This window comes from Panicum virgatum, chromosome 1K (genome assembly GCF_016808335.1).
Source record: "Panicum virgatum strain AP13 chromosome 1K, P.virgatum_v5, whole genome shotgun sequence".
Lineage (NCBI taxonomy): Eukaryota > Viridiplantae > Streptophyta > Magnoliopsida > Poales > Poaceae > Panicum > Panicum virgatum.
The window spans coordinates 22,419,159-22,489,563 of NC_053136.1; the positions used below are offsets into that span (position 1 = coordinate 22,419,159).

At 45.0% G+C, this 70,405-nt stretch overlaps 4 protein-coding genes and 1 long non-coding RNA gene across 9 annotated transcripts; 3 read left to right on the plus strand and 2 right to left on the minus strand.

Moving 5' to 3' along the window:
- Positions 1-10,065: 10,065 nt before the first annotated feature.
- On the plus strand, positions 10,066-20,406 carry LOC120699714 (negative regulator of systemic acquired resistance SNI1-like). Of its 4 annotated transcripts, none has more exons than XM_039983758.1 (19): positions 10,066-10,720; positions 11,192-11,298; positions 11,931-11,980; positions 12,764-12,841; positions 13,131-13,255; positions 13,367-13,433; positions 13,901-13,994; positions 14,287-14,349; positions 14,450-14,539; positions 15,156-15,224; positions 15,894-15,975; positions 16,073-16,122; positions 16,294-16,503; positions 16,570-16,640; positions 16,718-16,787; positions 17,407-17,472; positions 18,103-18,255; positions 19,568-19,692; positions 19,871-20,406. In XM_039983758.1, exons 5-19 carry the CDS (start codon positions 13,132-13,134, stop codon positions 19,953-19,955), a joined length of 1,419 nt encoding a protein of 472 aa, XP_039839692.1. In that variant the 5' UTR covers positions 10,066-10,720; positions 11,192-11,298; positions 11,931-11,980; positions 12,764-12,841; position 13,131; the 3' UTR covers positions 19,956-20,406. The 4 variants fall into 4 exon arrangements, with proteins under 4 accessions (XP_039839692.1, XP_039839700.1, XP_039839706.1 ...); XM_039983766.1 differs by having other exon boundaries at positions 10,155-10,720; positions 13,052-13,255; XM_039983772.1 differs by having other exon boundaries at positions 10,155-10,720; positions 13,128-13,255.
- Positions 20,407-23,291: 2,885 nt separating this feature from the next.
- On the plus strand, positions 23,292-26,240 carry LOC120699733. Its single transcript, XM_039983793.1, has 4 exons — positions 23,292-23,683; positions 24,839-24,918; positions 25,003-25,061; positions 25,624-26,240. Exons 1-4 carry the CDS (start codon positions 23,396-23,398, stop codon positions 25,926-25,928), a joined length of 732 nt encoding a protein of 243 aa, XP_039839727.1. The 5' UTR covers positions 23,292-23,395; the 3' UTR covers positions 25,929-26,240.
- Positions 26,241-28,588: 2,348 nt separating this feature from the next.
- Positions 28,589-30,931, plus strand: LOC120699755 (rac-like GTP-binding protein 7). Its single transcript, XM_039983820.1, has 7 exons — positions 28,589-28,920; positions 29,031-29,118; positions 29,490-29,599; positions 29,729-29,792; positions 29,945-30,009; positions 30,178-30,243; positions 30,573-30,931. Exons 1-7 carry the CDS (start codon positions 28,822-28,824, stop codon positions 30,672-30,674), a joined length of 594 nt encoding a protein of 197 aa, XP_039839754.1. The 5' UTR covers positions 28,589-28,821; the 3' UTR covers positions 30,675-30,931.
- Positions 30,932-34,377: 3,446 nt separating this feature from the next.
- On the minus strand, positions 34,378-41,692 carry LOC120699739 (OPA3-like protein). Of its 2 annotated transcripts, none has more exons than XM_039983801.1 (4): positions 41,205-41,692; positions 38,842-38,976; positions 38,372-38,458; positions 34,378-37,732 (listed from the first exon to the last, which is right to left on the minus strand). In XM_039983801.1, the coding sequence occupies exon 4, from the start codon at positions 36,902-36,904 to the stop codon at positions 34,493-34,495; it is 2,412 nt and encodes an 803-aa protein (XP_039839735.1). In that variant the 5' UTR covers positions 36,905-37,732; positions 38,372-38,458; positions 38,842-38,976; positions 41,205-41,692; the 3' UTR covers positions 34,378-34,492. The 2 variants fall into 2 exon arrangements, with proteins under 2 accessions (XP_039839735.1, XP_039839742.1); XM_039983808.1 differs by having other exon boundaries at positions 36,997-37,732; positions 41,205-41,642.
- A 1,301-nt stretch (positions 41,693-42,993) lies between these two features.
- On the minus strand, positions 42,994-44,001 carry LOC120699763. The gene is made up of 2 exons (XR_005685584.1): positions 43,602-44,001; positions 42,994-43,479 (listed from the first exon to the last, which is right to left on the minus strand). It is a non-coding gene; the product is annotated as an uncharacterized LOC120699763 (long non-coding RNA).
- Between the last annotated feature and the right edge of the window lie 26,404 nt (positions 44,002-70,405).

The following is a 70,405-nucleotide window of genomic DNA, read 5'->3' on the forward strand; positions in this document are numbered from 1 at the left end:
GCCGGTCGACCAACCTCTGGCTCCTCTCGGCCCTCTATTGCATTGACGTCGTGTCTTGACGCTGGTGATTGTCCCAGGGTGTTGGATTGCTGACTTGTACTCGAGTTTGCACTGAGTTGTGGGTCCTTTTGCATTGATCCATGTACAAACCTTTCGGTCCATTTGATCAAACCATCGTCCAATCCACGACTCAGAGGCATTGTACTCATGTTACTCTGCATCTTTATCGAAGACGTGACAATGTTTATGGGAGTGCCAGGGTGGCCGGCCTAGGAGAGGCCAGTTGGCCTGGGTTTTCATCCATTTTCGTCTAATTTTGGTACATGTTCACCTGAAATCAGAACACATCCAAAACTTATGAACTCGATCATTAGAAATAGGAAAAACTCCATTTTTGGCCATCCAACTCTTGCCTCAGTTTGGTTTTGGCCATTGACCTCCAAAACCGGGTATCTTTGACCATTCAACTATGAAAACCGTTTATTTTTTTACCATCGGGCTGTTTTGGTGGCCGGTTTCGCTGACACGGACGCCACATGGCAGTGGGGCGCCCACTTGTCAGCCATCCTCTCTCCTCTTTCTCTTTCTTTTCTCCTTTCTCTTTCTTCTCTCCTCTCTCCGCCGTCGGCCGCCTCCGGACGCCCCTTCGCTTCCGCCACACCGGCCTCCCCAACGCTGGCCGCCCTCATGCCTCTCCTGCACCGGCTGCTACCCCCTCCCATGCCTCCCCTGCGGCAGCCGCTGCCCTCCCCCATGCCTCCCCTGCGCCGGCTGCTGCCCTCCCCCATGCCTCTCCTGCTGGAGGCTGGCACCACCGCTGGAGGCCGGTAGGGGACGGAGAAGCCAGCCGAGGACGGTGCCGCTGCCGTAGTTGGCCTTCGCGTAGGCCACCGCCGCTGCCTTGGGCCTCACCGGAGGAAGGACGATGGAGCTGCAGCCGCCCGCCGTTCCAGGCCTCGGATCCGGCCGCGGCGCGCCGCTCCACGCCTACCACCGGAGAGGGAGGAGAGCGAAGGGCCAGTGAGGAAGGGAGGGGCGGAGGGCCGGCCGCCGGCGAGGGAGGGACGAGTGCGGCACCACCCAGATGCAACACGGCGTGCCCCTGCTAACCGGCGAGGAGGGAGGAGCGCGGCGCCATCCAGATCCGCTCGAGGCTCCCCGCCGTTCCTCATGAGGCTAGCCGCCACTCCGTGCGAGGCGTGGAAGGCCACGCTCGGTTGTGGCCACACCGCCCGCCTGCGTCGGCCTCCGCACCCGCGCCGCGCAGGCCACAGATCGAGGGAGCAGGGGAGGGGGTGGCGTGGCCCCACGGCTTGCCTCGCCGCGCCTCGTCCCCCGCCGCCACAACCTTGCGCGGGCATCCGTCTGCGCCTCCGCACTAGTGCGGGCCCTGCCACCACCAGCGCGCGCCAAAGAGGAGGGAGGGGGCGGTGGAGGGCCGCTCGCCCGTGCACGCCGGAGAGGAGGGAGGGGTCAGAGGGCCGCACGCACCGGAGAGGAGGGAGGGGTCGGCGGTTGCAGCGGCTTGCCCTGCGCGCGGCACAGAGAGAAATAGGAGAGAGAGGAAGAGATAGAGAAATAGAAGAAAGATAAAAAAAATAAGATGACAAGTGGGTCCCACCAACATGTGGCAGCCACGTCAGCAAAACCACATCCAAAACCACCAGGATGGCCAAATGTGAACAGTTTTGAGAGTTCAATGGTCAAGGATACCCGGTTTTAGAGTTTAATGGCTAAAATCAAACCGAGGCAAGAGTTGAATGGCAAAAAATAGATTTTTTTCCTAAAACATAAATAAAATATGAATGGAACATAGTGTAAAGTTCAATTTATTCTGAGAAGTTGACGACCAAAACGTGAAATAATGGTCGCCAACAGTTATGCTTTGCATGATTAGTCGAATAGCTTTAGTACACCGGTGCCTGTTCCAGTATTCGTATTTTTGCTGTAGTATGATTTTTGTCCATCTGAAGGGTGGGGGCTCCGCGCAGTATACTAGAGTATCACTTCTTAACGTAGACGTGGTGTCTGGGTTAATTAAGTGTTGTTGGATGTCACCCTTGGTTTGTAGAGGTAGCCGGCAGATTGTGACAACCCTGTTTCGTTTGTAGAGGTCCACGAAGAGCCCTATGGCTTGGTCAAATTTATTATGCTAGTGAGTACAGTCTCCCGATAGTGCTGGATTCACTAAAGTATGAATATTCATGTGTAAAGTCCTGCTCATTGGACGCTAAACCAAGAGCTAGATTGGATCACCCCTAAGTCAACTGTATCCTTTATCACTTTCAATAAAATAAGATAAAACTTATAAAAGCAACAAAAATATTTACTACTTTGTTTCTCTTTCGTATGCGCGGTAAGAATGTTTTAACTTCTCTGAAGTTGAAAGGATGAAATTTGCTGTGTTATGCTTAGCTTTGACATGTCTAGTTTGTGGCTTAATGTTCTCTTAAATTTGAGTTTATTGGCTATCTCAAACCTTTGCCATGAACCTAAAAATTCTTGTGGGTGGTGAATGCTTTATCCAAGTCTATGTTGTTATGAGGTTAGATATGGTAAATAGAGCTCTACAATCTTGTTCTAAGTGATGCTTGAAATCTGGAATTTTGATTTTCAAAATGAAAATGAAGGTAAGTTTCTTAACGGTGATGAATTCCCACCAGAGTCATATGTCATAAATGATTGAAAACCCCTTCACATATGCTACTTGCTATTTTATTGAGTTTTGTCAAATTTTGTGAACCTAGTGAGAATATCTTCATACTTTCTCACTCAAGATCATGCAAATATCCATTTCCACTTGCAAAAAGCCTACACTAGGAATTAGCACTTCCATCAGCCACCAAATAAACGCTCCTTGTATTGGTATTCTCTTCCAAAGGAAATACCCCTTAAATAAGTATAGTCATGGTCTATTCCAAAAATAAATAAATAAAGGAATGCCAAAAAGCATGACCCAAAAAAGAGAGAGAGAGAAAAAAGAGGAGTAGCCTTGACCAAAAAAATGGGGATAAAATAAAGGAGAGAGGGAGTCAATCCAAATAGTAGTAAGTCATACCATCATCCATTCACCGACACACGTGATCTTTTTGATCTTAAGTGTATGACTTGTTTCTCTGTCGGTTCACTTTTTGACTTTACAAAATATGGAATGCAAGTATGCATATTTTTATATCCTATCTTGATCTCCACAAAAGCTATCTTTAGTAGGAAAGGACAAGAGACAAGGATTGCTCTGGTTTGAAACTATGCACACCATTCTTATCCCCAAACGTTGTTCATCGCCATGCTTTTCCAACCGGACTCTACGGAGCACGAGCTTTTTGAATTTTGACCACTATGGGAAGTGGGCTTCGGCGATATGCTATCCCGCAAAGGGTTTTGCCACCTTGCCATTATGAAACGTCACCTACCCGCTAGAACGGCATTCGAGGGTTCTTAGATACTTTTGTTCCTCTTCTACCTCTGCCCCTTTCTCTGTGAGTCTCTCAGCGTACATCCGTGCTTTTATCCCACTCTGTGATGAATCTCCTAGCAAACCTTCATGCCTTTATCCAACACTTTGGAATAGCATTCTAGCGGGTAGGAGACGTTTTATAATAGCAAGGTGGCAAAATCCCTTTGCGGGATGGCATATGGCATAGTGGTTAGGAGCACAGACCACATCCTGTCCCTGGTCCAATGCAATAGCTCGGACCAAATCCATGAAGCGCAGCACATTCGCCGGCCGCCCACCTCCATGGGTACCGCAGAATCAATTTAGGGGAGCAGTATCTCCGGCCACCCAAGGCGCTGAGTGAGGGGAGCAGCAAAGCTAGCTGGAGATGGTCGTGAAGGATCCAGAGTTCTAGACATCTTGAGAATGTACTAGTGCACAAGACGCACTGCTGCACCTCCGGTCACCTACGCTAGCTTCGGCGACGTGCCCGTGGAGCGGCGGCTCCAGGCACCACGCGCGGCAGCGGCTCCGGCCATTACGCGTGAAGGCGGCACCTCCGCTCCCACCCGCGCGACTGCCGCAGCTTCGCCCCCACGCGGTGGCAGCGGCTCCGTTTCCGGCCGCGCGGCTCCGCGATAGAGCTATGCGGCGAGCTTAGACCACCATGGCATGCTCCACCTTAGACCGCATGTACTCATTTCCAGACCAAACCCGCCCCTCTCGACGGGATAAAATCGTCGGGAAAAGAGACCCTCATCTTCCGATCCTCTACCTCCTCAGTTCCCTTTGACTTGACTTAAGAGAGAATTAGGGGGCTGTTTGGTTTGGGCCTCGGCAAAGCTGTCAGGCCAGGCAGCGCTCCCAGGCGTTCGATTTTCATCGCCCGGGGCTGAGATCGCTACCTGGCCAGCGAGCTGCCTGCCATGTCTCGATCCAAATAAGCCCTTATTGCTTCAGCTCTAAAAGAAGTTGTACAAAGTTTTTTGATTTTTTTTTCTCTTGAACTTGACTATTTAGTCTCAAAACAAGTTTCATTTCGTTTTTACTCTTCCGCCATCTGCAGTTATGTCTATAGTTTTATTATATTCAAATGCATTAGTTTAGTTTTTTAACCAAGAAAAGGATAACATAAAAGAAACATTTCGTGAGTTTATAGTATTTTTCACTAATAAAATAATTTCTAAGTAATTATAAATCTATTTTCAGTTTTTAAATCACATAAAATCACAGGGACATGGTAAAATAGTGAAAATTCACTGGAGTCATATCTAAGCATGCTGGATTCAGCAAAAATCACCAATATGCCATTGGATCTTCTGAAAAGTAGATAATTTATTAATAGATCTTAGTCCTTCTATCCTTCTATCGCTTGCAGTTGTCTATTAATAGCAATATCTACGTTTTAGTCGCTCAAATGATATGTTGATGATTTTATGGATTCAGCATGCATAGATATGACTCTAATGATTTTTCATTGTTTTACCATGTTTCTGCAATTTTCTATTTTTTGAAAACTAAAACTATAAATGTCTAGAAATTATTTTACTATTGAAAAAATACTAAACAATCATGAAAAATATCTCTATGTTATTATTTTTTAGCTAAAAATCTAAACTTGCATTTGAATATAATTAAATTGTGGACCTAACTACAGGTGATAGAAAGGGCAAAAAAACTAAATAAAACTTGTTGTTGGGCCAAATAGCCAAGTTCAAGAGAAAAAGGCCAAGAACTAAACATAACTGTTTTTATGGTCAACAAAATAATTCTCTGTGATCCAAACATTGGATAAGATATCCTTATATCCTCATTCCATTTCCCTTTCCCATACTACATTTCCCTATATCCAAATGCCACCTCAGAGATATGGAGTTCTTTCTTGGTCCTCCTATCCTTTCCCAGCTACCGTTGTTAGGGGCGATAATTAAGGAGGCGGAAAGCTCTCCCGATGGTGATTCCGCAAGCCCTCTCCTTCTCCGTTGGGGAATCAATGTGTGGGTGTATATAGGATAGGTAGCTACTCCCCTAGTCCTAGGTTGTGCTCGTTGTCGGTTGCAGTCGGCGGAGTTAGGTCTTGCCGAGAGGGTGGTACTTTGCGGCTTGTGCGTCTTGGCGACGTCGGCGAGACAGTGGCGACGCGGGAGAATAACACCCCCACTGCCTTCTTCCTCGACGTCAACAGCGACTCCGTGACAACTTTCGCAAAGGTGCGGAGCAGGCTGCGGGTGATGTGCTGGATTGGCGGCTAGCTCTTGCTCGCTCTTTCCTTGGCGGCGATGGTCCCCGATGGCGGGCGCAAATCCAGGGGCTGGTGAGGTTGAGGCGAGGCCACAGTCGATGGACATTCGCCAACGATTTTTTCTACTTTGACTTCTACAAAAGCCTTTGTGCGATGGGACCTCTCTAGTTCACGATGGAGGTCGCCTTCTCCTCCTCCGGCGGAAGAGGGCGGCGACAACGGAGGATTGGTGAAGGATCCAAGGTCTTCTATGTAATTTTTCTTTTATTTAGGGTTCTTTGTGAAGTTTGGCTGCTTTTGTATTCTTTTCGTAGGTGTCTGAATGTCTTTGTCTGTGTATCTTTCCTTGTCTAAGCAATACATACAGATAGTATTACCAGAAAAAAAACACCACCTCAGAGAAACCCTCCCAAACCTCCGCATCCGCAGAATGGCGGCCTCTCGCGCGCCGACCACCACCCCCGCCCCCACCGCGGACGGCAGTATCGAGGAGAACGCGATGGCCATCCTTGACTCCTCCAGCTTCAAGGACTCCCGCGACCTCCACGACGACCGTAATCGCCTCGTCCTGCCGCCTCTCCATCCCTGTAACACCCCGGTGTTAGTTTTGACGTTAATGTCGTGCTTAATTGCCAATCAAGGTTAATCACGGTCGTTAGCGTTAATCGAGTTCGCGCGGTAAACATCGGTTTTGCCGAGTTCGAGCGCGTTTTTGTCTCTAATCCGATCTTCGAATCAATTTTTCGCCCAAAAGCAAAGTTGTAAACTTTCTAGCCCTCTACAACTTTTATTTTGGCCAAAGTTCATGTTCCTATATGACAAATTGAGTTTCGGCTGATCAAAGTTGGGTCAAAATTCGTTGAAACTCCACTGTTGATTCCCTGTTCGTCACTGTGTCGGCGCCCATACCGCGACGACCGCCGGCGACTCCACGCGTCGCACGCGCCGGCGATCCTCGCCATCCGCGCTGCGTCGCCCTTATCCGCTCGCGAGCTTTGGAGCCTTCTCGTCCTCATCTCTTCTCCTTCCTCGCGACCTCGTCAAGCCAAGCCCGAGCTCGAGCGAGCAGCGACCGCCGCCGGCCGTCGTGCCGACCACCCTCGCCGCTCCGCTTCGATTGCTCGCGCCCCAAGCCGCTCCACCTCGCCCTCCATCTCCTCCACCCGTTCCGCAGCTCGGCCGTGCCCAAACCCGGCTGGAATCGAACCCGTCGAACCCGGCCGCCATTGAAGCTCCACCGAGCTCCGCCCCCTTCGTCGATGTCCATCTTCCGGCCTTCCTCCATCCAATCCATGAGCACGGTGAGCATCCCGGTGACCTTCTCAAGCTTCCCGACCCCTTCCCCGGCTGAATCGTCCGCCACCGCCGCCGGCTCACCGTCGCGCTGCCGCGGGCGCTCTGCGCCGCCGCGCGCGCCGCTGCGGGGCCGCCCTGCGCGGCACCGCAGGCCGTAGCCGCGCGCCCCGGGGCCGGTAGGCCGCCCTGGCCGCGAGCCAGCGCCGCAGCGCCGCCGGCTAGCCCCCGCCGGCGGGGAACGCGCCGCCGCCGCCTCCGCCCTGGGTGCGCCGCCGTCAGGCCATGCGCGCGCCTCTGCGCCGCCCCAAGCGCGCGCCCCTGCTCCCCAGCCGCCCTGGCCGCGGTCCAGCCGGGCCGTGGCGCCGGCCGGCCACCGCCGGCAGGAGCCGTCGCCGCGAGCCCACTTGGCCGCGCGCCGGCCATGGCCCCGGCGGATCGAGCAGGTGAAGCAGGGGAGGCGGGGGGGGGGGGGGAGACTGGGAGCTGGGCTCCCACTTACATGTGGGACCCAGCTGTCAGCCCCCCAATGTTTTCTTTTTTGGTTATTTGGACTGAAATCTTCCAAAAATCGTAGAAAAATACAGAAAATGCTAATAATGCAAACCAAATTTTGTTAGTCTTCTTAAATCCAGATCTTCTGAAGAAAAATACTTGTGCAGGTGAAATGTCACTTTTGCCCCTGCTAAAATTTCAGTTTGGGTTTAACCTAGTTTATTTTATGCCAGTTGTTCTGTTGCTCTAAAATTTATGAAAAATTCACAGTGGCTTACTCCTTATATGTGTAGTCCACTGTAAAATTTTCAGGAGCATAGCCTATATGCATGTTTGTGGATCTTTTGTTGCTCAGTTTATTTTGCTAGGGCAAAAAGAAATGTTTTCCTTTTTGCAATAAAAGTTATAAATTTTTCTTGCATGGCATCTTTCCTTACGTGTAGACGTCGCGAGTGAAGCCGTCTGCGAGTTGATCGCTGAGCTAATCCAGGAGCCGCAAGCAGGGGAACCACGAGCCGAAGCAGCCGTCGAGCCAGATCCAGAAGTCGCTAACCCCGCTGGCTGGCAAGGCAAGCCCCGGTGCATAACCCTTAATTTCAGTATTCAATATTTGTTATATAATTATTGTGCATTTAAGTTCCTAGGAGTTGATTGGAACCTTAGATGCATGATCCCTAGGTTCCTAAGTCACTCTACTAGTATACAGGTCGTTAGTACTGCAATGCTTAATTAGGATTCGGTAGAAGATGAGTGATTCCTGTCACTCGCGAGATATATGTCTTGTTACTTATGGAAAAGTTGCTGGAGAATGAATCTTTGAGAAAAAGAAAGGAAAAATGGAGACCGGGCGGAGATGGATTGAGTTATGGATATGGAAGTTATGGAAAGTGAGCCTCCGCCTGTGTCGATTGAGGACCGTACCGTTGTTGGCACTACTGATCGAGGATTGAACAGTACTAACCGCATGCCGGGAGTAGGAGGTAGTCGAAACCGGTAAGCTCAGTACCATATGTGCCCCGGTAGGCGGACTTGATACTGTCTTCACCAGTGGAGCTAGTATACAAACTCATGGCTGACCCTTCGTTGGTATCGGTGGGGCTAGCAGTCCCGGGTCACAGGGCAGTTCGCCTATTCGGTGTGCATATGTGAAGGGTTGGTGTGTATAGCTCGACGGGGCATATACGTGCCGTGTTGGTTAGGTCCACCTTGCAAGGTTAAATCGAATCAATTCGCCGTGACTCGCGGATATGAGAACCTTGATCTCTCTGTCACATCGTAGTAAATAATGGAATTGGGAATGAAAAGTTGAGAATATGAGTTATGGCTGTGGTGCTCTGAAAAGATAATGTGATCAACCATGTATGCTCTAGAGTACTAGGCAAACCTAAGTTATAGCGGTCAACTCAAGTGGCGCTAAAATATTGAAAGTAAGGATTCAGTGCTAGCTGCTTTTCAGCAAAATAACTCCAGAGCCAAAAAGCCTTTCATGTCTAGTTAATGGGCTAAGTATACCTATGGACGGGTAAGTCTTGCTGAGTATTAGAATACTCAGGCTTGTTGTTGCCATATCTTTTAGCAGGTTACGTTCCGGAGGACTCCGAGGAGGTATGCGCCTCGTGGATCGGTCAACCACTTCCTCCGGGTTGGTCGGTCGAGTGGGTCCCGTCTTCGCCGTGACGTGCGGGCAGGTGAGCCTCACATCAGTGGGCAAGATGTGAAGTTCATCTTCTGACGTCGACGTTATCTATCGTATTGTTTTGAAGCTTGTTTTAACTCTAAATTACTTTCCGCTGCGTTTGAACTCTGAGGTTTGAATTGTAAAACTGTCTTGTAAACACTTATTGTAGTTTAAGTTGGTATTTCTGTTAAACTCGGGTTGTAAGTGGTTTTGAATGCTTTTATCGCTGGTAATCATCTGTGCTCGTCTTTTGGCGAGAGTTCCTGTGCAACCGATCCTGGTTACAGCAGGTGGTCTGAGTGTACTGGTTGAGTGCAGTAAATTCTGGTCTGAGTTAAGTGTTAATTATTGCACTTGATTGGTATTATTTGGACTGTCCTGTGACAATCCCCTCATCGTTCCCCTAGGTTTATTTCATCTGCCGCCATGTGCCTATCAATCCCCTAAGTCATTGGCGAAATTCTACAGGAGCTGCCTTCTTGGAGGCCGTGCGCTCCGCCTACCTCGCCGCCGACAATCCCTCAGCCCCCTCGTGGTACAGAACTGATCCCACTCGAAGTAGATTGGTGACCTCCTGTTTACTGCGTCATTCAGTGCGAAATTGTCCGCTCTTATAGTCTTGTAGTATTTTGGCTAATGAGGCGACTAGCTCCTATTGCATAAATTTGGTTGTACTGTGTGTGATAAGAGTTTATACTAGACAAAGTTCTGTTTCAGATACTCTTGTGTCCTGCATCTGCTTCAGTGCTCCTTAGATCAGTTCTATATTATGTGTTGTGTTTCATACTTTGGATAGTATTTTTACCAAATTTTCTAAAACTGTCTAAAAGTTTGTTGTTTCATACTTTATTATTCAGTTGAAATAATTTTTTTAATGCCTACCATCTAAAAAGAACGAAGTCCCGTGGGTCTGCCTCCCGTAGGTCTGCCTCCGCTCGGATCTCCCGTGGGTCTGCCTCCCCCCGTAGGTCTGCCTCGGGGCTCTCTCCTTCCCCATCCGCTGCCCCAACGCTCTCGACGGTTCCGCCCACGCGCGCCCCCCTTCGCCTCCCCACGCCCCCCTCCTGCGCCTCCCCGTCGCCCCACCTCTCCCATCCGCTACCGGCCTCACCGCTTGGATCCCCCGCCGGCCGCTGCTCCTCCTCCTCCTGCGCCGCCGTCGCCTTCGCCTCCGTCCTCTCTGCGCCCGGCGGCCGGCGAGACTGGGACGCGGACTCCGCCGCGCATCGGGGGTGCGGGCCGGTGCTCACGCCGCCACCACTGCCGCATCCTCGCGTAAAGACTTCGACGGCGCGACTCGTGGCCGCCGGCTCCTCGCCCGGGCTCCTGCGGCCTCGCTCTTCCCTCCTCCTCTACAAGGCGGCGGCGCCCTGGGACGGGGGCGTCGTGCGCGTCTACAGCTCTGACGACTTCCCTGCTACGTGGCGCCTCCGCGTCTTCCTCCTCTACAAGGCGGCGCCGCCCCTCCACTTCACGCCTTCCAAGGTGACCCCGCTCGACCGCCCCCTGCTCGGCCGCTGACCCGGAGGTCTGCAAGACCCCGACCTCGCCGCCTGCTGTTCAACTTCTGCTGCCGGTGAGGACTGACTATCCGATTGGGCATCCATCATGTTTATCAGGAGGTTGCCTTTTGCATGCCTGCTAGGTGTTCGATAATATGACAATGTGCTATGTTACTCCTTGCTTCTTTGTTCTTTGTTTGGCGATTCTCTAATTTTTGGATCACTTCCATGAATCTTGGCTACAGGATTGGTAGAATCACAAGAATTCAAGATTTCTATTTATTTAGCTTCTCCTATTGTGCTATATATATATGTGGTCCACCATGCTGTAGAATTGGATCTATTTGTTGTATAATTTCATGGAACCTATGTTGGCGTTTTCAAAAGAACAGAATCATGTGAGTGGTTATGACTCATGGCTATTTGTTATCGTCAATTAATCAACTCACGGCTTTGATGATAGAAACACTTGGAAAGATGCATTGCAACATTACAACAGTCCAGCCGGCTATCTAAATTTCTCTCTGCTTTTTTTTTTCTTGCAGGTTGCTAGCTCAGGAAATCATTCCAAGTGTTACCTAGGGGGATATGCAGATTTAAAGAGAATCAGAAGACTGAAGTTCTGGCTACTGGGCTGTGTACTTATTAAGAGGTATGACTATCCTAGATTTCACTCAGAACTGACTGTTTGCTGCCTGCTTTGAACACTCGTGACTTAATTGATGGCATGAGATTTGAAAGTCTAACCAATAGATGTTTATACAAACTATAAGTGCTCAAGCGACCAAAGTCTCTTTGTTAACCAACTTAAAACAATATCTTTGTTAAGATCATGAAGATTGTAGAGTCTGATGACAATCATATTTTTTTTCCTGTTATATTGAATTTTTTTGACACTCATGGCAACACTCGGGCTGTAGGTAGAACGGTTTTTGCTAGGGTCTGAATTCCACCAGTTGTAAGCTGAACACATCTAGCCTTTGTGCTATATTCAGTTATTTTTGGTTTACAGTTGTATAATTCATATGCACGTTTTTGATCTTCTTGGATGAATGTGAGTATTTTTACCTTGATAACTGGATGTGTGAATCAGTGTAATACTGAATCATTCTGAACTGGATATTCTTACCGCACACTTATAGATTTGCGATGGTGCAGTGCTTCTTTGTCCGTGAGCCATTGCTTTTCCTAAGATATCTACTACTTTTTGCATCTGATGTGTATAGTTTAGTTTAGTATATCTCAAGATACATGTATATGCTCACAAATATTTGCGCTCAACAGATCGGAGCTCGTGCAGTGGCCTGTCGCTCTACCGTTCACCTCTGCAGCAGGTAATTAATAGGACATGCTCAGCTGGTCTCTTATTGTACGTGCATGCGTTTGGGTTTCACAATTGAGCAATCAATTGCAGTTATTTTTTTTATGATGCTAATAAGCACCCAGCATAAAAGAGCCGCACAACAAATCATCATGCATTCTCCTTTCAGCTGCCATTGCAGCAGCTTGTACTGGACTAAGCACACTCATAATAGAAACCAAAAGTTCCAAGGTTTCTATTTATTTAGCTTGTCCTATTGTGCTATATATCTGTAGTCCACCAGGTCATATGAATTTTGTAGCAGTAGAGACAAAAAATAATTTTTAGGGTCCTTTCTGCGCATGTTATAACCAGCTACCTAAATTTTTTAGGGTCTGTACTAGCTCCTTTCTGCACATGTTAGAACCAGCATGCTACATAAAACCCTGCAGTAATCAATCAACTATGTATTTATTCAGACTTGTTTTCTGATAGTGCCATGATCTGTGCAAAATTCATCTGTACGAGCTGTTACCTGCGTTCTCATATTAATGTCGATGTACTTAAGCCAGGTTTCAAGTACTTTGATCTTTTTCCGGCTTCTTTGTTCTGATCAGTTAGTAGCCAACAAGTTGTTAAGAGAATTTAAACTGATTTCAGAATGCTGCTGTGATCCATATCCATGAGCTGTGAGGCTAATCTGTATATTTTTGTTGATGCTGGAAGAATCTTCACTCTACTATTTGAGTTGATTTGTGTAGTGATATATGAGGATTGCACATTAGCATGTTCACTGAAGGAGGCGACGATGTTTCAGGCTTGCAGGAATCCAAAGGGCTCCTTTGATCAGCTCTGGTTTGGTGTTGGTGGTTTCTGCTTGTCGGATCACTCCAAGGTAAACCTGATGTCCATCACTGTTATGCCCGTCGGATCACAGTTTGTATGCTCTGGAATTTCTATCCTCTATACTGCTGAGCTATTTAGCTTCCATCGGTTTGGCCTGAAACTCTTGGTCGTTACTCTCTATGATCGATGAATATATGATGAATATTGTTATTTATTGGCAGTTTTAATATTTTTACACTTGATTTTTTTACTCCCGTAGCAACGCACGGGCATTCAACTAGTATTACCAGAAAAAAACGCCACCTCACAGAAACCCTCCCAAACCTCCGCATCAGCAGAATGGTGGCCTCTCGCGCGCCGACCACCACCCCCGCCGCCGCCGCGGACGGCGGTATCGAGGAGAATGCGATGGCCATCCTTGACTCCTCCGGCATCAAGGACTCCCGCGACCTCCACGACGACCGTAATCGCCTCGTCCTGCCGCCTCTCCATCCCCTCATCGTTCCCCCCTAGGTTTATTTCATCTGCCGCCATGTGCCTATCAATCCCCTAAGTCATTGGTGAAATTCTGCAGGAGCTGCCTTCTTGGAGGCCGTGCGCTCCGCCTGCCTCGCCGCCGACAATCCCTCGGCCCCCTCGTGGTACGGAACTTATCCCACTCGAAGTAGATTGGTGGCCTCCTGTTTACTGCGTCATTCAGTGCGAAATTGTCCGCTCTTATAGTCTTGTAGTATTTTGGCCAATGAGGCGACTCAGCTAGCTCCTATTGCATAAATTTGGTTGCACTGTGTGTGATGAGAGTTTATACTGGGCAAAGTTCTGTTTCAGATACTCTTGTGTCCTGCATCTGCTCCAGTGCTCCCAATTCAGAGTTGGAGCAGTTCTACATTATGTGTTGTGTTTCATACCTTGGATAGTATTTTTACTAAACTTTCTCTGACTGTCTAAAAGTTTGTTGTTTCATGCCTACTTATTCAGTTGAAACAATTTTTTTTTACTGAATATTTGTTGATTTTCTGAGAGAGTTTTATTTAATGTGCACATAAGTTATTTTGGTCAGTTCTATGATTACACAGTGTTCTTTCATGTGATCTTCTCCTTCTGCTAGGAGAATGTATGATGGTGTTTTCCAGGTTCTTCGGAACAGTCGCTCTCTGGAGCTTGCTGTAGCAAGTTTCCATCTCTTAATGGATTTGGGTAAGGTAAAGTGTCACTTACCATTTGTCCTACTTTCTGCCTCTTGTGTGACTGCAAATACTTTCTTTTCCAGCTGCCCCTTTGTCATCTGATCTTGGAACTTTGATAAAAGGGATATATAAATGTCAATGGCTATTTTAGTAACTCTTCAAAATTTCTTTTGTTCATATTGCACAACTGACATTCACGTCATTTTCTGTTTGGGTTTAAAAAGGGAGCTATACTGATTTTCGTTACAATACCATGCAAAATTCTTTTCAGAAAGTATTTCACTTCATGGGTGTTTTTTTCTTGCAGCAATACCCAAGAACATATTTGACAGATTCTGATGGGCACCAATCACTAGTTGTAGTCAAAGAGGTAACAAGATAATATAATTTCATCAAAACGCTGTCTTCATTAAAATGTCCCCATGTTTTAGTTGCACTTTTGCACTCACAAATATTTTCTGGTTGTACAGTCCTGGTTACCATTTCTCATTGGCAATGGTTCTCTTAGTAGTGAGATCGGAGGAAATGCGAGGATCTCAGATCACCTATTTGATCCTTCAGTAAGCTGACATTACATATTATAGTATAATACCATAAATTATGTCCAGCTTCTCAAACTCTGTTTAGGTAATTGTCTTTCTGTATGGATTAGTCTTGATGACCTGTGTGCCATGTACACTGGCAAGCTTGATTTGCTCAAACTACGCCTGTAATGTTGTGAACGTGTTGGTCCTGAATGCATCGCTAATGTACCAGGGCTTTCCCTGGAACTCCAGAAGAAACTCTGTTTTAGTAATAATGAAGTATTTATTACGATTCTTCGAACCTTTTTGGTCCAAAATCCATACCTTATTACGTGGGGTACAGGTATAATTGGAATGTACCTTTTGAGTTTTTCATTTAGCTTGTTTTTCCCCCTTGTGACCCCAGTACTCTGTAGACCCTTTTGATTTATTTTTAAGTTCGTGGAACCTTTTGACTTATGTGATAAGTGCTAGTCCTAGTTGTAATTGATACTGTCAGGTTTTTGCCATTTTGGCTAGTGTTTTACTCTAAATTAATTCCCTTAGCTTGTTCAGACACTAGTTGCTGTAAGTGCATTAGATCAACGTACACGACTTTGTGAAATTTTCTATTTGTCATGAAGATATCTTATTCTGTTTTGCCCTTCCCAAGAGATTCTCTTTGCTGATTGAGGCCATGGTTGAACGAACTAATCCCACGGATGATAATAATGGAATTAAGGTAAGACCAGTGTGTTTTAGCCTCTCAAAGATGTTTGCAAGCTGCCTTTGGCTCAATATTATCTTGCATTATTTCCTATAATATCATAAATGCCACGTTCACGCTTTGTTCAACTCATCATCTGATATCAAATTGTTTGTTTTATTTTATTTGACACAGTAATTTGGTTAATATAAAAATAAGTCTGTTGCAGCCCCCTTTCCACACTCTATTGATTGATTTAGTTTGCCTCTTCATCTGCCTTGATTTCGGATGCTTAAAATTTGTTCTGGATCCTTCATAATCATGTGACTGATGCTAGTTAGATAGTTCAAAAGAATAAATAATAGAGGTATCTCTGTATAACAATCATAGATATCACATGCCTGAAATATTCTCACTGTTTCATTTGCTGCGATTAGTTTTAAGTTACTCCAACCTTTTACTTTTAAATGAAAGAAAGCTTATATTTTATTGAGCCTGGTATTAGGAACTTTTGTTCACTGTATCTATTTGTTCTCTTATTGCATTTCATGGATGAGTCTAAATGTTATTAATATATCTCATCATTGCATTTCATGGATGAGCCTAAAAAGTATTGTGTTTATCTGTTTGTTTATTGATAACTGGGTTCATCTGATTATTTTCTTTAGATTTGAAATTTGACTTCTTTTCTGTTCTATGATCTAGGCTATTGAGAATATGATGCTGTTCCAGTATCTTGTCAACACACTCGAAGCAGATTTTGTACCTCGTCATATTGCATACAAACGTAAACTACTCAAGAACCTAGCTGTTTATCTTGTTCTAACTTTTATATGTCTGCACAGTTACAAAAATGCCTTATCAATTTTCTGATCTTGTTACAGAGTCACTAGACTGGGTTATCTTCAGGGAATCCCTGTTAAATATGCTTCTGGTATGGCCCACATCACTATCAATGCACTAGTTTTCTTGTCTCTTTTTTGCTTTTATTAAAATAAGAGATTTTATCTGCAGTTGTGGTTTCTGTTTGAGTTACATGCCACTGATGTACATTTATCATGTGATTTGTGACAATGTGGATATTTCTGTTGACAAATATTAACAGGGATCACGAAAGCTCGTGTTCAAATCTTTTGTAAAGAACTGCATGTATCTTCTACTCAACCAGTTTCACCCTGAAGCTAAAGATGCAGTTGAAGGCAGCATACCTTCTGAAGGAGAAGCTAAATCAGCATCTGATATGCATTCTTCCCTAAATTATTTCTTGTTGGAGTCAGAAAGGACTCTTGTATCCCTCCGGAAATTATTTGTGATGGTTAGTATTTGATATTTGGTGATACAGTTACCTTGTAGCCCAGTGCTAACCCTCATTCTTATGTAGGTCATGGAACTTGACTTGATCAGGAAAGAAGTCGACACGTTGGGGCTGACTTCAAGAGCTGACGGGTTCAGGTCAGCCAGGTTATTTTACGTTTTGAACTGAAGGTGCTTTTAATTGTTAAGTACTGACACTGTTTCTTTCTTTGTAGAAACCCTATCACGGAAGTTATTTTGGAGGAGCTAACTTATAACATCAGTTACTTATCCCCATTTCTCTTGGTAACTGCAACTCATTGCCATCTCTTGACCCCTGTCTTTCTTTTATGGATATCTTAATTAATCTGTTTGTGTTGTTATTGTGTTAAACTTGCATGAAAAGACTGAGCTACTTGTAAAATCCATTCATGGCTGTTCACTACTAGCTAAATTTTTTTGCCAATGGGGGCTTTATGGCTTGATTGTTCAGTGCTAATCCCTTTGTGAAATTGAAAATTTCAGATCAAATAGTAGCTGTCACATCAATGGCTTGTTGTAAAATCCATTCATGGCTGTTCACTACTAGCTAAATTTTTTATTTTTTTTGCTAATGGGGAAGCATATATGGCTTGATTGGTCAGTGCTAATCCCTTTGTAAAATTGAAAATTTCATATCAAGTAGTCGCTGTCAGGTTAACTTGGGTGTTTATTAGTTCTATACACAAAAGTAAGATCTTTGGTGCAAGCAATCTAAGCTGCAACTCTGCTGCAGTGAGTTCTGAAGAAAGACAAATTTGAAAAAGCAAACAGAAAGTACTAGTATTAACCTTGCATTGCTCATTTTCTCACCATTCTGATTCTTAAGTTGCTTGTCCTTGCACCTTTAACTGTAAACAAATGACTCTTTGATTAATTATAACAGGCCTTCATGGAACGCAAGTGGAAATTGAATATTATTCTACAGTACTTTTCAAAATACTGTGCCAAGGTATTCTAGATTTACTCTTCAATGATCTCCCTTGCCCAGAGCCTGATGTGCTTAACAAGCAAACATCATTATTTCCACACAAAAATGATTTCTGGGACCTGGGACAGCTTAAGAGCTGCTGTTTGGTGTTTCATCACTTTACTTGTTCTACTCAATCATCATGTATATCTTCAAAATAGATTGTTGCAGCTTATGCCTTATGCTGAGCTCACGTAGGCTTATCAGTATCAGCTGTCAGCTTGCCTGGTTATGACCTATGGCTCTCACAATTGTTTTTTTTTGAGGAAATCGGTAGGGGGGCTCCTACGTATTTATATTAATAATGCAGAAAAGCTGTAGTAGTGCATAGGAAACAATGGTGCATGTACTAGTAAAGAGGATACAAAACGGAATACATAATACAAAAAGAATTCGGCAGTGTCTCTCGTAATTGTTGCTGAATCATTTGTAGTTTGTGAGTCTCATATTTCTTACAAATGCATAGGTAAAAATTAAGTTAAACTCCAGCTTTGTCAAGTTGCATCAATGTGGAATTGAGACTTATCATTATACTTGGTATCTTCCATTACATGTTTTCTTCTTCTAGTGACCATGAAATTATACATGCTTTTTCTACCCTCATCTTCGCAGGGCGCAGTTCGTACTCGAAGGTCGGATAGTTCACAACAAGATTTGAAATTGGGAAGTGTCCTGAGTTTCTTTTTGACAACCACAAGCGCAAAAGCTATTGTCAAAAAGATGGGTACAGAAGTTGCACAGCTTCTTTTAGCGCATGCCTACCAGGTTAGAGACATTAAAGACTTCTACTTTCCTTCTTGAATTAACTTTTTATTATCATGTGTTATGAACCTAGTTCATAACGGGGTAAACATCCACCGGGAAGATAGCCGGATGGCGATGGCTGATTAGGTTGGGATTGGATTTAGACTGGGGAGACGAACTGGGGATTGGGACTAGATTGATTTCTCATAATTCTTGCCTGCCTTGAATGACATATCTCTCTTTATATAGAGAGGGGTCCTTGACCCCTAAGTAAGACCTAATCTGATCCCTAAACCTAACCCTAATGGGCCTGCCCAGCCATAAGATCTCCGATTGCCCATGACATCATGTCTTGAGTTTGATCTTATGTGTTTTACTCATATGCATGGCAGAAGCAAAGTGACTGCAGAACTTAAAGTGACTTTGTGTTACCTTGTATACAGTATGATAACAATCAAGAAATTATTTGCCAGTAATCTCTCGTGGAAATAGTTTATTGGGAAATATACAAAATGCAATAGTCATTTTTTGTGTGACCTGCAAGCTGCAGCCTATGAGTGTGTCCTGTCATGTGGATGCTCATATGTACTCTTCTGATGGTGCTGGTGTTGAAGATAAAAGGCCATATAAGGAATGTACAATATAGTGACCTCACTATATTATAGATTTATAATATGACCTGGTTATTGTAGATGTATGATTCGCCTAACCTAAATTACCTGCCAATGTGGAGGTATTTGTTGTAGTCCATGCTTGTCCAAATGAACCATAATTGCGTAGGCTACACTTTTTGAACCTGCAGAATGATGTTGTCGTTATTTAGGAAAATAGTGTTTCCTCTTGAACATTCACTCAGTTTTTATTTAAATAACATGAATACCCATTACCCAGTTGTCACCATTGTGAGCTCCTCTACAACCATCCCATTGCCACGGATACCTCCTCAATTGTGAGCCACTCATCCATTGAGTGCCGTGTTATGGTGAATTCCAAAATAACATGAGGGCAAAAACAGCATGTTAGCCGCTACTAGAGTGTCATTTCCCAGAATATACAGTGACTGCAATGTTATTATTTATCATACTCTTCCTTTGTATGCTACCAATTAAATTTCCATTTTACTGATGATACTGTGTTAATACTGGTGACGAAATTTATAGCACATCTTTTACTTTTTAACTTAAGAGAACAATCGTAAGGTGATATTATCGATAAGCTTTGAGCTGTTAACTTAGGTTCCTGTGTTTGATGTTCGTAGTTTGCTCCTTATGTTGTTTTGATATATTTCCAGCTGCTACATTTTACCTATTCAGTTCTGTTACATAATTTTCAGGTTTGCCTGTCTGTTCAAAGTGACTCTAGTGATTCTACTGCTACAACTGAAAAGATTGGAGCAAGTCTCCAAGAGATATCTTGTAACTTCATATATGCTTTTCAAAATCTCAGAAAAGTTGGCCTGTGAGTATCTTAAATTTTCTAACATCAACGTACCATCATGTTTCTAAAGCTTTGAGGAGTCTGATTGTTGCTTAGCAGCCAGTTATACGATGCTACAAAAGAAACTGTCACTGCATTACATGATTGGCAGTGAATCATTGATCTGAATTTGTATGGATTTAATTTGCCGTGTCTGCAGGAATATCCAGATCTCGCCATTTGAGAAAGAAGCTCTGTTTACTGCTGCAACTTTGTCTAGGAAATTGAAGAATGAAGAAAGATAGACTCTGGGTGTCAAGGCGTGGTACGTAGGGGTGGTAAAGGACCCAAAATTTTGAACTAGAAAATATAAGGGTCGGGTCTTAAAAGGGCTGGGCTCTAATTTTATACAATTTTGAGCTAAAAAATTTAAGAGTTTTGATGGGCTGTGAAGAGGCCACTAGGGTCATGACCTATTACCACCCCTAGTGGTACGTAGGAATCTAGGATCAGATGGTGTGACTCTGGCTAGCGTGACTCTGGCTAGCGGTATAATCCGAAAAGCCTATTTTGGCCTCTCTATGGTATGATTATGTCTCCCTGTACATATGTGATATGGCTTTATCTATGCCCTCCTAGACTCCTAGTAGTGTGTAACGCAAAGCTGAAGATACAAAACTTATGAATCTATTCTACATACTCCTTCCATCCTGAAATGTATGTCATTCTATGGTTTAAAATTTGTCCTCAAATGTATATCATTCTATGTTGAGAGTGAACTCAACCATTTTAATTGTGCATTATTTTTAGGTCTTTCCCAATAGAAAGATGTGCATGCAATCATGTAGTGGGAGGAACATGTGGGTAGGAGACTCTTTTCTACACAACCATAATTTGTCCTAAAAATTTTAGAATGATACATTTCAGGATGGAGGGAGTACCTTAGAGCAAGTATTATAGCAGGCTATAAAAAGGCTAAATGTTGAGGTGGAGGATAGAGAAGAGAGAGAGAGGAAAGGTGGGCTGCAAGTTTACAGCCAGCTTGGACACAAGAACTAAGAAACCTTGCGAGAGAGATATGTGGGTCTTATATTAATGATGAAGGATTAAATTATTATACTAGTTGGCTGAGAAGTAGGTTATAAGAATCCTTACAGTCAACAAGTGGTTGTATTATTAGCCTTGCTCTTATGCATCCGTGTTGCATATCTTGGGAGCAACACCAGTTTCTTTAAGGACATGTTTGCTTCTAGGATCATATATCAATGCTTCGCTCGCAGGTTCTGGTTTCCTATACGCACAGGATGTCCCACTCAGCTGGAACTTGGGGTGCAAATTGGTGACCGTGCACCTCCAGCCTCTCTAGGTCTACTTCTCCAAAATTGAATCTCAATTAAAAAATTAGCACAAATATTTAAACTAAAAAAGACCTAGCTGCAACCGAGCGGATGGTTGGTTGAATGTCGGTGCCGTTGAGCACTCCATCGGATCATTACCTAATGCTCCCGACATTTTTTTAAAAAATAGTATGGATTCTTGCATTCTATTTGTACATTCAAAGAATGAACGCGATTTTCATGAGCTTCTTGGACGTCTCCATTCCCTTCGGTTTAGATGGTGAGAAACATGTGGGAAACAATGTTGTGCAAATAGCTTAGTGCGAAGAAATAACTAAAAAAAAAATGTGTAAAATTTTCTAGAACCATGTTTCCAAATTTTACCTGTTTGTATCATCGTATGTATGAGATTCTCTTAAAGGAATGTTTCAAAATTCTTAAACGTCTTTTACGAAGCAAGTTTCACCTTCACTGTGAAGAAGTGTTTTTACCCCAACAAGCTTCAAAACTCACAGAAAAGAAAGTGAAACACATAATTATCCCCTTTTAGGCTTTTACTGTCCATTGCCACAGCCTCACGGGTTTCCTGCCTATGATAGAGAAAGCTTCGCAAGTCACACTCATTATTGGAGCTTCCTTTTCGATAGCTATGTAAAATTTTAGTTGCAATGTTAGCCGGTGGATGAATTTTAATGTCCTGCTTGTAGGGGAGCGGAGTGTTAAGTTCAACCTACTTTAGTTAAATAGCTAGAAATTTCAAATGGTAGGTTAATTGAAAATAGATTCACAAATAAATTTGAAATTTGAAAATATTTTTGGAATAATTCAAGCTTGGAATTAATATTCTACCACATATTCCTGAATCCGAAGTTCGACATCTTGTCAGCTCACAGTTGACTGTTGAGTTGCGTGTCGGTACAGACTATGTATAGCATCACTTAAAAAAAAAAGAAATACAACGAACTGTTCGGTTGCCCATATTTGGCTGGGCTCGAGCAGCCAACCAGCCGCTACAGTCACGTCCAGACAATTTCAGCCACTGCAAACCGGCTGATTCAGCCTTGATGAAATTGAAACCAAAAAATGGCGGGAACATTGAAATTGAAACAAAAAATGGCGCCAACAACAGGAATTAAGTCAGTACAACAAACATACATTACAACCTCGTACTTCATACATGTAAGGAAGACAATACTTTGCGATTCTACCCCTCCAAAAGAAGGCTAAAATTCAGCAGCGCAAGAGGACAAGAATCTAATGAACCAATACATAGTAGAGTACGCAAATGAGTACCACGTATCATACATATCACACAGTTCTAGAGTCAGCGTTGCCGAACCCTTGACTTCATGGTATACTTGAGTCTATCATCCTTTTGCAGGCCAAACAGCAAAAGATACCAACTCTCTCAGTTCTGATCTGAGCTGTACTATTCATCTGCACCCACTCCGGCGTGGCGGTGATGGGTGGGCGGAGGGCCCGGCAAGGGGAGCGGCGGCGGCGACGGGTCCGATGGTGGAAGGGACCAGCGAGCGGACGGGCAGTGGCTCGGGCGGGGGCGGATCCGGTGGGGGAGGGGCCGGCGAGGGCTCGGAGCGTCGGCGATGCGGCTGCTCGGGGGCTCCTATATGTCTTCCGGAAGATGGATAAACAATTTATCTATAAAGTCCACTAAAATCCAGCTGATGACCCATTTAACATTTTACTAAAAAAATATTGAACCAACGTCTCAAAAATATTAAATCAATGTTGAACCAGCATCTCAAAATTGTTGAACCAACATCTCAAAATTGTTGAACCAACATCTCAAAAATGTTGAACCAACGTCTCAAAAATGTTGAATCAATTTTTAAAATGTTCAACAAATATTTTTTCTTCCATCTACTTCTCCGGTGCCGACGGTTGGCGGCGGTGCGGGGTGCGGCGACGTGCATGGCTCGCGGCGGCGCACGGGGCCGGTGGGGGCGTGCGGCCCACGGCGGCGCGCGCGGCCGGCAGGGGCACTTGGCTCGCGGCGGTGCACGGGCCGGCGGGGGCGCGTGGCGCGCACGGGGCCGGCGGGGGCGAGCTGTGCGCGGGGCCGCGTGCGGCAGGCGCGGGTGCCGGCGGCGCGCGTGAGGGGCTGGGGAGAGAGAGGAAGGAGGAGTGAGGGAGAGAGAGGAAGCTAGGGTTTAGTTGGATCTAATGGCTATAATTGTTTGTACGAGATGTATAGGGAGAGTGAGGGAGAGAGAGAGGTGCAAGATGTATAGGATTCACCGTTGGCTGGGCATGTGCGGCTGGGCTGATCAGCCCAGGCAGCACAGCACCAGCCCAGCCAAAAATGGGCTTCCGAACAGGGCAGTGATTGAGATGCGAGCGAGCCCAGCCCAAAAAACCCTTTCCTCATCGACGTCAGTGCTCCGGCGATGCGGCGGCTACCGGTGGGACACCTGCGCTCAGCCGCCGCCGCCGCTCTCCGCGCCCCCGCCGTCCCCAACGGAGGCTTTCCGGCTACACCGGCGCTGCATCCCGCGGCTTCTGCTGCAGCGCCATCTTCCCCTTGGGCCGACCTCTCCCGGTGGCCGCAGCGCAGGGGTTACTCCCAGTTCGCGAGCGGGTTCACTCCGCTGAAGCCGAAGCCGCTGGGATCCATCATCGACGTCGAGCGCGCCAAGGGCCTCTCGCCCGAGCACCTCGTCGCCGCCTGGGATGACGTCAGTCCCTGCACCCCCTCATTAGTCGTTTGCTTCGTTTCAATTTGTGTTAAGAGTTGAGGTGCTCTGGTGTCCAAAAAAAAAAAAAATCCCGTCTGGTGACCATGTAGATAAGCACTAAAAATGTGATATTCTGTTTTGCACGCTTGGTACTTATTTCTAGCAGTTTGCTGGAAACGATTTGTTTTTGTCACATATCCACATGATCTGTTAAAAAGGAAGAAATGAAAGGAACCAAATATCCACTGAAATATCTAGGCCTTCATATTGCGAATTACTTTCTAGGATCTTTGATATTGTGGATAACCTAAGAATTAGATTACTGCTAATGGAAGAACATATCAGGCAACTGTACAAGTGGATTTATTTTTCTCCTTAAAAATAAGAGGAAATGCATATTGCATAACAATGGTATTTTGACACTGGTAAAAATTGCTCGTTTGAAAATTACTTTGTTGAACTCAATGCATGCAATTAAAATAACTGGAGTGGGATAAATATGTACTTTTTGAGTTTTCACTTCCTCTATTTGGCACCGTTTGTCAAACTGACATGGAACACTAGCGGCATGTGCTCTGAGCCTCTGTCCCCTGATTGTGCTTGTTTTTACCAAATGGTAGAGGGATTGGGCAAATCAGCGGTGGCTCAAATCTAGGAATCAAATGGGTGCCATATCCTTAACTGTATTCAAAGATAAATAAAGTTACCACAGTACTTTTAACAACACCATATTTTGTTTTACCTTCCATGTACAAATTTTGGGCCACAACCTACTTTAGAGAAACGTCAGGTGTTGAGGATAGGAGTAGCATTGTAATTAAAATCAACACACTTCTCAGATGATTTTAAGCCCATAATTTTTTTACCATAAGATGTAAAATATAATGCATGGTTTTCCTCTTCCTCTCTCTATGTATGTGGTGGGTGGGTTGACTTTTATCTGATTAGGTTAATGTTGCAATTTCCAGCTCTATTACGCCCTCTAAAAGAAAAACTGGGTTGAATAAATGACTGTAGTGTGCAATGATATGGTTTAATATTGTTTTTATTATGAATTATCCTGTTAAAGCATTTTTTCATGCTAACTATTGGATTCATCCCGATATTTTGTGTTGTTGCTTGTTTTACTCTTCTTTTTTTTTTCCTGAATATCAGTATCATTTGGGAAGAGGTCATATAGGTGCATCTATGAAAACAAAGCTGTACCATCTCCTGGAACAAAGATCATCTACATGGTATTTATTCCTCAACTTTGAGATATTAGTTGCACATTTTCTAGTACCAATGAATTTTCTGATCTAATTTTGTTTATTCTGTAGTTGTCATTTTGTTATTCCTTTGTGGAAGGGAAGTGGATACACTACTATGTTCATGCAAGGTTAGTACTAAGTTATTTGGTGGATATTGGAATTATGATTAACCTAGTCATTTTCTTGTAGTTCTCTCGATTAATTTAGCAATTAGCTCTACAAATATACCTGGCTTTGATCATTCTTAAATTGTGCTGCTTTATTTTGGAATTACATATACTTTGGGAAAATGGACCCTTAAAATACAGCGACGGAGGGAGTTGATTTGTGATATTGACATCAACATGGCATATTTCTGTGCTTAGGCTCAAGATTATGTGCTTGTTTTTTTGTGTCACACAAATCTTAATGCATAAGGCAAAGGTTAATTCTATCTAGTAATAAGTTCTATGACTAGTTCATCTAAATTCAACCATTTAACTCAAATTCACAGTATCCATATTCTCAGGCTTTTGGAACAAGAAATTATCATGCCCTGTAATGGTTGAACAATTGCCATCGCCTACTGTTTTGTAGCACATTGCAGTGGGGGTCTAATTTACTTAAGCATTAGTTCACTAAAATTTGCAATGTTATTTTTTGGACATTCTTGGACTTAATTTTTTCTTCCTTTGTGATTCAATGTCCCAGTCCAGATGCCATACATGATCTTCACAGGACTTGAAGACTATAAAGCAAGAGGCACTCAAGCAAGCCCATACTACACTGTCACCCATTACACAGAGTTTGCAGAAACCAAGGACACAGTGCTTATTCGAGGAGATGTTGTTTTCACCAGCAAGCTAACTGATTCAGAGGCGAAGACCCTGTTGGAGACTGCTCACTCATTCTACCTGAATGATGTGAGATACAAACTCATGGAGCGCTTCAACAAAGAGACACACGAGTTCGAGTTCAGAGATGTTCTTCAAGTGCTTGATATGCCAACCATGTGACCAGTTTAATTCCCAACCAACATCAAATATTCCTATTGCACATTGCTTTTTGTCACCACAATTTGGCACTGCAGATTGCTTTCTTGTATCATCAAAGGCAGTAAGATGGATGCACTAGATATGCTCCTGACGTCATTAGAAAATTTTGTGGATTGTGCTAAAGCAGATGTGGACTTGAAGTGCCAGGAGAAATTCCCTAGCTACTTCCTTTGTTTCTTTCTAGCAAATTAGATCCATGACAACAATTTTATCGCCATGATGTATTGTCCTTTAATAAGTTGGTGGGAACATAAAGTTGTTCGCATGTGTCAAGGTCAGTAGCAGAGCAAATAAAAGGTCAGCGTGAGTCTGAGCTGAAGTCAGCTCGTTTTGTTGAGCGAAAAGTGCGGTTGCTGTTCTGACTTAAGGTTTTGCGAGATAGCGCTAAATACAGTTGGGGTGGAATTCCTGTGGCTATATTTAAGTAGAAGTAGCTGAACCGATTAGTTGGAAATACGACGGAACAAGGAGGCAGCTGGCAGCCTAACGAAACGATCCGCTGCGTGGTGATTTATGATCACATAAGCACAATTTGAACACTTGCAGGCCGAACTTTTTTCGTTCATTTTACTACCAAAAAAACAATGCACTATCCGCTTACCTGTGAACCAAATTTCGAGTCAATTTATTTCTTTATTAAACTATTTCAATTAGCCCAATCTGCACTAATGAGGTTTATACTTTTCCTCAGTGTTGAAGTTAAGTCTTTTTCAGTTTTAAATTTTATTTGGGAAACCGAGGACATCACAACCTATATTTAAAAAGATATGTTAGCACCATTTTTTTTATTATTTTTGCGGATTAGGAGCATCTAGTACTAAATAGTAAAATAACCTTGGGGACGTAAAGTTTAAGAGAAAGATCGTAAAAAATTCGATGTCACCTCACAACAATATGACCTTAAAACTCAAATTGGAACAGTGAAGAAAAGGAAAAGACAAATCTTATTAGAGTGTATATTAAACAAATTGAAATAGTTTTTGAAGTAAAGATCCTGCCGAGAAAAACGGATTGTTCGAGATAGTAAAATATTTTTTTTCCAAATGCAAATAGTAAAGATCCTGCTGAGATTTAGCACAGCCAGTTTCTCTCGTATGACATCCTCTCCCTTCTCTTCATGAGAGATGGGGATCTCCTGTACTGGTTGGTATGATTTTGCCGGCCGCAGTAATTCTGTATCCGGTGCGTTCGCAAGAAAGTGGGGCACCTAGGCCAAGCCACAGGTCATGGAGATGTGTTCCTACGACCAAACAATACGGCGCCCATGCTCCGGCCCCCGTATCCATCCGCGCGTTCTCGCCTGAGCTCCGTGTATGTGATGACCAGCAGACTAGCAGTTTAGGACGCAAAAGGGTTCAAAAGGCCACATCTGTAATCATCATGATTTGGTGGGCGCGTTTGCACTACTGGACGCATGCCATTCGATGGCAGCATAGTGGAGGGATCATCTGTCGCGAGATGATTCTGCGTGCAAACTTGTGGCTTCTCAACGTTCTCTTCTTCCCCTGCGCGGGCTGCTGCGTGCTTGGACAAATCTGAATCGGCTTAAAGAGGATGCTGGTGGTGGGGGGCCTCCTGTGATTGGGCTAACATCGAAGTTTATAGGATAATATAATAGCATACACATACCCAGTCCGTAGAAGATCCGATCCCATGTCCCTGCTCCCTCAACATCATTGTAATGCCCTCGCTAGCTAGTGCCGCAATTAACCAACCGGCACTTAGGCAGAGGAGGAGGAGAGATGGGCTTGATTTGGTTTAGCTTGATGATCCCGTGGATGAGCGGCTTCCGGCGCTGGGGTGGCCCTTGAACTCCAAGGCAAGCAACGGCGGCAACAGCCGGCAGCACGAACCAGCTCTGCTCACACAACAATACGATGTCGACGCGTTTCCAGGATTGGAACGCCCTGCAATCATGGGGGCCCAGCTTTGATGGTAGCAGCTTCTCAGCTCTCGAATGCGGGAAAAACTAATTAAAAAATAATGTTCAAATTGGACATTGATGTACCAACCAAGAAAAATGGCCATGTGCAGTTTTTGGAACGACGGCAGTTGAAAAATGGCCAGGTGCAGTTTTATGTGATTGCCAACTTAAAAGGCTCCACTAATGTAGCTTATGTTTACAAACTGCCCTGCTCCAAAAAAGAAAAAAATGTCTTAGCATTTCGTGGAGCGACTGCATGTGTATAACATGGTGATAAAAAAGAAGGCAAAATAACTTAATGCATTAATCCCTAAAACCATTATGGCACGCGCACGCGTGCTCTATTCTCGCTGCCCAGATTGAGAAAAATGAATCCCGCACCGTCAGAGTTTCAGGGTTCAGTTGCGATCCCTGCTTAAACTAATGATTAGTTGCGCCAAAGCCCACCCAACGGCAGCATCATGCTTGCCATTTGACGGCCGATTTGGTGGGTCCCCTCGGCGCGATGCGCAGGAAGCACGCATGTATGATTCATCATCCGCCGCCGCAGCTGCTCGCCATCGCCTTGCGGGGGATTCAGCTGTCGAGGGTACTGAAGAGGCCCCACTGCACATACAGCGCACAGCGCAGCACTTCGGCCAGCCACCAGAATGCCCACTAAGGCCACTCTGTCCCTTTGCTTGCTTCGCTTTCCTTTCCTTTCCTTTCCTTTCCTTTCCTGCTGCTAGCTATTCCCCCTTTATCGCAGCATGATCCTTTGAGTAATTGTCAAGGCCGTCCAAGACAACTATATGTAATGTATAAATATATGCTTCAGTAGCCCTGCATCACCTGCCCATAACCACCAGACCAACCGAGACCAGGCAGGCATCCACCGCAACCAACAGCAGCAGAGCTCGAGCAGGCCAGAAGGAAGCAGGAGGGAGGACGATGAGCACGGCAAGGTTCATCAAGTGCGTGACGGTCGGCGACGGCGCCGTCGGCAAGACCTGCATGCTCATCTCCTACACCAGCAACACCTTCCCCACGGTGCGTGAGAGATTCTTCTCGGTTGCTGCTGCTTCTTCCTTCTGCTAGCTCCGTGGAGGGAAGCCATGCTTGTTCTTGGCTGCTGAGACTCATTGTCTGAAGGTGGACAGGATTATGTGCCCACGGTGTTCGACAACTTCAGCGCCAACGTCGTCGTCGACGGCAACACGGTGAACCTCGGCCTCTGGGATACCGCCGGTATGTGTGGACTGAATGAACTTCAGAATCTTCGTATTGGTGTGCTAGATTATGTGCCTCCTCTAGTGGAAAAAAAAAAAATTCCCCCGCAGCCTAGACATTTTCAGCAGGAAGAGGTGTCATTTGTTTTCCAGTCAGTAGTAGGATTGTGAGTTTCTTGTTCATTTCTTGAAACCTCATAATTTGGAGGAAATGACCATGAAGGCCCACCTTATATTCAGATTCTATTGCTATTTCAGGAGTAATTAGGTGATTCTAAATGTGGTACTCGCTACCTTTAAGCTGCGTAGTTGGAAAATGTGCGTTGGAGTCCTCTTTCTGATGGTACAAGATAACGGTGGCGTTCTTACAGTTTGGTTGGCCTTCTGCAGGACAAGAGGACTACAACAGGCTGAGGCCTCTTAGCTACAGAGGGGCTGATGTTTTTCTATTAGCATTTTCCCTCATCAGCAGAGCGAGCTACGAGAATATTCACAAGAAGGTGACCTTTTTGCCCCTAAAAAAAATTGCGGAGAAATCTCTGTTTTGTTGTTTACACACTATACCTAACTTTTGGAAATCTTCTTCATATACCTAACTTTTGGAAATCTTCTTCCTCTTCAACGAGCAGTGGATACCAGAACTAAGGCATTATGCTCCAAATGTGCCGATTGTGTTAGTTGGAACGAAGCTTGGTAAGTAAACAACCCATACTTTGCATCCAACTAAAATAATACATTTCAATTACCATTGCTGAATAAGAAATTATGCTTCCTTTTGAAGTTATAATTTATGAACCCTACTAGAACCAGAACTTGCCACATAAACTTATACACAGTACTTGCAGACTTGCGTGAGGACAAGCAGTTCTTCTTGGACCACCCTGGTTTAGCTCCTATCACTACTGCACAGGCAAGTTCAACAAACATACGTAATGGCATCTAACATGTGTGCCCATCCATGTGATTTCGTACACGCCTTGCAAAAGTTACATATATATCTTTTCATACCGCAATCGGTTACGGTATCTGTCACGATTGGTGTGCTCCTAATTTCTTTCTCCTTTTTCTCATGAAATAGGGTGAGGAGCTGAAAAGGATGATAGGCGCAGCTGCGTACATAGAATGCAGCTCCAAGACGCAACAGGTATGTTGTGGATATGGACTGACCACTACTGGTTGGTAGCAGTAGTACAAGTACTTTAGTAGTATGATGATGCAGGGCAAACATTATTGATGTTGTTAGCAGTTTAGTACAGCTACCTTATGTTCATCCGTACACCTTAGCGTATAGCTTTTTATTGGTGTAAAGACGATTAGAGAAGACAGAAGAGATGAAGCAACGGGCCCCAAATGCAAACTATGAACAATCAGTATCTGGGCTAGCCTGGCCAAACTTTGCAAAAAGCATCCGAATTTACACTGACGAACTATTACTTCTGGTTGTAATGGTGATTTCCTTCATGGATGGAACAGAATGTGAAGGCCGTATTTGACTCAGCGATAAAGGTCGTGCTGTGCCCGCCCAAACCAAAGAAGAAGAGCGCCCGGAAGCAGAGGAGTTGCTGGATCCTATGAGCTGGCAGTGTACAACATGGAGTTGCTCTTGCATTTCTATTGCTTGTGTTCAGTGTTCGTGTTGTGTTGCTGCTAGATCCTGTCTGGGTTAAAATTGATATGCTCAAGTGCTTCGTGCGTATGTAGGCTTGTAGCCAATATTACTCTTTGGGTGTGCTAATTACAAATGAATCCTTGCATTGGTTCAGTTGGCATCCAATGATTAGGAATCTACTGCTTACATTCGTAGCATGGGCCTACCGGTCTTTTTTCTTTTTCATGCACGTCTGATTGCGGTATCGGAATCTAACGCATTCATTACCAGTTTCCATATTGATTGGACTCGTGTAACTTGTACGCTTCAACTGCAGTGTGGAGCCTTCCTTTATCAAGAAGGCACACGATGTGTTTGGTTATGATCTTTGAATCTGGTACAGTATACCAACTTCTCTATGCATCAGGCAAGAGAGAAAGACCTGATTTCGGACTGTCCAACTCTGCAGTTTGCAGACTATGCTATCCTCATATTGGATGCACTCATGTACACCTTATTTCCCAGGTGTAACGTTTTATACCTAGCACATTTATTCTCTTTGGCTATCTTCAGCTGGATACCTGTAAGTCTATTGCTAGTGCAAGTTGTTTTTGGTCTTTGAACACATAGTATCAAATCTTGCAAAGTTTGGCCATACTATTTCTTGGTGATTGAGTAACACTATAGTCAATGGGACTAAGTAACATACTTGTCAAGCACAATGTGCTTCAACTGGTCTCATGAACGCAATACAAGAGAAGTCACTGAAGCTGATGGGACAAAGTTTAGACTGAACTGGACAAGTCTCTAGAGAAGTTATACGTGCTGGAAGGTCCAATTAGAAGAATTTTGTACACACCGAAGTATTGAAGAAGCTGTACAGCACCAAGATTCAATAAGTTGCATGATCTGTGCTCAAACTGCGTACGATGGAGTAAAGCTGGAGCATTGTCAAGGGAAGCAACAAGTTGGAAGTACATGAAGCTCTACACGACGAAAGAATAAACAGTGAAGGCTGAATGCTGAATAAAACGTTGGAGCATGAACATGTCTACAATGGCTAGCTTGAAGGGCCATTTTCAGGTAGGGTGGTAATAGATCATGGTTCTAATATTTTCTTGACAATCCAATTTGAACCTTAAGTATTATTAGCTCAAAATTTTATAAAATATGAGCCCGGTCCTTAACTAAGGCCCTTTACCACCCCCAGCATACCGCAAGCTCTGGCAAATTATGGTTGCACACCGCAGCGTATTGGTGGGTGATGAGCATGTAGCTCAGCGGTAAAGCATCCACTAGCTCGAACTTGGTTCTGCATTTTGTGCCCACCTCCCTGCGCAACGGTTGCAGATGGATCGCAGGTTGCCAAAGAAGCAGACGCTGGTGAGGTTCCTGCTATGGCCAGTGAGCCCCTTCTTAAAGCGAAGTCCATGAGGACGCCTTTCCTTGCTGATCGAGTTTTACGCCAGATAGTGTATTAATGTCGGGTGACACATGGTGCCAGTGCATTTGTCTACCTGGTTAATTTGGTAAACTGAATCGCTAGATAGAAGTGGAACCCTCCACATGATGTGGTCTGATCTATTATTAACCGAATGAGATAACAAGTTTAGCAGATCGGATCTCCCCTGGCTCGCCCTCACGCAGGAGGCTCTGAGCATCTCAAGGTTATCCTTCTGCTTGCCCAAAACACACGCCAACAACTAGGATATATAGCCTGCATTCTAACAAACCACTCCTATGATTAAGCCTAACAATCCGGAATTACCAAATAAAGACGCCTAGTTTGTTGTAGACGCCGGCTGCTTGCCCCTGCGCTGGTATTTCTTTCCAAAGATTGTGTCCACAACCCCCCCCCCCCCTTGACCAAAAAGCTCGTCCTCGAGCTTGAAATCAGGGTGCCGATCTTTGAACTCCTGGAGAGGTTCCCAAGTCGCGTCTGCTGAGCTGCGCCCCTCCCACTGAACGAGAAGATCCCACGAGTTCCTGCTTGGCATGGCACGCAGGACCTTAGCTGGAACAGGCACCGCGCGCCCATTAGCAATAGGCGGCAAGGAGCCCATGATCGTCGGAGGCTCTCCCTGATGCTTCTTGAGGTAGATGACATGGAAGACATTGTGAATGCAAGCCTTGGCCGGTAGCCGCAACCGATAAGCAACAGAACCAATCTTCTCGATCACCTGAAACGGCCCATAGAAACGTGGCGAAAGCTTCGACTTGGCACCGTCAGTGATGCCCATCGCCGTGCGCTGGTGAAGACGAAGCCACACCCAGTCGTTCACTTGGAACGCTAGGTCCCTGTGGAGCTTGTCGTGGGACGTCTTCATGTAATCCTGCGCTTGAAGGAGACGTTCCCTGATCTCCGCCAGGAACGTGTCGCGGTGCTGAAGTTGCTTGTCCACCGCGACAACGCGCGCCACCCCAGGGTCGTACTGCACCAAGGTGGGCGGTGGACGGCCATAGACGACCTTGAACGGCGTCGCCCGGAGCACCGTCTGGTACGATGTGTTGAAGCAGTATTCCGCCCATGGCAACCAGCGGAGCCAGCTGCGTGGACGGTCGCCCGCTAGACATCGCAGGTACACACCAAGCACCCGGTTAGCCACCTCCGATTGGCCATCCGTCTGTGGCCGGAACGCCGAGCTGAGGCGAAGCTTCACGCTGGCGAGAGAGAAGAGCTCCATCCACAAAGTGCTGGTGAAGACCGGATCCCTGTCACTGACAATGGAGCAAGGAAAACCATGGAGGCGCACAATATTGTCGAAGAAGGCTTGAGCGACCGACAGAGCTGTGTACGGGTGACCCAACGGCACGAAGTGAGCCATCTTGGAGAAGTGGTCCACCACCGTGAGCACGACCGACTTGCCGCCAATCTTGGGGAAGCCTTCGACGAAGTCCATGGCGATGTCGCTCCACACAGATGACGGAACGTCGAGGGGTTGAAGAAGGCCGGCCGGGTGGAGATGCTCCGTTTTGTTCCGTTGGCACACCAGGCAGCCGCGAATGTAGTCGCGGACGAGCTTGGTCGCCTGCGGACAGTAGAACGACACGCGCAGTCGGGCAAGCGTCTTCTGGACGCCCTCGTGTCCTGTTCCGTGGGCGTGGTCGAGCAGCTGGGGCCTGAGCGCTGACGACGTCGGAACGTAGATGCGCCCTTGATGCAGAACGAAGCCGTCAGCCTCAGTCCATCCTGCATCCGCGGTGCCGTCAAGGATCTCTTGGCGCTTCACGACGAGCTCGGGAAGCGTCGCTGCCTCCCGTCGAAACGCGTCGAATAGAGGAAATTCCGGCCGGGAAAAAGACTGGGCCAGAACCCTCGCGCCTGGTTCATGTTCATCACGGCTCGAGAGCGCGTCAGCGGCCACGTTCTGCTTGCCGGGCTTGTACTCCACCTGAAAACTATATCCAAATAGTTTGCTTACCCAGGTATGTTGAGGAATGGTGGACAGACGCTGGTCCAGGAGATGTTTGAGACTGCAGTGATCCGTGTGCACAAGGAAGTCCGTCGTCCACAGATATGTCCGCCAGTGTCGCACGGCCTGCACGAGGCCAATAAGCTCGCATTCGTAGGCTGCGAGCTTGGCGTGCTGTGTTGCGACCGTCCGACTGAAGAAGGCGATCGGGCCCTGACCCTGGTGCAACACGGCGCTAAAACCCGATCCGGACGCGTCACAGTCGACAACGAACATCTCGGCGAAGTCGGGCAGCTTGAGCACCGGGGCTGACGTCAGTGAACGCTTGAGGTCGTGGAACGCCGCCGTGGCCGTGTCACCCCACCGGAACGCGTCCCGCTTGAGGAGAGCCGTCAGTGGGGCGGCGACGTGGCCGCGTCACCCCACCGGAATGCGTCCCACTTGAGGAGAGCCATCAGTGGGGCGGCGATGACGCCGTAGTTGTGGATGAAGCGCCGATAGTACCCTGTGAGGCCCAAGAAGCTCCGGAGTGCCCTGAGGGAACGCGGCAGGGGCCAGTCCTGCACCGCCTTGATCTTGTCGACGTCCATGGACACCACGCCGTTCTCGATGACGTGGCCGAGGTAGTGAATCCGGCGTTCCCCAAAGGAGCACTTGGAGCGTTTCAACACCAGCCCATGGTGGCGCAAGGTGCTGAGGACCGCGCGCACGTGCTGCAGGTGTTCCGTCTCGGTGCGGCTGAAAATAAGAATGTCATCGAAGAAGACAAGTACGCACCGACATAGGAACGGCCGAAGGACCTCGTTCATGAGAGCTTGGAATGTGGAAGGACCGTTTGTGAGGCCGAACGACATCACCAAAAACTCAAAATGGCCGTGGTGTGTGCGGAACGCCGTCTTGGCCACATCGTCAGGATACATACGGACTTGATGATATCCGCTGCGGAGGTCGAGCTTGGTGAAGAAGATGGCGTCCTTGAGTTCATCCAAGAGCTCCTCCACGACAGGTATGGGAAACTTGTCCCTGACGGTCTTGCTGTTGAGAGCCCTGTAGTCTACGCAGAAGCGCCAAGAGCCATCGGGCTTGCGGACCAGCAGGACCGGCGACGAGAACACCGATGTACTCGCCCTTATGATGCCTTGTTCCAACATCGCCTGGCACTGGGCCTCAATTTCATCCTTGAGGAGTTGGGCGTACCGGTATGGGCGCGGCGTGTTTGGCAGCAGATGGATCCGATGGTCCAGGGTCCGTGGGGGTGGTAGTCCCACCGGAGTCGCGAACAGGTCGTCGAACTCGGCGAGCAGGGCCTGTAGAGGATTGGTGCCCTGAATCGCCGTCAGCCGCGGGGATGGCACGACAGTGATCCCAGTCCACTGCACCTTGTGATCATGGTGCCAAAAGGTCATGGACAGCTTGTCAAGGTCCCAGACCACCGGTCCCAGGGTGCGCAGCCAGTCGCACCAAAGGATCAGATCATAGCCCACCAACGGAATGGTGTAGAGGTCGACGGAGAAGGGTTCGCCGGCGATGTCCATGTGCGCCCCTTGACAGACCCCGGTTGTGGGAACTCTGTCGCCATTGGCGACTGCCACCGAGAGGCCCGGTCGTGGGACCGGTTTGAGGCCGACACGGTGCGCCGATGCGTCGGAGATGAAGGAGTGGGTCGAACCGGAGTCGATCAGCACGATCATGATGGCGCCACCGATCGTCGCGCGGAGTTGGAGTGTGGAGGAGGTGCGAATGCCGGTGACCGCATTCACCGAGATGGTGATGTCGTCCTCCGTCGTGCCGTCGTCAGATGCGTCGTCGTCGAGCTCCAGGTAGTAAATGCCTTTGCCGGAGCAAAGTTTGGCATGTTCCTTGGAGAATTTCTCGGGGCAGTTGAAGCACAGCCCCTTGAGACGTCTCTGGGCCATCTCTTCTGGTGACAAGCGCTTGAAGCGGCCGTCCGTCGGTGTTGGCGCCTTGGTTGGTGCGGGCGCCGATTCGGCCATCGTGGCGCTTGGTGTCGACATCGAGCGAGACGACGAGGCGATGGAGCGCTGAGACGCATGAGACGGTGTGCGTGCTCCCGTGGCGGCCGGCTCCGTGGACACCTGTTGGCGGCGTTCAAACGCGCGGGGGAGCGCCATGGCGTCCTCCAACGTTGCGGGCTTCTGCAACTCGACGTCGGTGCTGAGGGGCTGTTGCAGACCCGCCGTAAAGATGGCGATCTGCTGCGGCTCGGTGACGTCCTCGCAGCGCGCCAGGAGCACAAGGAACTGCTCCTGGTAGTCGTCGACGGTGGACGTGCGACGGAGCTGGGTGAGTTCGCCTAGGGGGTTGCTGCGGAGCGGCGGTCCGAAGCGCCGGTTGATGCCATCTATGAAATTCGTCCAAGATGGAACGCCCTGATTCTTCTCGAGGCGGTAGTACCACTGGGCGGCGGCGCCGTCGAGGTAGAAGGACGCCGTCGGGACCTTGAGATGTTCCGGTGTGCCGTAGGCGCAGAAGAACTGCTCCCCCTTGTGCAACCACGTGATGGGATTGTCGCCGCCGTCGTACTTGGGGAAACGCAGTTTGTGGCCGGGCACCGGGGGTGGGCCAGATGACGACGCGTCATGAGTGTCGAAACAGCCTTGCTTGTCCAGAATCTGGGTCTGGACGTTCTTGACGGAAGCAGAGATGAGGCTGGCTTCTTGGCGAACGGAAGAAATTTCACCGTCCATGCGTTTGCCTAGATTGCCCACCATCTTCACCAGCTTGTCGAACATGGCCTCCATGGAGGCCTGAGTGGCCGGCTTGTCGTCGCCGTCATCGGACATTGCGGTGGAGCTGTGGGTTTAGCGGCGCGCCGGGGAAGGGGGATGTGGGCAGGCGATAGCAGATTGGAATCAAGCCGAGGAAGGACCTAGACTGATACCAAATGATGTGGTCTGATCTATTATTAACCGAATGAGATAACAAGTTTAGCAGATCGGATCTCCCCTGGCTCGCCCTCACGCAGGAGGCTCTGAGCATCTCAAGGTTATCCTTCTGCTTGCCCAAAACACACGCCAACAACTAGAATATATAGCCTGCATTCTAACAAACCACTCCTATGATTAAGCCTAACAATCCGGAATTACCAAATAAAGACGCCTAGTTTGTTGTAGACGCCGGCTGCTTGCCCCTGCGCTGGTATTTCTTTCCAAAGATTGTGTCCACAACACCACAACATGACATCTGAATAAGTGTTACTACAAACATTTTGACAGCAATTTCCACGACAAGCTCGTGGAGTAAATGTCACACATTTACAACTTGCAAGGACCAAGTTGATAAATGCAAAATGAAACTGGTGTTTTGAACCCCTGAAGAACTATCGATGGAATCTCCCAAAATGGTCAGTGGGGATAACACACGTGACCCACATGGTGGGAGCTTCAAAAAACAGAGCAGGAATATTGTTGATTCACCTGGTTAGAGTGCATGAAGCGGTAATTTTGTTCCAGTCAAACAAACTGGTCATGTGGGCTTTATTTGGTCTGGACACTGCTGCTCCTGAACAGTCCAGAGAGACCTCGAGAGTTGGCGAGGCGCTCCAACTCACTAAGCTTCTGCTTCATAGTCAATATCTCTTCAGCCAGCTGATCCTCCTTTTGCCTTATTGCCTTCAAGATTGAGACAACACTCTCATAAGAATTTATGAATTATTGACATTAGTAGGCAATATAAATTAGTGAGCTAATACTTGCTAGAATAAAAGATTATTGAATTACTCTCTGTTATAAGATGAGAACTTAATGTTGTAGTCATCAAAAGTAAAAGTATGACACGTTAAGTTACAAGCAGACTACTAAATCCTTGTGGTTCTGACTGATTTGGGTAACCTGGAAAGCATGATGCCTTCAGGGACGTTTGTTCCAAATTAGTTAAGGACATTTGGTGTTTTGACAAAGAAGCAGCCTACTAAATCCTTGTGGTTCTGACTGATTTGGATAACTGGAAATCACGATGCCTTCCGCAACGTTTGTTCCAAATCAGTTAAGGCCAAGCAGGCTACTAGATCATTGCAGTTTTCAGTCAAGGTAACAAACAATTGTTCAAGGGCTCAATCGGAAATGGCCCAAGCATTTAGACAGACAAACTACTATTGTTTTTTTGGTTGATAAATTTAATGTTTTGACACAGCAAGAAATTCTGTGAAAAATTTGGTATTCAATGTCAAGATCATACATGTATAACTATTCAATTAGCTGGAACATCTGGAGAAACAGGCAATACACAAATCTTGGACTGAGGGCTATTACCTCAATTTCATTTTTACGAGCCTCCTCTTTTCGGGCCTCTGACCTTGCACTTCTTTGCACCTCAAAAATTACGGCAGCTCCAGCAACCTACTATACAAGGATTGCTAAAGTTTAGAAAATGACTGAAACAAAAAAGCAAATAATCAACCTCTCATGCATATTCGAGAAAAAAATACATTCAGTTAAATGCTCTCCTGCATATTCGAGGAAAAAAATACATTAAGTGAACTAAAGTCCTATGAATAAGAGGCCGGATAACTCTTGTTTGCACGACAGTATTTCCAACTTGTAGATAAGCACAACATATATTATCGGGCCGTCGGGATAAATTATAGGCTTGCATTGCACTAGCAGAATCATAATTAAAAAAAAGGTGAAAATAGCAATTTTATAATTAATGAATATCATGAGAATCAAGGAAACATGCAGCATGTTGTAGAATACATATTTAGCTTCGACATGGTGAGTACCGAGAAAACAAAGAGCTCCCCAATAAGATCGGCAGCAGCTTGAACAGCTTTCTCCTCATTCAACGGACGAATCTCAACATTAGTTGCATGACCATAGACTCTTCTCTGGATGTTTGTGGAGATGCGGTGATTTGCCTACAAAAGAAGTTGTATATGTAATATTTCCAGAAAGGCCATCTAAATAGGTAATGGAATAAAAGAAAGCAAATAATAAAAATAAGATTACAAAATTTTGAGTGAAAGGGTGTAAGAAAGTTTTATCTTAATTTATAAGCTATTAACTGCACAGGATTAATGCAGACGCCAAGTAAGGTGACTAAGAAAACGGAAATCATCTAAACAAGGTAAGGCAATGCTTTCCACGTGCCCATCTGTTTTCCCCACCACCACCAGTATGGCCTGGACATCAATGACTCATTATTTCACCGAATCCACTTACCCAAACTAGCATACTGATCAAACTTTCTAAATTATTCTGTTAACAATCAGGGGTTTATGGTGCATGGAATGCAACTCTATCCCAAAATTGATTTGATTTTCTGCTTTACAACACCATGTCAATCTGCTAAAAAAGACAAGAAGCTCACGAAACAATCTGTCTGTTATTCAGATGCTCTTTTCTATTGTCATCTCCAATGTTCTCTCAAAACGATAGAGCTGGTTATGGGGCGAGGGCTGAGAACAATTAACAGTCACTCTGAGATTTTAAGTTTTGAATATTTTAATGTATACTATGCTGTAATTTACAGATCAAGTTTTATACATCTACCCGTTTATGAAATCTCCACATACATCATGTTAAAAAACTGACTAACATACTAAATAATCCCTATGAGTTGTTGCACTTGTTGGTTCTGTGCATGATGTAGGAAATGAAACTTAGCCAACAAGAATTTAAAGAACAGAGAGGAAAAAGCATGATCTCTTTTACTGTGTAATTTCCCGGCAACCCTCACAGTAAATTGTCAATGTAGTAATACTGGAAGTCATATATTATTTATCTTTATGTGTTTTGCTGGCTACATCAAACTTTAGTTCCAGCATCTTGAATGGCAGCAGTTGAATACATACCTCAACTAGTACATGAGCTCAATAGATCATCAAATTTAAGGTTAGGACAGACAAAGAATATAAAGAATACATACACTGCAAATGATAAAAATCCCAGGCTGCAGTAAAAGTATAATAATCAGGATTACACAAAGTGGAGTTCTCAATTTTATTTATATTGAATCTTATGGCGATCAGGCCTGAAAAAAAAAGTTATCCCAGCAAATGGCCATCTAGATGCTACTTCTAATTGGTGAGAAATGGAACTACCACTTTATCACATCTTCATGTTGTTCTGGACTTTTGGTTGACAAGTTTGAAACCCCATAAAGCTGATGACTTCTCATGTTCACCTATTCAAATGTAGGAGGTTTAAAGAAATTTAATGGGAACAGATTCCTTAATGGAAAAGTTCCTTTTTAGCCCCTTGGAGCAAAGGAACAAAGAATAGAGTTAGCACAATTCCAGAAAATTAAACATAAGGCCCAAGGTCATGGAATGTTCTTTGGGTATCTATCTCCAAAATCATGTGGTTCTTTCATATAAAGCATCCAGATAATTCAATCAAACAATTCGTGTGTTCTAGGATTAGGAATCTAGTACCTAATCGATCATTTGAAGGCCTCTCTGTTTTACATTGACTTAACCTGGGCTGAAATTATTTTATATTTCGACTCTCCTACAGTCAAATACATTAGCACAATTATTGTTTGTTTTCCCTTTCTGTATTCTTGACTACTGGATTCAAATGAGGGTGTCTCTCTAAAATAAGGTGATCAATTCAGCTTCCAAACTTGCACATATGATGGACATGTTAACTGTCAATACCCCAAGGCCCAAACCTTAGATGGGCATGTTACTTAGTTTAGAGGAACATCTAATCTTGGAAAACAACATTCTGCGCAACCATGCTCCGGAAACTCAGTAACTGTATAATTCGATCGTGCCCTTTATCAGTAAGCCATGGCCCCAGAGAACAAACCGGGGCCCTCATATACATGCCACTGAATATCACCTGAGAAACTTCTAAACCAGAACAAATATCCAAGATTTGATGAATCAGCACCAGCCAAGGTACAACCTAGCAAAAACGATCTGAATAACGCCCAACAAGCTTCCAAACAAGAACGAGAATCCAAGATTTGACGGCAGTGGCTAAACCCCCTACCCTTTGGCCGTCGGTCCAGGATTCGGTGAGCTAAACTAAATCAGACAACCACAGAGCTCAGAACCACAACCCCTACACAGTCGCCAAATCCAGCCCCTCCACCGAGCTATGGAAAGGAGAAATGGGGGATGGGCAGCAGGGGCACCTGGGCGAGGTTGATGATGAGCTGCCGGAACTTGGGGTGGCGGCTGGCCTCCGTTTTGAGCCTGGTCGCGATGGGCTTCGACATCGTCTTCAGCAACAGCGTCCCGAGCTTCGCCACCGGGAGTATCATCTTCTCCTGCTCCGGCGGCGGCTACCTGGCGCCTGCTTTCTCCTCCGCCTCCGCCTTCCGGCCACTTGCTGTCTTCGGAATACGGGAGGTATCCAGATCGACGGTGATGGCAGCTATCGGGGCCTTCACTGCTTAGGGTTGAGGCCGTCGTTGAGATCGGGAGCCGGGATTGGAGATTCCGAGCAGGTGTTCCAGTCCTGCAGCCGCTTTGTTGTCTATCAACCCTTTACCTTTCTCCCCAATTTCCAAATCCGTGTTCTTTTCGTGAATTGTCATGAATGATGAATTTCATTTGGTTTTTATTTTAAATTTAAATTATGCAAGACCTATTAGAAACTCTTCCTTCCTACAGGCATAGGTATAACCGGCTCCCATGACAACTTGCTTGTTAGTTTTCAAAATTTGTCTTCCCAAAATATATACAAGCCTATAAATTTTGATGCTGGTTTCATCTAAATTTATTGACAAATCGGTAACGTTCAACGCACCCACATTTTGGCTGTTCATGCCACACCCACAACCGATGGCTAAAATTTTGGTTATCACATTTTGGCATCCAATCAGTTGTTTTTTTTTACCAAATAAATTTGGCAAACCTATATTTTGATCTACCATATTTTGGTAGGATACCTTTTGGATCCCAACCAAGCATACTCAAAATTCAAATAGCATCAATTTTGGTTATCAAATTTTGGCATCCAATCAATTGTTATTTTTTTTACCACATTTTTTACTAAATAAATTTGGCAAGCCTATATTTTGATCTACCATGTTTTGGTAGGATACTTTTTGGATCCCAACCAAGCATACTCAAAATTCAAATAGCATCAATTCAGTGTAAAAACCATGAAATTAATGATTAGCCATGCAATATTTTCCATGACGCAATCCCATGGTACTATATTACATCATGTATTCAAATGGTTATTCCCGGCGGAGTGCCGATATACAAAAAGAGTGTGGAGTTCAATCGCGTCTTGGACGGCATAGCCTAACCCCAAGCCCTCAGCAGTAGAGACCAAGCGAAAATACATTGAGTTGGTGGACAAACATCACTTCCAGTGAATATGTGCCTCGGAAAGCGATTCAATCGTTGTCCCTACTGGTTATTTGGGAGATCTCGTGAGAGTGAAATGCAAGAGTTTTTAGGAAGCAGGACACTTCAGCCACGGGGCTTAGCCAAAATCAAGAACGAGGCGGCAACTTGGGCTTCAGTAGGAGCAAATGATTTAGAGACTCTCTTACTGCGAGATTAAACCTTTTTGTTTTTCTTTCTCGGCTAGCCGGTTGTATTCCTTCTCTATCAATGAAACAGGCACTTCAAAAAAAAATGGTTATTACAAATCTATACAGGAACATATCACTATCTCTAAAGTGTTACTCTCCGAATTTTTCTTTCGCTAATTGACCTAGCCAGTGTACATGACATGTGGGCGGGCCGGTACACTACCTAAACGTGACACTGCACCATCATTGTTTTTACATTTACAAGTTATTAGGCAATTAGTTCACCTGAACACTTTGAACATCTGCCACGAGAGATATGCATACAACGTAGGCCGTGTTTGGATGACACCGTGAAAATTTTTGCATAAAAAGACGAATACATGCATGGAGTACTAAACGAAGTTTATTTGCGAAACTTTTTCACGGATGAGTGTAATTTTTCAAGACGAATCTAATCAGCCAAGTTCCATCATGATTGTCTACAGTGATGCTACAGTAACCGTGCATACTTATCCCCTAATCGTACAGTCAAAGGTCTCATTAGCTGCAATACTGCTATAGCACCATAGTTATGGAGGTGGTTTGTAATTAGACTTTATTTAATATCATTTAATTAGTGGTCAAAGCACCGAAAAAATTTCATGGGCCATCCAAACACGGCCGTAGAAAGAGAAAGTCCAGTGACAAAAGTGCAGCCCGTACAATTGCTGGATCAGGCATCTGGACGCGGGGAGCTAGCTCCTGGATTTGCACCTCAATTCCTCAAGTGAAGTAGGAGAGCCCCGTACGATGCACCGACAAGGCCAAATGCAACGACGATCAATACTTTCTGGTAACGGCGCGTAGCAAATTCAATTGACAATCCCAATAGGCCCCCGGCCATCTGCATAAGGCCAGCAAGGTAGATCATGAATAAGGCCTGCAGAATAATTCACCGCAGTGAGGTCACAGAACGTAATTAAACTAGCATATTTCTTGTCTAAATTATCAGTAACTAAGAAGATACAATATCTATTACGTACGGACCATGAACACCCTCACCTGCTGCTTGGGCAGCTGATGCATCAACATTCACCCCTACGCTTTCGATTGCTGTATGGTGGGCGCCTCCACACGGCAAATCTATTCATGGCACGCGCGAGTGGGAGGCACCGCGTCACAGAAGGCCGCCCCCGCTCCTGTTCATCGGCGGAGACGTTAGCAGCCGGCGGCGGTTGGAGGATTGTTGGTGGGCCAGAACTAGGAGGGGGGAGCTCGACGTTGCCCGATGGGAGTGGGCGGTGGAGGCGGACCGGAGGCAGCGACGCGGTAGCCGGAGGGCAGGGCGGGGGCGCAGCTGCAATTGAATAAGTTCTAATCGCAGCTGCTATGAATAGATACCACCTATCCAGACTTTCCCTGACGCCTTGTGTGTTCGGCGGCTTCTTGCAAGCCATCCGCATGACAATATATTGGGGCAGGTCGTCAAAGTATGCCCCCATACCGTGGTGATACCAATAGTCGACGTCACGGTGGTACCAGAAGCTGTTGCCACTGCCGGACTCCAGCGGCGGCTTAGGGAATGATAATGCTTCTTTCCTGGCTCTTTCAGCCGTGGCGATAGGGCAGTGTCTCCGACAGATGCTGCACCGGCGGTCACCATGGAAGAAACGCATCCTGCTCGCGCAGCGGGCGCAGACGTCGTAGTGGCCACAGCGCCCGACCGCCACCCACACCGAGGGCTCCAGGCACACGGCGCAGTGGCTGGTGGTGGGTTCGCCGTCGATGTCGATGTCGATGACGATGTGGCTGTTGCTCCGGACGTCGGGTTGTGCCATGCTTGTTAGTACTTGGGTTGTAGCTACGACCGGTACGGCGTGGAGGTACAGAATATTTATCTGATAATTAAGCAGAACGTAGAGATGCGTGCTTAAGAACCGGGGGGATCGGAGCCGACTCGCATTTTATCGACCACGCGGAGACCGACTTTGATTCGATGCCTGTCTTGTTTATGTCCGATTCCGATAGGACTGCCGTGTATCCATCTTACCCCGTACACACATGAAAAGTTATACGCACGTATCAGGGACGTACATATTTTTACAGTTACAGTAGCCGGGCCTCATCTGATGCGCACAGATACATCGATGGAGAAATTGAATTTTCATCGAAGGACTTGTGTGCTCTCCAGAAAAGCAGATCCGGATATGATCCATATCTTTTCTAGTACTCCTACGAGGTACTTAAAAGCCGACACGTCAACCCATTCGTTCTCTCACCCCCCAGGTCCGTACCTCATGCACTTCTCTTTTTCCGTCATCCAATTTTCCCCACACCCATCTGATCGATATGAATAACGAAATAAACTTTTTTCATCCCTCATTTTTTTTTCCAAGATCAAGTTCAACCTTCAACATATCAAATAAGTCAATTTAGTCCTCAAACTTTTTATTTGGACCCAATTTCATCTTTCAAGTCATCCAAGAATGGTGTGTAAGGTTCTCAGAAGGTTACCAAGTCGAGCACCAATATCAATTCAAGTGATATACTGAACTAGGGCGCGGTTATCCATCACTTTAGGTGATGGTTTTGCAAACCATCGCCTGAAGCACATGGATTTTTACCCCAAATTATATTGGGCCGGCCCATTAGTAGTAGAGATTGCCTATTAAATACTTCCTCCGTCCTCAGATATAAGACATTCTGTGATTCAAAATTTGTCCTCAAATATAAGACATTCTGGGTTGAGAGTGGACCCAATAGAAAGATGTGCATGCAATCATGTATGAGAGGTATATGTGGGGAAGGTGCACGGAAAAGGCATGTGTAGCAGATCCGTCCAAATTAAACCGACTTAAGTGCGCTAACTATCATCTTAATAAATGATCAAGTTACCACGCACTTAAAACGGTGTAATCTGACAGTCCGTCGGGTAATTCCCGATTAAACTACTGTACTCCAGGATCATAATTTGCACTAGAAGTCTCGCATGAAGACGAGCACAGGTAATACAAGCATACAAAGATTCTCAAATTAATTTACAACACGGATTTTACATAAAGGTTTGAATACAAACTACAGAGTTCAAATGCAGCGAAAATTAAAACAGAGTTCGAAATACAATATGATAACCACGAACGATGATACAAAGTGAGCTCCACATCCTGCCCACTGATATGATGCCAGCCTGCCCGAGCTTCACGGGGAAGACGGGACCCACTCGACGGTCCACCCAGGAGGAAGCGGTTGTCCAATTAAGGACGCACAGACCTCCTCGAAGTCAGCGGGGACACAACCTACTCAGATGGGTTACAACAACAACCCTGAGTATACTAATACTCAGCAAGACTTATCCGACTATGGTATATACTTAGCCGACTCCTAGACATGTAAAGCATTTTCGACTCCGGAGTTCTTTTGCTAAAAAGCTAATAATACTGGATCCTTACTTTTAATATTTTAGCTCCACTTAATTTTAACAAGTATCAACTAGATTTGCCGGAACAGCTAGAACACACATGGTTGATCTCATTATCTTTCAGAAAACAAAAGACATCTCATACTCACCTTTCAAATCTTATCTCAATCCTTTACTACGATGTGACAAAGTGACCAAGGTTCTCTTAACCGAGAGAGACGGCGAATCGATCCGATTTAACCTTACAAGGTGGACCTAACTCACGCGACACATGAAAACCCCGTCGGGCCACACGCGTCAACTGTTCCCATCATCACCCCGACGTTTGAATCACGTCTGCCAAAACCCGGGTGAAGGGCCCCTCACGGCGAACTCCCGAAGAACCCGGAGGCGACATACACTCCAACACCCGCCATCATTCCACTCCCAGAGTAGCAGGTCGCGATTCAAAGCATCGTTGCAATTCAGGTAATTATCTTACCCGTTTCGACTACCTGCTACTCCCAACATGTGGTTAGTACTGTTCAAACTTGATCAACACTGCCAACAATAGTACGGTCCTCAATCGACACAGGTGAAGATTTTCTTTTTAACCATTGCATATCCATAATCCAACTCATTCCCGCCCAGTCTCCATTTCTCTTTTCCTCAAGTAACTTTGCCATTAGAAACAAGGACGTATAACTCGCGAGTGACAGGAATCACTCGACTTCTATCGAATCCTAATTAAGCAATGCATACTAACGACCTGCACACTAGTAGAGACTCATAGGTACCTATTGAAAAACATGCATACTAGGGTTTTATACATCTCCTATAAATATAAATGCACAAATACTTAGATAAACATTGAATACTGAAAGTAAGGGTTATGCTTCGGGGTTTGCCTTGCAGGTTAGCGGGGTTAGCGATTTCTTCTGGAGCTCGCTCAACTACTTCTTCGCCCTGCTGCCCTCCTGCTTGTGTCTCCTGGTCTGGCTCAGCAACCAGCTCGTAGACTACTTCGTTCGTGGCATCTACACGTACAAAAAAGATGCCATGCAAGAATTAGAGGAACATTGGTGCAATGAAAAGATACAAAGCACTCATGATGCACTGCAAGGCAATTAAAATAAAGACATGACTGGGTAACATTTAATGAGTAAACAAAGCAACCTAAGATGAATTATTTCACTAGCAAGCTAACTTCAGCAAGTCCAATAAAAGCAACCTACAAACTGATCATAATAGAGTTGGAAAGATCTACAACTAAACAAAATACATTTCTGAAAAGTACACATGCAGAAAAAGAATTTACTTAGCAACAACATAAAAATAAAACTATAGCTAGGAACTAAATAAATGCAAAAGCTTGACTTACAGAAATGATATAGCCACAAAAAATTACCAGCAAGACAATACATTGACCAGGTATGCCAAAAAAAATTTATCAACATTTATTGACAACCGAAAGTATTTATTTTAGCCTTAGGAATATAAACTGAACAAAAACAACTTCACAGACATGCACATAGCTTTTGCACATGAAAATTTTATAGTGAACTAGATATGCAAAAATTAAGCTACTGCATAAATTTCATAATTTTTGGACAACTATAACTGCAGGAACAAATTAAATAAGCTTGAGCACAAAATAAAATATAACACATGCAACACTGATATAACACAAGCATGGATAATTTTCCTCTGAAGTACTGAATCTAACTAAGCTAACAAAATTGAGTTTGCATTTTTAGCATTTTTTTGTGATTTATTATGCATTTAAAAAATCTCAGCAAAAATAACTAATTTTGGAAAAACCATAAACCTTAAACAGGGGCTGACAGCTCGGTCCCATAGGTCAGTGGGAGGCCCAGCCCAGCCCCAGCTTGCCAGCGCCATGGCCATGGCCATGACCACGGCCAGGCCTGGCGGCGGCGGCGTTCCTGCCGGCGGCGGCGAGCAGGGAGGCGGGGTGGAAAGGCAGGCTCGCATCTAGGAAGGCCAGGCGGCTCCGGTGCGTGCGTCGGCGGGGCGCAGCCCCGCGCAGGGGCTGCCCGCGACGGGCGCGCGGCGGCGCTCTGATGCCGGTGGCGCAAGGACTGAGGGGAAAAGTGTTTCGGGAGGAAGAGAAGGGCACGAGGAAGCTCACCACGTGCTCGATTTGGGTGGAGGGAGGCCGGAGAGGGGAGCTCGACGCACGGGGCGGCGGTCTTGCGAGGGAGCAGCGGCGGTTGGCGGAGGAGGTGAAGGGCGAGGTGGGGCGGCTTGGGGCACGAGGAATCGAGGCACGGCGGCGAGGGGTGGCCGGCGCAGACGCCGGCAGTGGTCCTGCACGGCTCGGTTCCGCTCGGCGTTCACAGCCCGAGCTCGAGGAGGCGAAAGTGGAGGGGGAGCAATGATTGGGCACTGGGAAGGATAAGGACGCGCCCGTGCGGAGGGTGAGGATCGCCGACGGCCGATGCATGGAGGTCGCCGGCGCTGTGCGGGTCGTCGGCATGGGCTGGGTACGGCGAGCACAGGGAGCACAGTAGCGAGTTCAAACAGATTTTTGCTCGACTTTGGCCGTCCCAAACTCAAATTTCCATATTGAAACTTGAAATTTGACCAAAATAAAAGTTGTAGAGGAAGAGAAGATCTACAACTTTGGTTTTGGGTAAAACTTGATTTGAGTCCTGGGTTAGGGAGAAAAATGTGGTCGAACTCAGCTAAGTTGATGTTTACTATGCAACTTGATTAGCGCTAATGACAAGCTTAAGCCCATGATTATCAAGTTAAGCATGTGATTAGTACCACGATTAACACAGAGGTGTTACAGTATGCTAGTTTAATTAACACATTCTCAATACTTAATAGGTAGGGGTAGGAGAGTCTTTTTTACACAACCATAATCTGTCTAAAAACTCTAGAATGCCTTACAGGAGTAGAATATAATCTTTGCATGCATGCAGAAGAGATAAAAGTGGTGACATCACTCAAATGCATGCAAATCTGAAATTTAAAAAGTTATAACTATTAAACCAAGCATCCATATTAAATTGAGATTGTATCATTATCTTTCTTATGACAAGATCTTCAAAATAAGACCACACTTGCCTATATTTGCATATTATTTTTTAAAAATATATTTTTTAAACTAAATAATTTATTTTGAATCCTGGGAACAAATAATTTAATAACACGAATAAATAATTATTTTGACAAACAAAAAATTAAACATAATAAATAAATAATAATGTACAACGAACAAAATATTAAACATCACGAACATAAATGTTCGTGTTGTCAAAATATTTATTCCCATTAGCCCAAATTAATTATTTAGTATTAAAAAATTAGTTTTCAAAAATATTATGCAAACATAGGAAAATGTGGCCTTATTTTGAAAATCTTGATATGAAAAAGATAATGGTGCAATCGGAATTAAATTTAGATCAACAGTTTAAGATTTATAATTTTTTTTGTATAAAATCCTCTTGCATGCATGCATGTGGAAAAGCGTGGAAACGGTTGGAAGAAAATACGGCATGTCTAAAATTTGGCCAAACAGTACATGTTCTCTTGAGAGGAATTAATCCCACTGTTTCAGGCGATGCATAGCCTTTACTACTAGAGAACGGCCTATCAGTACGGGCCAAAAATACCGACCACCGGTGCATCAGTACTAGCTGTAAGAGCCAAGTCCCATGAGAGCACTACTGGTGCCATGACTTGACACTACCGGCTCATGGTCCGGATCGCCGTGTCACGCCGTGGCCGGTACTAATATACATGCAACACTTATTAGTGCCGAGTCATAGCACGATCGGGTTACTAACGAGGAACCATTAGTACCAGATCTAGTGTTGACCGCTACATGCATATCCAGCTCCTAGTTCCCCCTGGATGTTGGGCCCGGGTTTAATGTTTCGGTGAAATTTCGCCGAAATTTCGGTTTTTTTTTCGTTTCTGCTAGTTGCCGGGAAATGAAATTCCGGTACTTTTCGTCATTTTTCGTTTTCAAATTTAAAAATTCAAAAATATTTATAAAAAATTCGAAAAAATATGATAAAAAACTAGGTGTTCTTCTGAGCAAATAGGACTAGAACACACTCAAATCTAAGATCATTTGCTAGGATAAAATTGTATTTTAGTTGAAAAACAAGGTTATTTGTAGTCTAATGAGATATAATTTATAGTTTTTTAGTATCCGACGCAGCTCGGCATTTCTCCAGACCCCTCTTCGTTCTATACAAATTGCATTTTAGGAATTCTCTATACAAATTGAATCAAAAAAAATTCAAACACTGTCACATGAATTGATAACCAATTCAAATCATGTTTGTCCTGGATTTAAAACAACTTTCAATTGGATCAACCAATGTCCCTGAAATTTTATAGGCATATCCGCAATAACAAGAATAATAAAAGTCTAGTTGAGACCTAAGAGAGAAAATGGAAGTTGTCACATGAAATGACAAGACTTTAAATTGGTGGTTTTTGAAATAATTAAATAACTTTCAAACCATTGCTCAAATGAAAAAGTTTTTGAAACAAAAGTTGTAGATCTCGAAAAACTGAACAAAGTTGGTATTCAAAAGTTTTTCATTTGACCTCCGAAACAGTAGGAAAATCACAACTGACACCATTTTCCGGTAGAAAATCACCGAATTTCGGTCGAAATCACCGAAATTTCGGTCGGAATTCATCGAAATTTCGTTTTTTGAATTTGAATTCTCTTTCCGTTCGGAATTAGCGAAATTTGGCGAAATTTCGGCCGAAATTTCGTTTCCGGCAGTTGTCGGGATTCGATAAAAAAACGAAAATGTAAACTCTGGTTGGGCCTGGACACCGCCGGGGCGCCCGCCGCGCCGGAGCGCCGAAAGCAGGCGCCGCCGTTCTGGACACTGTCGTTCTGGCACTTGCTGTTGTCGCGTCGCCCGGCGTGAGCAGTGCGCGCCGGCGTGGCACCGTTCGGTACAAGACGGCAATGTTGTGTTGACGCCTCTCTTAGACTCTGTATGTATTGCGCCTCCTCCCTCCTGTAAAAGGTCCTTTGCTGTGAGCTAGTCTGCTGCAACCATGGCGAAGATGTAAAGGCCTGGGGTTGTGGGGGAGATTATAGTTGGACTAGAAAATGGTGTGCTACGTCTGTGCAGCTCTACCGCGTTTTGTAGAGAAAACGAAAACCTACATGAAAAAATATCTTATTTGATTTCCCTATTTCCTTTGGGTCCAAAAGTATTTACAGTTTAGCTTTGCTCCGTGCTCCTGTGATTGACTAGTCGTGGCATCAACACATCAGCAATGTAGCACTTTTCAGAGTTAGACCTAACTACAAGGCTTGATGCGAGGCAAAACTTTGTGCCAACAGAGTCCCCTGATTGAGCCTTTTAGCAGCAGTAGGGTGCGTGATGGATGATGACATCAGCTACATGACCTATTTTTAAAGGCAACGCGGGGTGAATTTGGCCCTTATGATACAGTGCAACCATATGGTATAAGATTAACAACTGGAGTATTGGTGATGCCTATAATCCCAAATGAGGGTTAAAATTCTCCATCCTTTCTAATACTAGTAGGGTGTACGTGACGCATGCAAGTGTTTTTCGAAAACCAGGTAAATAAAATTTATGTTTATAAAAAATAACATGTATGCATGAGAAGGACGTGTTTTTTTTTCAAAAAGTCAAATAAGAAACTATAATTAGTATCACACGCATTAAAACTATTCAATAAAAAAAATAAAAAGTCAAGCCCCAATAACCACAGAAATATAGAAGTTGAAATTTTGTAACCTCAAGACTCAACTACCTTCAAAAACAAAAATAGTGTTTGATATTAATACTTTAACTGAATTCATTTATGAAGTGCAGTATTTTCATGGTACATTTTTTATGAGATTATTTTCACATACGCTTGTTCATATATGACACTTTACTATACAACTATTAATGGCTTGTTCGGTTGGCTGGGCTGGGCTGGCTGGCAACACTATTCCGCGAGCGAGCACGACGAGGAGCACAGGGTCTGCGAGATTAGCCACCTGCCTAGTGGATCAGCAACCAGCCCAGCGGATCAGCCAACCAAACAGGGAGTAAATGGCCAAGTCAGGTCCTGTTTGACTTCCTTCTCAAAAAAGGTCACATAACAGTATATCTCATCCAAAATGGTCTCTAGCGCATGCACCCTTGTCTTCAAAGATTTCACCATGGGTCGCACCAGCGATGCAGGCCACCGCTGGCTAGGCTCCCGTGGTGCAAGGACCTTATGTTTAGTCCTCGTTCATACGCAACCAGACCGGGCAGAGATAGTGATCGCTATCTTGTTTAGTTGCAAGCAGACTGGCTGCTTGGGTCTCTGCGCGGTAGTCCGAGCGCTCGTACGCGCATGACGCCAGCCAGGCTGTGGGGAAAACGACCTGTGACAACCAGAAGCAGGAGGACTCACAGGCGAAACAGAAAAGATTCCACAGCAGTACCCTCCACGTGAACTCACGGGCAAATAGTACACCGCACATCCACCTTTTCAGAAGATTCGCTGCAGCACTGATGAGCTCAGAAAGATTGCAGAGGATACGATATTATCTCTTGGACCCTTAACCTCAAATCACGGATCCGAACTCAAGGCTCGGGGGCTGCGGGATATGTGTCATAAATTGCAACTTTTTCGAAAAAAAATCTAGACTTCAAACGGAAGGACGAAAAACCCAGAAGACTAAGCTGACCCTCAGCCTGATCCAATGGTTCAACCAAAGACTCGGGGGCTACTCCATATGGAGTGAGAGTACATCGCGCACCATATCAGATGATAAAATTCGGGGCTAGAGCACCTCATAGCCTCGACGCAGCCAGAAAAGTACTTGGAAGACTACTCGAAACTCTCAGTGGACTTCAAGCCTATGCAATGGATTCAAGAAGCACTAAAAGCACTCGATGAACATCTTCAGAAGTACTCAACTCCTGCGGGACTCGACTACGAAGAGCTCGGGGGCTTGTCAGACCCGGTGCAGCAAGACTGCTCACGGGCATGGAATATTCTAGAGTAGAGAGTAGCACATGGTTATGCCCTACCTCTTTTGTATCTACCCGAATAGGAGTAGAACTAGTCGACGTACAAAGAAACTACCCGACCCACTCGGAGTAGAACTCTAAACGTACTTGGCTAGGACTTTCCATGTAACCCTGCTCCCTCGGATTATATAAGGGCGAACAGGGACCCCTCCAAAACATCGAACAATACCAGAGGGAATACAAACCACCACACAGGACGTAGGGTATTACGCTCCGGCGGCCCGAACCTGTCTAAATCCTTATGTTTCTTGCACCATCGCATTCTGATCTCGGCGAGTCCCTACTCATAACCACTCTCCTCGGGATACCCCTTGGAGAACACGACGGTAAAACACTTACACTCGGCCAGGTTGATCAAAGGACTGTCGAATGCTTTGTCTTCTGCTTCATCCAAGTCCTGCCGCAAGTTTTGCAGTTTGTGCTAAATTGGAGCGCGTTGAGCTCGAGCAGTTGCGTTCCTTCTGCGAGTGGCACGGCGACGGTTGCGTCGTCACCGGTTTTCCTTGTCTTGTTGGGACTCGTCCTGCGGAGCGTTGACTGACAACTCGTCGTCTGAAATTTGGTCGAGACTCTCATTGGCGTACCGATCTGCCTGGGAGCCAAGTGCACTCTCTTCTCCATGAAGCGAGACGTACACCTGTCTGTCCGGGCTCGAGTGAGTCGTGCTGTAGTCGACCAAAGCGGTGTCACCGATTTCTTCTTCTCTGACTAGAGGAAGGGGTTTGCCTGGCTGGTAAGGTAGATCCCGTAGGCAAGCTACCTGTAACACCCTGGGTGTCTGCACAGTAATTAAAAAGGTGTCTGCACAGTAATTGTGTATGTTTGCTATGCATCATGTGCTTGAATTGCTTAAAAAGGATCTTTTTGTAATTATAAAAGGCTATATGTGTAATTATGATTTTATGCAGGGTCCTTTCTTTAGTTATTTCTGAATATAGCTTTTGTGGAGGGTGTTTTTGCAAAAATTCAGTGCATTTAATGCATGGCAGCAAAATTTACTTTTAAGTCTATGTTTGAAGTGAATTTGCTTTGAAAAAGACAAAATTCCTAGAATTCAAAATCCCTTCAATGTTTCTATTTTTAGCTCTTAAATCTTTGGTCAAATAAATTTTTGCACAACATCAAAGTTGTAGATCTTGAAAAGTTGAACAACTTTCATGTTGGACACTTTTCCATTTGAGCTTTAGTTTAAAAGTTATTGCTTGTTTACAGAGTGGTCCCTGGAATTTTTGGAAATTGCAAAACTGCCCTTTTCTTCCACCTCCACCCCCCTGCTCTGTTTCTCGCCGCCGTCCACCGACAGCGCCACCGCCGGCGTTGTGGAGAGGCTTCCCGGCCATTATTTCGCCTCGCGCTGGCACCCACGCGTCGCGCCGCTCCTCCTCCCCCGCCTGTTGCCTCGCGCTGGAGCATTCCCGGCCGAGCCACGCGCCCCGCCGCTTCCAGAGCCGCCCAGGTGGCCGCCACCTCGCCGTCGCCGTGGACAGCCCCGGGCAGCGCCCGCCGCACTCTTCTAGCGAGCGCCCGAGCCCTACAAAACCCCCAGAACGCGATTCCTCTCTCTCTTTTGCTTCCCTCTCGCTCCCACGCCACGGAACGCCGCCGCCGCACCACCCCGAACCCCGGCGAGCACACCTCCGCCGCGGAGCCGCCACCACAGACCCGCTCCACCCCAATAGCCCCCACCATTAGCCGCGCCTTGTCCTAGCGCAGCTCCCAGACCGCTTCCCCTCGCCCAATCCTCACCGGAGCACCCTCGCCGTCGTTTGCCTCCGCCGCCGAGCCGCCCTGCTCCGTCAAGCCGCCGCCTCCGAGCCCCTCCCCGCAACCCTAGACCACCGAGAGGTGCGCCTTGAACCCGTGAAGCTCACGCACCCCTCCACCCTCGCCGCCGGTGCGGGAAACCGCCGGTCAAACCCGCGCTCCCCCTCTGACCCGACCCGAGGACCTCGGGTTTGAAATTCCAGAGAACCCGGGGGGTTATTTGAATAGGCCTAGACTCAGATGAATAGTGCCTTAGGGACTGCTTTGTAATGTTTTTCAGTGAACTTTGAAATTCAATATCAATTCGTAGAAAATTCGTAAAATAGCAAATCTTGATGTTTTGGAATCCTCTTGAAGAGCTCTATGCAGTAGAACCATAATATGTTAGGCTTTAGTTACAAGTTTTTGCTGTAGATTTGGATTTGTGTTACTAGTGTATATTTATTGGTTGATGTTATCTTTTTCTTAACTGCTGTATAAGGCCATGTCTTGTAGTGAAACTTTTATGGTAGTTTACTTATGTAACACTTGTTTTGTTATAAATATTTCATGATCAGTTCTATGTTGTACCTTTTTATTTGATTTAATCCTTGTTTAGTAGACTTTAAGTATGGTAATTAGTTTCTGTTCATAATAAATCATGAATTTAATTCTGCATGTTCTTTTTGAGTAGGTTAGCTTGTCCAGGAAGTTTGAGCCTCAGTTTATGACTAGAACAGGAGCTAAAATTTAATCTTGCTAAACTGATGTCTGTTTTGTTTATTTTCTCAGAATTTATTCTCTGCAGATAAAATCTTGAAACATTCACAGTAGCTAGATCATCCCTGTTTAGGTCTGTTGTTAATTTTTGAGCTTCTGTTTTGCTATGTTTTAGTCTGTGTAATTCAATCTTGCTCTAGGTGTTATCTGAATGAAAGAATTGTTGTGATTAAATGGCTACATTTATTGGCATGATTTTTGCAGGGTAGCTTAGTCTGTTCATGTTCTGTTTAGGGTAATTTTTGCTAAATTTATTGCTATTTGTGATCTGAGTTGTTTATTTAATTAGCAAACCTTGAGTTAAATGCTATAGGAATCAACCACCACTCATTTTATGAAGTTAGTATAACTTGCTTGTGCTGTTGATCATGATGCCTTGTGTAGTTAGATTTGTTATTTAACTACTCTATAAATGATTGCCCATGTGTGTTTATAATGTTGTTCTTGCATTACATATAGACACGACTGCCTTATCGGACGGGACGTACGAGCTGATCCCGGAATCTGACGGAGGTGATCTCGAAGCTCAAGTAAACACTGCTGAACTAACTGAAGCCCCGGACCAAAGTTCGGAAGAGCCTAGAGCTGAAATAGTTAGCAACTACCGAGAAGGCAAGCCCCGGACATAACCTATATTTCAAAATTATTATCATTTACTGTTATTATTTGCTTATGCATTTACAGTTCTTAGGAGTTGAAGTGAAACCCTAGATGCATGATCCTAGGAACCCATGTACTGAATACTAGACTTGAGTTCGACTACTTGCTAAGCTTATAGGACCGGTAAAAGTCGAGTGATTGCCTGTCACTCGCGAGCTTTATAGGAATTGTTTGTTTACTTTCTGTTATCAATATAAGGACGACGGACGGGGTTGTGATCGATATCCTGACTTTATGTGAGACCCCGTCTGTGTTGATGAACTTGCTAAGGTCGCGGTGTGTGGTAGTGCTGGTTAAGTTTTTGAAAGTACTAGTCACATGCCGTAAATATGGTACGCGGCAAGCCTAGTAGCCGATTGGACCGGGGAGTGGATATACCTCCCACTCTCTCTTAGGAATAGGTTTTATTTTTATGTTGCGCAACACTACGACTTCAAGGGACAAGGTTCGGCCTTGGAGCCCTGTAGTCGGGGAGAGTGGCACTATCCACAAGCCGGAAAGAAAGGTCAACGGTTGTTTGGGAATGACCCGACGGTGTTCCATACGTGTGTGCTAGGTTTATCCTTGCAAGGTTGAATTTCGATTCAGAATCGTCCGCCTCTCAGGATGAAATGAGACTGCTTGATCTCTTTGCCACACAGAGTAAGAAGAGCAACAATACTTTAATCAATCTTGATGTTTGCTTATATTTCTACCATGATTGGATAGTAGTGGCTTACATAGAATGGTTAATCAACTAGAATCTTGAAAGCTAAAACTTGAAAGTAAGGACATACTCTTTATTGCTTTTCAGCAAAAGGAAAACCAGAGCCTCGCAAAACCTTGCATAGTCTAGTTAAAGTGGGCTACTTATACCCGTTGGCGGTTAAGTCTTGCTGAGTATTAGAATACTCAGCCTTGCTGTTGAAACCCTTTTTCAGGTATGAGTTTTGAGGATCAGATCGCTAGCTTGACCTATCCTTGCTCGTTGCCTCCTGGCTGGTCCGTAGAGTGGGATACGTCTGCGACCGGCAATGACTATGACGAGTGATACCATGCTTGGGCTAGCCTGGTGTCCGTTTGCGACGTGTTGTAGCCGTCGTGTTTTAACTTCCGCTGTTTTAAACTCTGAACTTATAGTTGTGGCTTGTATAACTGCTTTACTACGTTTGGTCTTGTATTAATGTTTTAGAACCAGTTTGTAATAACTTTTATGCCTGTGTTGTAAAAATTGTGGTTGTAATATCTCTGGACTCGCCTTCGTGCGGGGTATGCTTGTTCGATCCGAGAGCCGGTGGTTGTATCGGGACGTTACCCGACAGACCAAGAATTGTTCCGTTTGAAGTGCGTTTGAGCTGATGTTGCCTTTATGGTGATGGCCTGCGCACTTGAGCCGAGATAATTTAGGCGGTTCTGTCACAGCTGGTATCAGAGCTGCAAGCGTACACCAGAGGTGTTGGAACCCTAAAAATCGCTTTTCGTATAAAATTGACCAACAAGGTGTTTCTGACAAACTACGTTGGAATCGTTAAGGGTTGTGCATAGAACGTAAAGTCCTACGGAATTTACGGGAATTACTAGGTGGTTAATTGTGTATGGTTTATGTTATCTGACTTCCAGCACTTTACATTTTGTTAAACCATACTCACAAGCAATCCTTAATTATTGTAACGACGCACCTACGTGAGGTAAGATGGTAAGGATCCTCAGTCAGCTGAGGGAGTCTGACCTTCCCGTCGGTGATGCGAGCCGAACACTGCCCTCAAGCAGTGGCTTACTTGAGGTGCTTCCAATATACCGACTATTAGTTGACTATATTGGAAGTAAAGGGTACTCAGTCAGCTGAGGGAGTCTGACCTTCCCGTCGGCGATGCGAACCGAACGCTGCGCTCAAGCAGTGGCCTACTTGAGCTACTGCCAATATATCGATCTCGGTCGACTATATTGGGAGTAAAGGAACTTGTGAATACGCCTTCGAGTAGCGTATGTTCACGTTGGCCATACGGCGGGAATTGAATGGCTGCCGCTTCTATAGTGAGCGGTAATGTTTGGGAACGCTTTCATGAGTGCTGGCATGAAAGGTTCATTGGATATATATATGTTCTGTCAATCTTATGCAGGTACACTAACCACGATTCGATAAGATAAGAACGGTTAGAATGTATCGACTAGCTATATAGGGAGAGCCGTATTTATGTATACCACCGTGCTAACCACGTAAGCCCAACGATAGTTGGCAATTGTTTATCTTGTGAGGAACGAACAGGACGTGCATGCATATTTGGTTGATGTTCTATTTGATTCCTAGTCTTTGAAGTTGTTACATGATCTTTTTAAGGAATTCCTAGTATGAATCCTCATAAGATAAGTGTTAGTGTGCTTAAGCTATAAGTGGATTAGATATTGATTTTAGGAGCATGCGTGTTAAATGCTTAGATTTTCTTGGATGAAAAAGGTGGTTTTGAGTCATGCCTTCATCCTAAGCCCCATCTTGTTGTTTTAAGGATCTTTTACTTCCTTAGAATCTCAAATGATGAACCAGTACCGATTGTGGTTTATTATTCTTTGAGTTTGGAACCATATCATCTTTGATTTAGAATTATATTTGTTTTTCCGCAGTCTTCTTAAAGCTTTATTTGAGAAGTCTTGAGATAATCACATTACTCACATTTGAATCCTTTTTGATTCAGATGGCGACCTGTTCCCAGGTCTTTTGGGATGAGGAGGGAAATGCTCATACCGATTGTCTGTACTGGGAGGGTTTTCGAGGATTCTTTGGGATTCACTTCGTATCTTCCACTACCCAGATCCACCCCAGTACACGGGACGCCAGTTTTCTGAGGATGGAATTAAGAAGAACAGAGTTACAATGACCATTCCTCAGCACCCCACCTTGGAGTGGCCACCGATTGAGATTGAGGTGATTGGGTACCGTCTTGTGGATGCTTTTGAGAAAGCAGCTCTCAACGCTATCACCGCTTTTTGTGAGCACCATCCCGAGGAGGTAGCTGCATATCCTATTGGTTTGTTTCCAGCAGTCAGTGCTGGCAATGCAGAGTGGCTGTTCAGGGTCACACACTTTGGGCACTTGATTGGAGATGTAGCGGATGAGACTATCGAGGCAGTAGTCAGATATATGAATGCTCAGTCTCACTACCAGATACTTCAGCAGCGACACATGGACCAGGTGATAGACTTGGCCCAGAGTTTTCAGCGAGGCCTTCGTTTGAGGGATATTCAGATTCAGGGACTTCAGGATGCCGTTGCTGGGAGGGATACTGCCATTGCACAGTTTGAGCATCAGGCTATGGAGCATGGTGCTGAGATAGAGCAGCGCAACACAGTTATTGGTTTCCTTCAGGGGCAGGTGAATGAGCTGCAAGCAGATTGGGATGATGCTTTAGCCCATAGTGGTGTGCTCCAGGGGCAACTAGATGCTCCAGCTGAGCCTGCAGCAGTAGATGAGGACCCCGAGGAGATTGAGGGAGTTTCTGATCTAGATTTAGAGCATGCACTTGCTGAGCCTAACCCTCAGCCGGACGACTCTTCTTCCGGCAGTACCTCTTCTGTGGGCAACCTCGACGACTTCTAGGCGCCTTAGACTAGTCCTAGATAGTTCGTGTTTTCTCTTGTTGTAGCTTGTACATAGGAAAGAGATGTTGTAAGATAGCCCTAGGGAGGAGTACCACTTGTTGTATTATATGTGGTAAGGGTGAGTGATGTTAGGTTGTAAGAAAAAAAAAATGCTGCTTTGGATGTAATATAAGTAGCGACTACCGGTTTGGAAATCAGGATCTTCCCACTTACCAAATCTCTTTATTTGGGCATTTTCACGCCGTTTGATGAATACTAAAGATGTTGCAAATTTTGTGGCATGTGTGCTCATCAAATGTAGCCTGTTGAATCTGTGAGACTAAATTTTAGTCCAATCCCTTCTATGATCTCTATTGTTTAGCAGCATAGCACATAGCGATGAAGAGCGAATTGATAGATTATTTTCTTTACCCTTTGCTCTCAGCATTGAGTCTCTATACGATGGAGCATGAAGCTATCTAACAGCTGACCAGTTTTGATTTTTGTGGGTTGCACAGTTATGTGTTGTGCATATTGTGCTACACCGCATCTAGTTAAATTTTGCTGATTTTGTTTTATCCAATGTATGATCATTGCACGTACCATTGATTTTGGAAGCGAGAAATATGTATCTAATGGATGTCTTCCATAATTACAGATGGTTGGTCATACTCGCGGAACGCCTGATGGCTTCGGTTGTGAAGCTGGCAGTGGATCTCAGCAACCACCGCCACCCCCCGTCGAATCTGGTCGAGTTAATGGCCATGCAAACAGAGTTGCTTCGCCAGCTAGTCCAAGGGCAACAAAATCAGCCACGCCAACAGTATGGAGGGCAGGAGGCACAACCAGCGGGTTACCAGGAATTCTTTGGTACCCAACCTCTGCTTTTCAGCAAAGCTGATGACCCACTGGACGCCGATGCTTGGCTCCGTACCATCAATTCCAAGTTTGCTTTGTTAGCAGTACCGTGTGTTGATGCAAACAAGGCCCACTTTGCCGCTCAGCAACTTCGCGGTCCTGTACGTATATGGTGGGATCATTATTGTGCAATGCAGCCTGCTGAACATATCATATCTTGGGAGGAATTCAGAACTGCCTTCAGATCACATCATATTTCGGATGGACTAATTGAAAGAAAGTTGAATGAGTTCTTGGCTCTAGATCAGGGAACCCGCATTGTTCTACAATATGCGCAGACCTTCAATCATCTGTGCCAGTATGCGGGCCATCATGCTGATACTGATGCCAAGAAACGTGATCGTTTCCGTCGTGGCCTCAATACCAAGCTCAAGGAACGTTTAAACTTGGTTCAGCCCAATACCTATAATGAGCTGGTTAATATGGCCATTACGCAAGAGGACTGTATTGCTGCACATCGTGCTGAGAAAAAGCGAAAGGCACCAACGGGACCCTCGAGTGCCCAGCCACCGAGGTATCGTCTAGTGCAAAATACTCCACCTAGACCTCCACAGAGAAATGCCCCAGTGGGCAGACTTGTCTTTAGGCTGCCTCAGCAACCAGGAGGATTCAGACCTCCAGTGCCTCAGCAGTAGCAGCAACAGCAGTTTAGTCAAAGGCCGAATGTCCCACAGTTCAATAGTGGGAATGGTAATAATCGATGCTTCAACTGCGGCAGTACTTCTCACTTTGCCAAGAATTGTCCGCAGCCCAGAAGGAATAATCCAGGGCAAAACTCCAACCAGAACAACAACAAAGGCAAGGGCAAGAGGCAAATGGTGCAAGTCCGGCAAGGGCGAGTTAACTTCAACACTCTTGCAGACCTTCCAGAAGGAGCACCAGTCATGACGGGTACTTTCTCTATCCACAATAAACCCGCAGTCATATTATTTTATTCTGGTGCAACTCATAGTTTTATAAGTGCCAAATTTGGAGCAAGAATAGGATTGAACTTTTGTCATACTAAGGGATCTTTTATGATAACAACCCCTGGTGGGAAGATAGCTTCCAATCAAATCACTAGATGTGTGCCAATTAATCTGGGTAGCAAATTGATAAAGACAGATTTGATCTTGTTGAACTTAGAAGGCATGGATGTTATTCTGGGCATGAATTGGATGACTACACATAAAGTACTGTTAGATATCTCTTCACGAGCTGTCGAGATAGATTCACCACACCAAGGAGCCACCATACTCTATCTACCACGACGAGAGTGCTACAACTCTTGTGCCTATGCCGCAAAAGAACTTAAACTTGAAGATATCCCTGTTGTGTGGGAGTATGCGGATGTATTTCCAGATGATTTGCCTGGAATGCCCCCTGATAGAGATATCGAGTTTGTTATCGAACTTCAACCCGGTACCGCCCCTATTTCTAAGAGGTCGTATCGAATGCCTCCAAATGAGTTAGCAGAATTGAAAGTCCAACTCCAAAACCTTCTTGACAAGGGCTTTATACGTCCAAGTTCTTCACCCTGGGGATGTCCAGCCCTGTTTGTGAAGAAGAAGGACAACAGCTTGAGGCTATGTGTTGACTATCGACCACTCAATGCGGTCACTATTAAAAATAAGTATCCTCTTCCCCGCATTGATATTCTGTTTGACCAGTTAGCTGGAGCTAAGGTTTTCTCAAAGATTGATCTTCGTTCTGGCTACCATCAAATAAAGATCAAGCCTTGTGATATTCCAAAGACTGCTTTCTCTACCAGATATGGACTATATGAATATCTGGTTATGTCTTTTGGCCTTACCAACGCCCCAGCATATTTTATGTACTTGATGAATTCAGTCTTCATGCCGGAGCTGGATAAATTCGTCGTGGTTTTCATTGATGATATTTTGATCTACTCCAAGAATGAAGAAGATCATGCTGAACATTTGCGTATCGTTCTTCAACGATTACGAGATCATCATCTTTATGCCAAATTCTCCAAGTGTGAATTTTGGTTGGACAGTGTAAAATTCTTAGGTCACACTATCTCCAGTGATGGTATATCTGTTGATCCAACTAAAGTACAAGAAGTGATGGATTGGGAATCTCCTATTTCAGTTCATCAAATTCGCAGTTTTCTTAGTTTAGCTGGATATTATCGTCGATTCATTACTGATATCTCCAGAATAGCCAAGCCTATGACGGAGTTATTGAAGAAGGGAGTGAAGTTTGCTTGGAATGATAAGTGTGAGGAAGCTTTCCAAACTCTCAAAGCACGTTTAACTACTGCTCCAGTATTGGCTACACCGGACAGTACCAAACCTTTTGATGTCTATTGTGATGCTTCGGGTACGGGACTTGGTTGTGTGCTTATGCAGGATAACCGGGTTATTGCCTATGCATCAAGAGCTCTCCGGAATCATGAGAAGAATTATCCAACCCATGATCTGGAGTTAGCAGCTGTCATTCACGCTCTAAAGATTTGGAGACATCATCTTATGGGGACTCACTGTAATATTTACACTGACCATAAGAGCCTCAAATATATCTTCACTCAAGCTGATCTCAACATGAGACAGAGACGCTGGCTAGAGTTGATAAAGGATTATGATCTAGAAGTGCATTATCATCCAGGAAAGGCTAATGTGGTTGCGGATGTACTCAGCCGCAAGTCACAATGCCATTGTCTATCTGTAGAACCATTCAATGAAACTCTATGCCAGGAAATGATGAAGTTAAACCTAGAAATGGTACCTCAAGGAAGTTTGAACCATATATCCCTTGAGCCTACACTTCATGATAGCATCATCATGAGGCAATTACATGATGAGTGTATCAAGATCATCAAGGAAAAGTTATCACAAGGAGAAGCAAAGTATAAATGTTTCCGAGTGGATCATAGAGGAGTTCTATGGTTCGAATCTCGACTGGTTGTACCTAAGGATCATCAGCTTAGAAAGCAAATCCTTGATGAAGCACATCTATCGAAGTTTTCGATTCATCCCGGTGGTACCAAGATGTACCATGATCTCAAACAAAATTTCTGGTGGACTCGAATGAAAAGAGAGATCGCCAGATATGTTTCTGAATGTGATGTTTGTCAAAGAGTTAAGGTTAGTCACTTGAAAGTAGCTGGTACTCTCCAACCTTTACCCATTCCCTCCTGGAAATGGGAGGACATCAGTATGGATTTTATCGTTGGTTTACCCACTACTCCTCATAAGCATGATTCTATTTGATTAATCGTTGATAGACTCACCAAGACCGCTCATTTTATTCCAGTACACACCACTTATTCTGCCAAGAGGTACGTAGAGATTTATCTCGATCAGATTGTTCGTTTACATGGAATTCCAAAGACGGTTATTTCTGATCGTGGGCCTCAGTTTATAGCACGTTTCTGGGAGCAAATGCAAGAATCCCTTGGAACAAAATTGATTCGTAGTTCAGCTTATCATCCACAAACAGATGGGCAAACTGAACGAATCAATCAAATCCTTGAAGACATGTTGAGGGCATGTACTATTCAATATGGCAAGAACTGGGTTAAGTGCCTAGCACTGGCAGAGTTTTCATATAATAACAGTTATCAATCCAGCTTGCAAATGGCACCATTTGAAGCATTATACGGTCGAAGGTGTCGAACTCCTTTGAGTTGGTCACAAGTTGGAGAACGCAAAATTTTTGGGCCAGATTTAGTCTCTGAGGCAGAGGAGAAAGTCAAAGTTATCCAAGTTAATCTTAAAGCAGCCCAATCAAGACAGAAAAGTTATGCAGACAAAAGAAGAGATCCTTTACAATTCGAGGTAGGGGATTTCGTATATTTGCGAGTATCTCCTACTAAAGGTGTTCAACTCTTTGGCGTAAAAGGGAAATTAGCACCCCGATACATCAGACCATTTGAAATTATCGAAACTTATGGACCCGTTGCCTACCGACTTCGTCTTCCATCTTAATTGGCCGCCATTCATGATGTCTTCCATGTATCGCAACTCCGGAAGTGCACCAGGGTACCTACTGAGATCTTTGAACCACAGGATATCGAGATTGAATCCGATCTATCTTATAAGGAGTATCCGATCAAGATTCTTGACACCAAAGAAAGATGTACTAGAAGGGAGAAAGTTAAAATGTACAAAATCTAGTGGAATCATCATACTGTGGAAGAAGCTACTTGGGAAACTGAAAATTTTCTCCAAAGAAACTTTCCCGACTTTCTTAGAACCAATCCAGGTACCAAGTCTTTGCATCCTTTTCTTCTTTTAATCTCGGGACGAGATTCCTTTTAGGGGGGGAGGCTGTAACACCCTGGGTGTCTGCACAGTAATTAAAAAGGTGTCTGCACAGTAATTGTGTATGTTTGCTATGCATCATGTGCTTGAATTGCTTAAAAAGGATCTTTTTGTAATTATAAAAGGCTATATGTGTAATTATAAAAGGCTATATCAATTCGTAGAAAATTCGTAAAATAGCAAATCTTGATGTTTTGGAATCCTCTTGAAGAGCTTTATGCAGTAGAACCATAATATGTTAGGCTTTAGTTACAAGTTTTTGCTGTAGATTTGGATTTGTGTTACTAGTGTATATTTATTGGTTGATGTTATCTTTTTCTTAACTTCTATATAAGGCCATGTCTTGTAGTGAAACTTTTATGGTAGTTTACTTATGTAACACTTGTTTTGCTATAAATATTTCATGATCAGTTCTATGTTGTAGCTTTTTATTTGATTTAATCCTTGTTTAGTAGACTTTAAGTATGGTAATTAGTTTCTGTTCATAATAAATCATGAATTTAATTCTGCATGTTCTATTTGAGTAGCTTAGCTTGTCCAGGAAGTTTGAGCCTCAGTTTATGACTAGAACAGGAGCTAAAATTTAATCTTGCTAAACTGATGTCTGTTTTGTTTATTTTCTCAGAATTTATTCTCTGCAGATAAAATCTTGAAACATTCACAGTAGCTAGATCATCCCTGTTTAGGTCTGTTGTTAATTTTTGAGCTTCTGTTTTGCTATGTTTTAGTCTGTGTAATTCAATCTTGCTCTAGGTGTTATCTGAATGAAAGAATTGTTGTGATTAAATGGCTACATTTATTGGCATGATTTTTGCAGGGTAGCTTAGTCTGTTCATGTTCTGTTTAGGGTAATTTTTGCTAAATTTATTGCTATTTGTGATCTGAGTTGTTTATTTAATTAGCAAACCTTGAGTTAAATGCTATAGGAATCAACCACCACTCATTTTATGAAGTTAGTATAACTTGCTTGTGCTGTTGATCATGATGCCTTGTGTAGTTAGATTTGTTATTTAACTACTCTATAAACGATTGCCCATGTGTGTTTATAATGTTGTTCTTGCATTACATATAGACACGACTGCCTTATCGGACGGGACGTACGAGCTGATCCCGGAATCTGACGGAGGTGATCTCGAAGCTCAAGTAAACACTGCTGAACTAACTGAAGCCCCGGACCAAAGTTCGGAAGAGCCTAGAGCTGAAATAGTTAGCAACTACCGAGAAGGCAAGCCCCGGACATAACCTATATTTCAAAATTATTATCATTTACTGTTATTATTTGCTTATGCATTTACAGTTCTTAGGAGTTGAAGTGAAACCCTAGATGCATGATCCTAGGAACCCATGTACTGAATACTAGACTTGAGTTCGACTACTTGCTAAGCTTATAGGACCGGTAAAAGTCGAGTGATTGCCTGTCACTCGCGAGCTTTATAGGAATTGTTTGTTTACTTTCTGTTATCAATATAAGGACGACGGACGGGGTTGTGATCGATATCCTGACTTTATGTGAGACCCCGTCTGTGTTGATGAACTTGCTAAGGTCGCGGTGTGTGGTAGTGCTGGTTAAGTTTTTGAAAGTACTAGTCACATGCCGTAAATATGGTACGCGGCAAGCCTAGTAGCCGATTGGACCGGGGAGTGGATATACCTCCCACTCTCTCTTAGGAATAGGTTTTATTTTTATGTTGCGCAACACTACGACTTCAAGGGACAAGGTTCGGCCTTGGAGCCCTATAGTCGGGGAGAGTGGCACTATCCACAAGCCGGAAAGAAAGGTCAACAGTTGTTTGGGAATGACCCGACGGTGTTCCATACGTGTGTGCTAGGTTTATCCTTGCAAGGTTGAATTTCGATTCAGAATCGTCCGCCTCTCAGGATGAAATGAGACTGCTTGATCTCTTTGCCACACAGAGTAAGAAGAGCAACAATACTTTAATCAATCTTGATGTTTGCTTATATTTCTACCATGATTGGATAGTAGTGGCTTACATAGAATGGTTAATCAACTAGAATCTTGAAAGCTAAAACTTGAAAGTAAGGACATACTCTTTATTGCTTTTCAGCAAAAGGAAAACCAGAGCCTCGCAAAACCTTGCATAGTCTAGTTAAAGTGGGCTACTTATACCCGTTGGCGGTTAAGTCTTGCTGAGTATTAGAATACTCAGCCTTGCTGTTGAAACCCTTTTTCAGGTATGAGTTTTGAGGATCAGATCGCTAGCTTGACCTATCCTTGCTCGTTGCCTCCTGGCTGGTCCGTAGAGTGGGATACGTCTGCGACCGGCAATGACTATGACGAGTGATACCATGCTTGGGCTAGCCTGGTGTCCGTTTGCGACGTGTTGTAGCCGTCGTGTTTTAACTTCCGCTGTTTTAAACTCTGAACTTATAGTTGTGGCTTGTATAACTGCTTTACTACGTTTGGTCTTGTATTAATGTTTTAGAACCAGTTTGTAATAACTTTTATGCCTGTGTTGTAAAAATTGTGGTTGTAATATCTCTGGACTCGCCTTCGTGCGGGGTATGCTTGTTCGATCCGAGAGCCGGTGGTTGTATCGGGACGTTACCCGACAGACCAAGAATTGTTCCGTTTGAAGTGCGTTTGAGCTGATGTTGCCTTTATGGTGATGGCCTGCGCACTTGAGCCGGGATAATTTAGGCGGTTCTGCCACACTACCAGTCAGGCATTGTTGACATCATCTGTGGATTCCGAGTCCTTCCAGAAGATGATTCGGCTTTGAAGCATAGCCAAGATGGTCAGACCTTGGCAATCAGGTGAATCCGAGTCGAGGTCAAAGTCATCGTCCGAGTCCGGGTAAGAGTCGAACAGGGGAGGAGTTCGAGTCCCAGTCCGGTCCCATTGGTGGGAAAGTGCCGAATATGACATGGCGGAATTCTTCAGTCCAAAAGGAAAGCGAGTTGGCATCGAGTCCGATAAGGACATGCTCTCGATTTCCTTAGCGATTCCGGGAAGAAGGATCTCAGCGGAAGTGATTTCGACGAGTTGTTCTCGCCGGGGTGTTTCCGTGCTCGTGGGGTCTATCAGATGGCTTGAGAAAGCTCCTGAACTATTGGCGATGTAGACCCACGAGCCGAAAACGAAGGTGGTTCCGGCATCGATCGCCGGGAAGCTGAATTTGAAGGATGCCATCGAATTCTTTTGTTGATCTTTGGCAAGAGGCCCCACGATGGGCGCCAGCTATCGGTGTTTTACTGTCGGGTTCTCCAATGGGTATCCCGAGGAGAGTGGTTATGAGTAGGGACTCGCTGAGATCAGAACGCGATGGTGCAAGGAACACAAGGGTTTAGACAGGTTCGGGCCGCCGGAGCATAATACCCTACATCCTGTGTGGTGTTTTGTATTCCTTCTGGTATTGTTCGATGTTTTGGAGGGGTCCCTGCCCGCCCTTATATAATCCGGGGGAGCAGGGTTACATGGAAAGTCCTAGCCGAGTACGTTTAGAGTTCTACTCTGAGTGGGTCGGGTAGTTTCCATGTACGTAGGCTAGTTTTACTACTATACGAGTAGTTATAATTAGAGGCAGGATGTACCCATGCAGTACTCCCTACTCTAGAATATTCCATGCCGGTGAGCAGTTCTGCTGCCCCGGGTCTGACAGAAGGTAGAGAACTTGTCTCTGGGGCCGTGGAGCTCGTGTCTCTTAGCTCCAACTACTCGATATGTCGTGTCTTTTACTTTAACTTAACAAAAAAGGTTGGTAGTTGATGTAGTTGATGGAGTAACAACTCCTGAAGAAGGTAAAGAACTTGTCTCTAGGGGCGTGGAGATCATGTCTCTTAGCCCCAACTACTCGATACACCATGCCTTTTACTTTAACTTAATAAAGAAAGGTTGGTAGTCGATGTAGTTGATGGAGTAAAAACTCCTGAAGAAGGTAGAGAACTTGTCTCTAGGGTCTTTGATGACGAATTTTTCTTTGTACTCTCCTCCATTACATTCTGAAGCACTCGATTTCTTCTTTATATTTGAATCTTGCTCGGGCAGACCCAACCTAGCCTTTATTGGGTGTAAGACCGGGGGTTGGCCCTGAGGGGATTCGACTTGAGTATTTGTCATCTGCCAACACGGGTAGTTTGGATACTGAATCAAAACTCGGGCTGACCCATCCTAGCCTTTATTGGGTGTAAGACCGGGGATTGGCCCTGAGGTGACTCGAGCGAGTAGCTGTTATACTTCTTTCTTGTTTTTTGTTGATAGTTCGGGGGTGGAACCTCCCTCGGGCGGACCCATCCTAGCCTTTATTGGGTATAAGACCGGGGGTTGGCCCTGGGTGGTTGGACCCAGCCGACTATATTGTGTGGAGTACTTCTTCTTCTTTGACTTCGAGTAGTTCGGGGGTAGAATCTGAGCTCGGGCGGACCCATCCTAGCATTTATTGTGTATAAGACCAGGGGTTGGCCCTGAGGAGATTTAACCCATCCGACTGGCTCCTTCTTCTTTGATTGTCAAAAGAGATTTTGCTCATGTTGGCTCTTTTTCTTGTTGTCTTTGTCGGCAGAAGGTGGAGGTGCTCCGAGTGCTTTGCGAAGGATGATGCATTGGAAACTCGAGTGCTTCCCTTTGGGGTGCAAAAAACATCTTGAATGAAGTTTTTGATGAGTGGAATCGATCTTCGACTGCTTTGTCGGTTCAGGAGGAGGTACTTTTCTATCACTGCGTTGTTTTCGCGAGTTGTACTCGTAGTTCTCAGGTAGTTGATAGTTGGATGTCAGGCTGTAAGCTTTGACTTCTTCCTGATCTTCTCCTTTGTTGATGATGACTGTATTCGTATTGTGATCAATGTTGATGACATTGTGTAAGTCGCTGTTGGAATAGTCAAACGAGTTGCCAAGTTGTTGATGGTATTCTGTCTTGAGATTGATATTTCTTTTTTGGTCTTGAATCTTCTTCAATTTGTTGTCCAGGTGAACAGTGACCGTGATTCCTAGAGGCGGTGGAGGGATTTCGTAGCTAACTGCTACTGATTCGCTCACCTCTGCTTTAGAAAGGAAATCATCGTAATCGAGATCTTCTAGCGCCGTAGGATTGACCTTTCGATTTGTGGGATCCAAGAGACTGGCCATGAAAATTTTGCGATCGTGATCGGGGATTTTCAACTTGTTGTTGTCTTCCTTGAGCGGAAGGCCTTGTTGGAACGGTAGTTCTTCGTATTCTGAAAACTGTCTCTTCTCCCTCCGATTTGAGGGCTATAGTTCTCTTTTTGTAATGGCAGCAGAAGTCGACTCCTTGTCGGATTCCATCTTCCTATCCGAAACGGATTGTTTCGTGATTCGATCCAAGTCCGGGTAGAATTCTTCGTTTGACTTGACTCGGGGAGATAATCCGAGAGTGTGTCGCAGAAGATCCTCGTCATATGGGATGGTGTCCGCTGGAGACCATCCGCCTTCGATTCGAACTGAGAGTTCATTTATGAATTTGTTGTAATTATCGAAATTGACGCGTTCTTCCGGAGAAAACAGCTGCGGCATGCGGTGATT

Coding starts and splice junctions, on each gene's coding strand:
- LOC120699739 (XM_039983801.1), bottom strand. CDS start 36,904: ATGTCCGATGACGGCGACGACAAGCCGGCCACTCAGGCCTCCATGGAG.
- LOC120699714 (XM_039983758.1), top strand. CDS start 13,132: ATGGTGGCCTCTCGCGCGCCGACCACCACCCCCGCCGCCGCCGCGGAC. Junction 14,350..14,449: donor CACTAGTTGTAGTCAAAGAG/GTAACAAGATAA, acceptor CTGGTTGTACAG/TCCTGGTTACCATTTCTCAT. Junction 16,123..16,293: donor CCCTGTTAAATATGCTTCTG/GTATGGCCCACA, acceptor AAATATTAACAG/GGATCACGAAAGCTCGTGTT.
- LOC120699755 (XM_039983820.1), top strand. CDS start 28,822: ATGAGCACGGCAAGGTTCATCAAGTGCGTGACGGTCGGCGACGGCGCC. Junction 28,921..29,030: donor CCAGCAACACCTTCCCCACG/GTGCGTGAGAGA, acceptor GAAGGTGGACAG/GATTATGTGCCCACGGTGTT. Junction 30,010..30,177: donor CTCCTATCACTACTGCACAG/GCAAGTTCAACA, acceptor CTCATGAAATAG/GGTGAGGAGCTGAAAAGGAT.
- LOC120699733 (XM_039983793.1), top strand. CDS start 23,396: ATGCGGCGGCTACCGGTGGGACACCTGCGCTCAGCCGCCGCCGCCGCT. Junction 24,919..25,002: donor GAACAAAGATCATCTACATG/GTATTTATTCCT, acceptor TTTATTCTGTAG/TTGTCATTTTGTTATTCCTT. Junction 25,062..25,623: donor CACTACTATGTTCATGCAAG/GTTAGTACTAAG, acceptor TCAATGTCCCAG/TCCAGATGCCATACATGATC.